A 72,089-nucleotide genomic window follows, 5' to 3' on the forward strand; every position below is an offset into this window, starting at 1 on the left:
TCACGAAATACAAGGAATGAACTGGGACACAGTGCTGGAGGGAGTTCTGTCACGTGTGGTGCGTCAGGGTCTGCAGGAGAATGCACCAAACAGGCTTCTATCCCACATAGCTTGCCTCCTTGACCATAGTAACCTGATTCTGAACATTGGCCTGAAACCTCTCTATATAACACGATGCCTTTACATAGAAGTGTCTGCTGGCTGCACCATGTAAGTTCCAAGCCATTTGGTAGCCAATGGCAAATCCACATGGCCCCACTACACATGATTTTTTATATCACACAAATGCCCATCACTGCACTAGGCCCACTACTCAGCAGGCTCCAACTTCCTGGCATCTCTGTTCTACACAATTTTCATGAAAGTCAGTCAATCAAGGCACTGTCTTGCATATGTATGATCAGCAACAGGACATCCAAAGGTTCTCCAGTGGCATCTGGTAAGGGGAATTTCATAAATTTTATGGTATTTATCTAGTAATTTTTCAAGGATGAAGTTGCGGCATGAGGGTTTCAATTCATTCGGGGACCATTAATCATTTTGGAAGTTCGTTTCAAAGAAAGTTCTGGAGAATTCTCATAGGCAAGGTTTCCCAAAGATTGCCCAAAAGGTCACATGAATCCAGGCCCATTGAGGTGTACAATGTAACGTCCATGTGTGTTTTCACTCTCAACTAATCCTGACAAGTCCTTAAGAATAAAATCATGTGATATCCCGGCTGAGATTTCCAGTGACCTCTGGAAAGCCACCCTGGTCCTAGATCTCAGTTTCCAAGGGTGACTCTCATGCTTGGACTCCTAAAATCCCAACACAATTCATGGTAATACTTCTTTAAGTTCAGTTCCTGTACTCAGTCTCTAAGGGGAAACACACCAGACTTCAAGCCCAGGTGGACTCAGTCATCCCTTCCAACTGTCACAAAAATGAACACAATTAAAACCAAAACACTCCCACATGGCCCTCATCCTCTTTCATGTAGACACTCATCATAACCTCTGGCTGGAGATTTCCATGAGGAACGCAGCCCAAGACAGTGTACAAAATATTCTCCCTTGCCCCTCATTTACCTAAATTCTGAGTGGCCTGGACACCCTTCATGTCAAAGAGGAGTGATCAAATAGGCCTGCCATTAATACTGATCCACTTCTCGAATTTGAGACCTACTGATTGTGGGGTTTAGATTCTTTATGTGAATTTTAGTCATAAGAAAACCCAAGCACCTATGGGTTAGCCTCTGCCAGGATTTGAAGAACTCACTTGACCTAAAGGATCCCTATTCTCACTTGATTGATATCAGGAACCTTACAGAGGAAGGCGAAAGACTTTATCCACAATTACTGCTCTTTTTGCGATTTTAGTTTTGGATGCACACATGGGATCTTTCTTAAGATCCATCAGGTGCTGATAATCTAAGCCACAGCCTAACAAAGTGCCAAGAGGCTGATTCAGACACATCCCTTTGCAAAGCAATTAAGCAAAGAGCCACAGTTGATGCCCATTCTTTTCTATTTGAAAAAGGTTTTCTTCAGGCTTCACAAAGCATTGGCCTGAGGCAAAGACTTTCCTGACATTCAGGGCAACAGAACAATAGGTAAGCAAAAGGCCCAAAACAGGGTTTCTCCACTGAGACTTTACTGGTCACACTGGAATGTGAGTTTCCTGAGATGCTCGCCATTCACTTCAACTATCCAGTACATGGCCATTTCACAGAGCTTGGAGGTGGTACATATCTTGGATACAAAACCATGAGTCTATTCTGGAGAATGGCCATATTTCAGGAAGAAAACAGGAACTTAGGATGATCATAGGTGTTGCCCATCGATAAGGCAAGCCATATTCAACTCATAAATTAAGCAGGATGAGTGCCGGGAAGCTTTCTACTAGACAGGACACATCCATTGATCCATTCTCTTTTCTAATGTCTACAACCACAGACACAGTGGGATACACAGACACAGAAACACTCGCATTGTCAAATGACTTACTAGAAACAGTTCACTCCAAGCCAAACAAACCTCATTTCCTACCTATTCTCAGAACATGAGACAAACCACACCCACACCCACACCACACCCACACCCACACCCACAAAGGCACCTCCTTCCCCCAAATAGGTCTGTGACTATCTGGAGTGTTCTCTGACTGTGGGCCATTCTAGGTTCCCCAGAAATGTTCTGTCCTGTCTCATATCTTGTGTCCTTGGCCAACTCTCTGAAGTTGTCAGGAACCAGTGGTGAGCCATTACCTTCTTTCTCAGGAGAGGCCCCTCTTCAGAGCTTTCGTGCCATTTGGCCATTTCAGCAACTGTAGGAACCAAAAAATACTGACTCTGTCTTTGGGAAACCCAAAAAGTGAGACCACTGGGACTGGGACTGGGACTGGCACTGTTTGACTGGCTTCCTGGATCCCAAGTTCAGAGAGTTCCATCACCAAGGAAGTGAGGTGAGGTCACTTCCTTCAGGAACTGAATGAGTTCACTGCCTTCGCAACCACTTTGTCCTAAGAGTTGCTTCCACTGGTCTCATGAGATGGAGGCTGCCCCTGCTTCCTGTGACACATTCACAAGTTAGAATGGTATATCAACCATAGGCACCCAGGCACAGCTCTCCACACAGGTCTCATTTTGTCCATCTTCTCTACATTAAGAATAGAGAGGCTGATTCAGACACAACCCTTCACCCTGACCAGGTTGTTTTCCATGGAAGGTGACATTTGCTCTCTCAGGTCCTACAGAGGTGCCTACATCTTCTCCAGGGATTATTTTTGCATGGACCTTTGAGGCTCTCAGCAGGTGGAATATCCCCTACATTCCTGTATTGTAAGACCAACTCTGTCCCTGCTCTTCTGTAAAGTTAGATTGAGGTAAGAGTGTATGGTTAGGGTTAATAACATGTCCGATTTGAGTTAGGAATCTTTCTGCTAAAATATATGTTTGAAAACAGAAATCTAAGTAACATCTGAAGCCCAGAAGGGCATTGGGCCCTTGATTGGGATACTTAGCTTTGAATAAATCGATATATAATGGCATAGGACCTTGTACCTTGGATAATTGAATGTAGAAGTAAACATCCAGTCAAAAAGGATAGTCGGTAGTGAAAGGTTAATAAAATAGGTACTTGTAACTTCCTGTTTTTTCTGTATGCTTAACAAAACACTGTTGAAATCTTGAGAACTGTTTGCTAATCTTGTTCCCAGAATGTACTGTCCCCAACTGCCAAAGTGTAGAATATACTCTCTCACCCGGTTGCATGCAAACTGCCCACTCGCGCTTACCCATTAGTAAACTTCCCTCCCTGCGCTCTCCAAGGAAAGTATATAAGCTCTGCTTAAACTGTTCTCAGGGCTCTCTACTCTATTCAAGTGAGCTCTGAGCCCCAGCATACTGGACCCCCCAAAAACCCTTTGTTGTTTCATGAGACAGTCTTTTGGTGGTCTCTTACTTCGATGCTCGCCTGACATTTACATATGGAGGTTCCACCTAGTTCTGGCAGCGTCAGACAAGAGACCCTAACGGGCTCCTCTCGGCATAAGTAAGGCGTCTCTTTCTGGCTTCAGTTTTAAGGTAAGGGCTTGGCAAAATGGCTGTCGATGAAGAGCGTGAGCTCTCTCCTACGGTGGCTAACAGACGTGTCACAGAACCACAGGCCACGTCCCTGGAGGATGCCCCAAAGGACTCAAGAAATCAAGGCACAATAGATTCCTCCACTCAGTGATATTTTGTTTCAGACTCGTTATTGCCAGCCCATCGGGTTTTGCCAGCTACTCAGTCCGGGTCTCAGTTTCGGATGTCCATTGCTTGTCTTTATTGTCTTGTCTTGTTTGTGTCCTGTGTCTTTGCATTCACTGTTTGTGTATCTTTAATTATGGGACACAGCACTTCAATGTCCCTGTCCATGACCGTTGATCACTGGACCAAAGTTTGCTTAAGGGCTCAGAATCTTTCTTTTTCAGTAAAACGCCAGACCTGCCAGACTCTCTGTGCCTCAGAATGGCCCACCTTTGAAGTCGGATGGACCCAAGAAGGATATTTCTACTTCCCACTATTATAATAAGTCAGGAGATATTGTCTTATAGCCGGGCACACATAGCCATCCGGATGAACAGCAATATATCTTAACTTGATAGGACCTCTGGAAATCTCCTCCTCCATGGGTGAAGCCTTTCCTTATCCCTGCCCCTGCTCCTACTCCTTCCCCCATGATCTCTCAAACCCTCTGCTCCTCCTCCTCCTCCATGCTCTGTTCTCCCTGAGTCACAAGATTTGACTCTACTGGACTCTCCTCCCCCTCCTTATTCCCTGCCCTCATCCCCCAACCACCAACACCCTCTAAGTGATTCCCCTGCAGCTGACTCAGCCTCTCCACCATTGGAGGAAGCTAAGCTGCCCCAGCGCACTGCAGATAAATCCCCCGCGGCACACACAGCTTCTCCTCCTCAGGAGGAAGCTGGCCCGGCTAAGGGAACTCGCTGGCGGCGAATGATTGAAAACCCTGGAAGTCCCGCGATGCTCCCCCTATGTCCCTACGGGCCAATGATTGATGAAGGCCATTGGGGGAAAATGCAAGCCTACCAATATTGGCCTTTCTCCCTTTCAGACCTATATAACTGGAAAAATAACAATACCTCTTTTTCCGAGGATTCCACCGGGCTCACAGGTCTGGTTGAGTCATTGATGTTTTCACACCCACCTACTTGGGATGACTGTCAACAACTCCTAGGGACTCTCTTCATGACAGAGGAACAAAAGAGAAGAATCCTCCTGGAAGCTAAAAAAAAATATCCTCGAACCAGATGGGAGACTGATATACCATCCCAACATAATCAAAGCCAGATTTCCCTTGAACCAACCCAACTGGGACCCCAACACCTTTGAATGTAGAAAACATCTGTCCACTTATACCGGTTTTTAATAGTGGGTATCCGAGCGGCCGCTAGGCGAACAATTAATTTGGCCAAGGTAAGAGAGATTATTCAAGGGCCTGATGAATCTTCCTCTATGTTTCTACAGAGAATTATGGAGGTATATAAGAGATATACTCCTTTCGATCCTCAGGCAGAGGATCAAAAGGCATTTGTCACAATGGCCTTTATTGGGCAAGCTTTCCTGGATATTAAAAGAAAGTTTCAATGCTTAGATGGATTACAAGATATGACTTTGAGCTATTTAGTCAGAGAAGCCGAGAAAGTATACTATAAGAGAGAAACTGAGGAAGAGAAAGGAGCAAAGGGAGGATAAACGAAACAAAAGGCAGACTAAGGCGTTGACTAAGGTCCTGGTCACAACACCAAAAGGGCCAGAAATTAAGAAACGGGGAGACAGGAAGGGATACCTGGTCCCACGCCAGAGGCCACCCCTGGCCTCAGATCAATGTGCCTACTGTAAAGAAAAAGGACACTGGGCCAAAGAGTGCTCTAGCAGGAGACAGCCATGCCAGCCAGCCATTCTGACTTTGGAGGATGACTATGAAAGTCAGGCTAAGATACTCTCCCCGAGCTCAGGGTAACTTTTGAAGTAGAGGGGACCTCAGTAAACTTTGAAGTGAATACAGGGGCAATATACTCAGCCCTTAAGGCCCCATTGAGCCCTCTATCAAATAAAAGCTGTCTAGTTCAAGGGGCTAACGGCAGTAAATATCAGGCATACACAACTAAGAGGTCCAAGAACCTGGGGGAAAGGAAAAATCCATCACTTCTTCCTAGTAACCCCAGAATGCCCGGCCCCATTAATGGGCAGAGATCTCTTCACCAAGCTCCGGGCCAAAATAAGTTTTAACCCTGAAGGCCCCCAAATAGAATTTCTAAATCCTTCAGTAAAAACTCCTATAATCACGGCTCTAACTATATCAGTAGAAAATGCACATCAACTCACTCACCTTGGTTCAAAGAAACTGCAGGTATTTCTGAAGTATCAAGAACAGAGTTTTCCACTAACAGACTCACAGCAAAAGGAAATAACTGAATGAATATAAAAAGCCTGTCGGGTCCATCAATTGGTTAATGCTTACCCTTCCAAGCTTCCTGCAGGAAAGCACCAAGGAGGAACCAGACCAGGACAATTCTGGGAAGTGGACTTTACTGAAATTAAGCCAGCAAGGTATGGAAATAAATATATCCTAGTCTTTGTAGATACATTTTCAGGATGGATTGAAGCCTTCCCCACAAAAAGAAAAAGGAGAAAAGAAACAGCGCAAATGTTGGTCAAGAAGATCCTGGAAAATATTTTTCCAAGATACGGCCTGCCTAAGGTAATAGGGTCTGAAAATGCACCAGCGTTGGTGACCCAGGTAACTCAGGGATTAGCCAGGAACCTGGGGATTAATTAGAAGTTTTATTGTGCTTATAGAACCCAGAGTTCAGGACAGGTAGAAAGAATGAATAGAACCATTAAAGAGACATTAATGAAATTAAGTTTAGAGACCAGCATAAAAGATTGGACTATGCTCCTGCCTTATGCAATGTTTCATGCAAGAAATACTTCCTCGGTTTCTTTGAGTAACCTCAACCCCTGTGAAATTCTCTATGGTGCCCCTCCTCCAGTAAGGGACCTAACCCCAACTCTAAGACCCAAGGATCCCTTCCACACCCCCTTGCTTTACAGACTTAAAGCTCTTGAAAGAACACAGGGATACCTGTGAAAACAGCTGGCCACTGCCTACCAAACTGGGGACGAGGGGACTTCACATCGAAATCAAGTAAGAGACTTCATCTACGTAAGATGACATCAGGTGTCATCCCTAGAACCTCGCTGGAAAGAAACATACCAGGTGCTACTTATAACCCCTACAGCGGTAAAGGTAGACAAAATCACATCCTGGATCCATACCTCTCATCTCAAGCCTGCGCCCTGTCCAGACTCTGGCTAGAAACTGTAAAAGACTGGTAACACTTTCAAATTGCATATTCGCTGTTTGGATAAGTCTATAGACTCACCCATTGGCAACAAGTAGTCCTAACCCTCATCAGCCCGTTCAGCAGTGATGGCTGTTCACAAATCCTACTGGAAAAGAAGTATAATCTATCTCACATACAGCCCCCTTAGGGAACTCGTGGCCATCTCTCCACCCAGACATTTGTCAGCTGGCTATAAGTCTTTCCTATTGGGATATCCCTGATGAAGAGGATCCCACTAAAATTCCATTAAATCCCTTCCATACCATAGATAATGGAAACAGACATTGTGGATGTAGGAATATGTGAGCCAGATGCAGTTTGGCTAGCCTACATTACTGTATTTGCCCGGCAGACTATCAAAGCCACAAACAGTCATGGATGTGTGGAAGAAAAGCTGACTTCTTCTGTATGTCTTGGGGATGTGAGCATACAGGGGCTGCCTGATGGAACCCAAAATCCTCATCAAATTCAGTACACAGCCTTGGCCATATTACCAATTAGATAACCATAACCTATGGCCCCCAGAGGGGTCTCCAGATCCTCAAATTCTGTGTGACCTTTTTAACTTCTGCAAGTGCTCAAAAGGGTGAAAGGAGATTCCCCTATGTGGAGGCCTTTTACCTCCTTCACTCACAAGCTGAACTATGCTTATCCAATAGATCCTCACCTTCAGCCTTCTGCTCCAGAGTCTCTGCTCTCACTCCCACCTCAGCAACCTGATTTCTCCCCTGCAATTATTATATCAAAACCACAAACCTCTGCCTGTTCTCAGACCATTGCCGCCTTGCTTGTAGCCGGTACTGAGGCACCCCTCCACCTACTCACTCCTCTCTTCTCCTGTCAGTGCCCGCACCGGGTACCGCCAGGTCCTATTACCAGCTAACCCAAAGTTCAAACCAGCTGAGGAGAGCCATCAGACCCCTATCCAAGATGTAATGAAAATGGTATTTAAAGTTGCTTTGTTATCACTGAAAACAGTTTACTAAGAATTTAAAGTCCATCACATGCATTTTGGGATACTCACTCCCGTCTTCCCCTCTGCTCTACCTGTTCTACTGCTCAAGTTTTTTTTTGCTAGGAAAATCCCAAACCCCTTTCCCATTCTTTTTTTTACATCTCTCCTTCCTTATTCTCAGATTCTTGGAGCTGTTCCCCGCCCCACCTTCCCCATCTTCCCCCTCTGTACCAGGCCCACAGAAAATACTTAACTGACTTTATCCAGAAGTCTTCACCATGGCTGACTTTAAGACTTTTAGAAAAAGAGGCCCTATAAAAGAGTTCAATGTAGATAATTTTCCTCTATTCATGTTGCCCTGTTTTCCTTGGCCACTGGCTAAAAAAATCATCACTCCTAAGCTCGACACCCCCTTACTTGTTTTTCACAAAATATGTGAACAAGGCCTCTGGTCACAGAGATGGCTACATTTCTAAGGTAAAGAAGTTACCAACAGGGCTCCATGGTAACAGCTGGCAGAATGAAAATAAGAAACGGAAGTAAAAGCTCTCCCCCTCCCAGGTGTCCTTGAAAAGTTAACTTTCACAGAATAGAGGAAAAAACAGAAACAAAAACTGCTTTTTTGAACTTCTGCAGACAGTGAACTTCTGAGCCCCTTTCCTTACATGTTGGGTACAAAATTCTGAAACTAACTAAACTTGGGTTTCAGGGGATTAATTGTTTACAACAGAAGCAATGCCTTCTGAATCCGGTTGCAACCGAATAGAACTGTTTCCCTGTCTTCAATGCTATCTTAGGTGCCTTGCCTTGCCGTCCCTACAACAGCAAAATTCTATATAATTAAACATTGTTTATGTTTTAAAGAAATGATCAAGAGATGTGATTAATTGTGTAATGGTGCAGATGTTTCCCAGAGTGCTCTATCATGACGCATGTCCATTTGAAGACCAAATAGGGGGGCATAAAACCCGTTTCCACTGGTAACATATATCCCTCACTTTAGCCATTTTATTAGGAATAGGAATTGCTGCAGGGGTGGGCACAGGAACCACTTCCCTGGTCCATGAGACACAAAAAATGACCCAATTAGAAGCAGCAATAGACCAAAACTAAGATATTAGAAACCTTCATCAGAGCTTTGCATGAATCTTTAACCTATCTCTCTGAAGTTGTTTTACAGAACAGTTGAGGGAAACAAAACACACACAAACACAAAAAAAAACTACCAATATATACGTCAATCGAAATTCATCATAAAATATATATCATCCACAGATCCAAAAATGTTCATATTACTGATCATGGATTTATGTATGATGTTGTTCACCTAGGAAGCTCACCCATAGGTTGAATATTCAGTTCCAACAGGGTTTAGTAGGAATGATCTCTTCTCTCAATTTGTATCTGCCAAGACAGCCACCTCACAAGAATGTACGTGAGGTACCTGGTAGGATTCTATATATGCATGTAAAAATACATGTACTGAATTGGTTACAGAGAAAGAGAGACAGGAATTCACATATTTGTTAACTTTAAAAACACATGGAGAACAATTTCAACAAACAATTGACTAGATTTATAACTGCTTCTCTGTATCATGAAAAAGGCAAGCCCAACTATACACCATGCCTCCTCTGAACTGCTTGTGTTTCTATTCTGTTTGGGTTATTTTTCTCCATCATATTAGGATTAGTAGTCAGAGTCTGGTAGTGTATGGGTTAGTGTCAGGGATTCAGTATTTCTAATGGAAATTAGGAAATTGAACCCAATGTGTATGCAAATATATGCTACACAAAAATCTTCCCACTCTAATCCAGAACAATGCTTTAACATTACCTTTGCCTCAAGTAAGACACAATTAGAGGAGAAGAGTTAGAAAATCTGTGAATATCTATGTGGAATAAAAATGCTCCAGATTTCACATCTTTGGAGGTGGTAGAGGAGTTTCTAAAAGTAAGGGACAGGTTAAACACTCCACAAACATGGAGCTCTGCTGGCCTAAAGACTTTTTGAGAATGTGCCTCTGAGGTTGGCACTTGAAATATATGTTGTTGTCAGGAGCTTTAGCTTCCTTTGTAGTGAGACCATCAAAGCTGGGTCTGCATCTACGTGACCTGGAGGCATGGTTACTTATTTTCCAATGAAAATGAGGCAGCAGTGCTGAATTCTCTCTTTGAAGGTAAACTGTGGCAACTGAGTCCTAAGTGTCTCACCATTTGGACTGTGAAGCCATTTTGTCATACTCCAATTTTCGTGGTGTTTCGTGCTTCTGCACTGGGAGTTTGGTATTTGCTTCACCAAATACAATGAGTTCAAATGGGACACAGTGCTGGAGGCAGTTTTGTCAAGTGTGGTGGGCAGGGTCTGCACCAACCAGGGTTCTATCCCACTTAGCTTGACCCCTTGACAATAGCAACATGATTCTGAACATTGCCCTGAAACCTCTCCATATAAAAAGATGCCTTTATATTTATGGGTCTCCTCGCTGCACCATGTCAGTCACAAGCCATTTGGAAGCCAAAGGAAGATCCACATGGCCCCAACACAGATGTTTTATCACACACTTCCATAACACTGCTCTAGGCCCACTACTCACCAGGCTTCAACTTACTGGCATCTCTGTTCTACACCATTTTCTTAAAACCCAGTCAATCAACTCACTGTCTGGTATACTCATGATCAGAAACAAGACATCCAAAGTTTCTCCCGTGCAATCTGGTCATGGTAATTTCTAAAATTTTATTTTAATTATCTTGCAATTTTACCCGAATGAAGTTGGAGGCACTGTGAGTTTCAATTCATTCAGGAACCATTAAATGGTGAGGAAGCTAATTTCAAAGAAAGACATATAACACTCTCACAGGCAAGACTTCCCAAGAGTGGCCAAAAGGTCACATGAAGCCAGGCCCATTGAGGTCTACAATGTGAGGTCCATGTGTGTTTTGAATCTCAATTATGGCTGCCGAGTCTTTCAGAAAAAAAAAAAAAAAAAAAAAACGTGATATCCTTTCTGATATTCCCAGTGCTCTATTCAAAGCCACCCAGGGCCTAGATCTCAGGTTCCAAGGGAAACTCTCATACCTGGCCACCTAAAATCCCAACACAATTCATGGCAATACTACTCTGAGGTCAGTTCCAGAACTCAGTCTCTAAGGGGAATCACACCAAAGTTCAAGCCCAGGTTAACCCAGTAAACTCTTCCAACCGAGACTTAAATGAAAACAATTAAAACCAAAACACTCCCCCATGGCCCTCATCTTCTCCGATATAGACACTCATCTTGAACTCTGGCTGGTGTTTTCCATGAGGGGCGTAGGCCAAGACAATGTCCAAAAAAATCTCCCTTGCACCTCATTTGCCTAACTTTAGGGTGGCCTGGACACACTTCCTGTGTACTAAGAGTGATCAAATAGGCCTGCTCTTAATACTGTTCCGTTTCTCCAATTTCAGGCCTTGTGACTTTGGGGTTTAGATTCTTTATGTGAATTGGAGTCATGAGAAAACCAAGCACCTCTGCAGAGATTTGAAGAACTCATTTGACCCAAAGGATCCCCATTCTCACTTGATGGATTTCAGAAACCTAACAGAGGTAGGCAATATAATTCATTTTCGATTTCCAAAACCACTTCTGAAGCAAAACTCACACACTCTTCATGATAAACCAAAACACTAATATTACTATTAGATGTATAACTGGTTGGAATGAATGATTGTATATCAATATCAGATTTCCTGTAATGTTTCAGATATCAGTTCAATCCATTATTTAAAGTTGGAACAAGTTATATTATATTTTCACAGTATGGTCTATTCATGCTTTATCTCTATATTCATAGACACAGGGTACACCTCTTTGTACCCCCAATACTAATTTTATATCTTCAATATATTGCTCCCAGAAATGGTGGAAGATATACTCATGTCACCTGATCTACATATATATTTTATCACAGTAATATTCTGGACAAAAAATGTAAAGATCACACTTATGATTGTACCAAGCCAAAGTGGAAAATGAACATGGATTACTAAAAACATCCATGTCCAGGTTGCCTAATGCTCTCAAATTTCAATCCTATTGGTGACAACATATTTGTTTCTCCCTAAGGTTACATATTCAAACTCAACCCTGTTGAAAACATCTAACCCTATTCCTCACTTTTTACTTTGCCTGATTTCATAATGTCTCTATTGATATCTGCTTTTCTACATATTTTCCCCAGTTCATCATAGTGACTAACTCTTCCTACGTGCTGACATTTACATTCCCTCTCTAACCGAAACCCTATTGCTAAAGAACTTTTGGTCCAAATCCTATACTCACTCTTCTTCCTAAACCTACCGACTATCTTCTTAATCCTACTGAATATTCCTCTTTGACTGGGTGTTCTCTTCTACATTTAATCATCCTAGGTACAAGGTCATATGCCATTGTATATCGAATTATCTGAGACATCTTTAGAGAACATAATTCAAAGCTAAGTATCCCAATCAAGGGGCCAATGCACTTCTGGCCTTCAAATCATACCTAGATTTCTGTTTTCATTCTTATATTTCACCTCTATATTCTTGTAAATATCGCAGGTTCCCAATAACATTATTCATCGCATAGAATATTTCTTAACCCAAATCGAAACTGTTATTAACCCTAAACATACACTGTTCCCTCAATCTCATTTTACAGAAGAGCAGGGACAGAGTTGTTCTTTCAATACAGGAAAGTAGGGGATCTTCTACCTGCTGAAACCCTGAAAGGTCCATACAGAAATGATACCCAGAGAAGTTCTAGGCAAGTATGAAGGACCTGAGAGAGCAAAAGTCAAATTCCCTGGCAAGCAACCTGGTCAGGATGAAGCAATGTGTCTGAATCAGCCTCTCTCTTCTTATTGTACAGAAGATCTATCAAACCAGGTCTCTTTGGAGAGCTGTTCCTGGGTGCCTATGGATGATATACCATTCTAACTTTTGAAAGTGTCACGGGAAGTAGGGGAAGCCTCCATATCATGGGACCCTTGGAAGCAACTCTTAGGACAATGTGGTTGCCAAGGCAGTGGCCTCATTCAGTTCCAAAGAAAGTGACATACCTCCTTTCCTTGGTGATGGAACTTTCTGAACTTGGTATCCAAGAAGCCGGGCACCAAGAGGCAGTCCCAATCTCAGTCCCAGTGGACTCACTTGTTTGGATTTACCAAGGACAGAGTCAGTCTTTCTCAGTAACTACTGCTGTGAGGATGGCCAAATGCCAGGAGAGCTCTGAAGAGGGACTTTTCCTGAGAAAACAGGTCGTTGCTCAACACTTTTTTCCTGACAACTTCACAGAGTTGGCCAAAAAAACCAGATCAGAGAGGCGGTTTGTTTGGTTTGGAGTGAAATGTTTTTAGTGAGTCGTTTGACAAGATGAGTGTTTCTATGTCTGTGTATCCCTGTATCCCACTGTGTCCGTGGTTGTAGACATGAGAAAAGAGAATGCAACAATGGATGTGTCCTGTCTAGTAGAAAGCTTCCCAGCATTCATCCTGCCCAATTTATGAATGGAGTGCGGCTTGCCTTATGGATGGGCAACACCTACTACCTTCCTAAGTTCCTGTTTTCTTCCTGAATTCTGGCCACTCTCCAGAATAGGCTTATGGTTTTGTTTCCAAGATATGTACCAACCCCAAGGTCTGTGACATGGCCATGTACTGGATAGCTGAAGGGAATGGGCAGCATATCAGAAAACTCAGATATCAGTGTGACCAGGAAAGTCTCAGTGGATATAACCTGCTTTGGGCCTTTTGCCTACCTATTGTCTTTGCCTCAGGCCACCCCTTTGTGAAGCCTGAAGAAAACTGTTTTCAAATGGAAATGAATGGGCATCACCTGTGGCTCTTTGCTTAATTGCTTTGGAAAGGGATGTGTCTGGATCAGGCTCTTGGCTCTGTGTGAGGCTGTGGCTTAGATTTTCAGCAACTGATGGATCTAAAGAAAGATCCCATGTGTGCATCCAAAACCAAAATGGAAAAAAGTTCAGTCATTGTGAATGAATTATATGTCTGTGAAGTTGTCATGAGCCAGCGGTGATCCACTACCTGGTTTCTCAGGAAAGGCCCATCTTCAGAGCTTTCCTGACATTTGGCCATCCTCACATCAGTAGGTACCAAGAAATACTGACTCTGTCCTTGGTTAATCCAAGCAAGCGAGAACACTGAGACTGAGACTGGGACTGGCTCTGGGTGCCTGGCTTCCCGGATCCCAAGTTCAGAGAGTTCCATCACCAAAGAAGTGAGGTGAGGTTACTTCCTTCAATAACTTAATTCCTCTGGAAGGAAGAGCTGCTGCACAGTGATTGCTTCCCACCTATTGAGAGGAGATGCTTGGCCCCATGCGCACAGCTCCACCTTCTGGAAGAGAAGTTAATTGAACTCTATTACTGCATGTATTATTATTACTATTTTTTATTTTTATTTTCTTCTTTTTCTTTCATTTTCATGTTTTTTGTTATTGTTCTTTAACTTTTTAAAATGTTTTTATTTTTTATTTTTTAATTTTATTATTATTATTATTATTTTAAATTTAAATTTTTATTTTTTAATTATCATTATAATTTTTTAAAAAATTATTTCTTTATTTGTTTTCCATTTTTTCTTTCGTCTTTTCATTTCTATTCATTTTTCTTATTCTCCCTTCCTTTAATTCTACCTGCCTACTCTGATTCTCATTAGTGACTTCTTCCCATCCCTACTATTATCTTTTCTCCCAAGCTTCAAATAAATTAATAAGAGTTAGCAGTAACTCAGCAAACAGAACAAGAAGTAACATGAGCAGCATAAAAAAGCAAGGATGAAAAGGAGTACAAACAATGAAGGATAGCCTAAATAATCAGGAGGACATTGAATCATCAGAAAAATGGTCACATAAAGAACTCAAGGAATACCTTAGACAGATGGAATGGAACCTTAAAGATGATACGAGAAAGCAAATCCAAGTAGTGAAAGAACACATTGAAAATGAATTACATAAACAGATAAAAGAAGAAATTAAGCGTCTTTATCAGGAGATAGAGATAATAAAGAAAATCAAACATTAATTCTAAAAATGAAGGAAACGATAAACCAAATTAAAAACTCAATTGAGAGTATCACTAACAGAGTGGAGCAAGTAGAAGCCAGAACGTCAGGTAATGAAGACAAAATATATCATCTTGAAAAGAGTCTAGCCAACTCCAAAAAACTGGTCAAAAATCATGAGAAAAACATCCAAGCGATATGGGATAACATAAAAAAAAACAAACTTATGAGTCATCTGGATAGAGGAAGGTATAGAGATTCAAACCAAGGGAATGAGTATCCTGCTGAATAAAATAAATACAGAAAACATTCCAGAAATAAAAAAAGAAAAAGATATACAAATTGTAGATGCATACAGGACACCGAGCACACAAAATCACAGTAGAACAACGCCAAGACACACTGTTATGAAGATATCCAATAAACAGAACAAAGAGAAATTATTAAAAGCTACATGAGAAAGGAGGCAGATGACATTCAGGGGTAAACCAATAAGGTTAACAACAGATATTTCATAACAGACGCTGAAAGTGAGAAGATCCTGGAACAACGTATTTCAAATAGAGAAAGACAATAGATGCCAACCAATAATTCTGTATCCAGCAAAATTAAGCTTCAGGTATGACAACAAAATAAAAATAGTTCATGATAAACAAAATCTAAAAGAATTTGCAGCCAGAAAACCATCATTGCAAAGTGTCTTGAGCAAAACACTACACGAGGAAGAAATGAAAAACAACAACCAAAACTATCATTGGGAAGTGCCTCATTAATGACAGAGGGCGGGGGAAAAGCTAATCATGGAGAAACAAACTAAATTAAAAAAAAGATAAATAATCAAACATGGCTGGCAGTACAAACCATATATCAATAGTAACTCAAAACGTTAATGGTTAAACTCTCCAATAAAGCGACATAGGCTGGTAACTTGAATTAAAAAAACAAATCCAACAATATGTTGCCTCCAGGAGACACATCTGAATGGAAAACACATACACAGGCAGAAGGTGACAGGTTGGGAAAAAATATACCATGCACACGGTCCTCGTAAGGAATCAGGGATGGCCATTCTCACATCCAATAAAATTGACATCAAGACTAAGTTATTCAAAAGGGATAAGGATGGATATTATATACCGTTAAAAGGAATCATTCACCAACAAGACATAAAAATTATCAATATTTATGCACCAAGCAATGGTGCTGCGATGTTCATAAAACAAGTTCTCCTCAAGTTCAGGAATCAAATAGACAACAACACAATAATTATGGGTGACTTCAACACACCTCTCTCACCAATGGACAGATCCTCCAAACAAAAGTTGAATAAAGAAAATATAGAACTCAATATCAGAATCAATAACCTATACTTAACTGAAATATATAAAATATACCAACCATCATTAAGTGGATATACTTTTTTCTCAGCAGCACATGCATCCTTCTTAAAAATAGAGCATATATTATGCCATAGGGCAACCCTCAGTAAATATAAAGAGGTGGAGATAATACCATGCATTTTTTTGACCATAATGGAATGAAACTGTAAATCAATGATAAAAGAAGGAAAGAAAAATCCTACATCACATGGAAAATGAAAATATGTTACAGAATGATCAATGAGTTACAGAAGACATAACGGAGGAAATCAAAAAATTCTTAGAGATAAACGAAAACACAGACACAACATTTTGGAATCTATGAGACACAATGAAAGTAGTTTTAAGAGGGAAATTCATCACCTGGAGGTCATTCTTCAAAAAAAAAAAAGGAAAAAGCAACAAATAAATGAGACACACCTCACGTTACAGAACTCCCTCCAGCACTCTGCCCCAGTTGAACTCCTTGTATTTTGTGAAGCAAAAACCATATTCCCAGTGCAGCAGCAAGAAACACCACAAAAAGTGAAGGATGAACAAATGTCTTCACAGTCCCCACCAGGAGACATTTAGCTTCCAGTGGACACAGTTTACCTACAAAGAGAGAATTCAGCACTGCTGCCTCATGTTCATTGGAGTATAAGAAACTATGTTTTCCAGGTCACATAGATGCAGACCCAGCTTTGATGGTCTCACTACAAAGGAAGCTAAAGCTCATGACAACAAAATATATTTCAAGTGCCCAAAGTCAGAGGCAGTTTCCAAAAAAGTCATAGGTCAGCAGAGCTCGATGTTGGTGGAGTGTTTACCCTGTCCCTTACATTTGGAAACTCCTCTAGCACCTCCAAGATTGTGAACTCCCGAGCATATTCCATTCCAGATATGTATTCACAGATTTTCACACTTTTCTACGCTTATTGTGTCTTACTTGGGGTGAAGGTAATGACAAGGCATTGCTCTGGATGTGAATGGGAAGATTTTTGTGTAGCACATATTTACAAACACACTGGATTCATTTTCCAATTTTCCATTTGAAATACTGAATCCCTGACACTAACCCATACCCTAGTAGTCCTGAATAATAATCCTAATATGAAGGTGAAAAATAACCTAAACAGAATAGAAATACAAGCAGTTCAGAAGAGGCATGTGGTGTAGTTGGAATTGCCTTTTGCATTATATAGTGGAGGAGTTATAAATCTAGTCAATTTTTTGTTTAAATAACTCTACATGTGTTTTTAAAGTTAACAAATATGTGAATTCCTGTCTCCCTTTCTCTGTAGCCTATACAGCACTTGTATTTTTATATGCACATAGAGAATCCTATCTGGTATCACACGTATATACTTGTGAGGTGGCTGAATTGGCAGATACAAATTGTGAGAAGAGATCACTCCTCCTAAACGCCGTTGGAACTGAAAATTTAACCTATGGGTGAGCTTCCAAGTTGAATACCATTATACATAAATCCATGTTGAGTTAAATGAATATTTTTGCATCTGTGGATTATATATATTTCATGATGAATTTCGATTGTCATATATTGCTACTTTTTCTTCTTTTATTGGTTGTTCAAAACATTACAAAGCTCTTGACATATTATATTTCATACATTAGATACAAGTGGCTTATGAACTCCCATTTTTACCCCAAATACAGATTGCAGAATCACATCGGTTACACATCCACATTTTTACATAATGCCCTATTAGTTACTGTTGTATTCTGCTACCTTTCCTATACTCTACTATCCCCCCTCCTCTCCCCTCCCGTCTTCTCTCTCTACCACATCTACTCTAATTCATTTCTCTCCTTGTTTATTTTCCCATTCCCCTCACAACCTCTTATATGTAATTTTGTGTAACAATGAGGGTCTCCCTCCATTACCATGCAATTTTCCTTTTCTCTCCCTTTTCCTCCAACCTCATATCGCTGTTTAATGTTAATCTTTTCTTCCTGCTCTTCCTGCTCTGTTCTTAGTTGCTCTCATTATATCAAAGAAGACATTTGGTATTTGTTTTTTAGGGATTGGCTAGCTTCACTATGCATAGTCTGCTCTAGTACCATCCATTTCTCTGCAAATTCCATGATTTTGTCATTTTTTAGTGCTGCTTAATACTCGATGGTGTAAAAAAGCCAATTTTTTTTTTTTATCCATTCATCTACTGAAGGGCAACTGGGTTGGTTCCACAGTGTAGCAATTGTGAATTGTGCTGCTATGAACATCGATATGGCAGTATCCCTTTAGTACACTCTTTTAAGGTCTTCAGGGAATAGTCTGAAAAAGGCAATAGCTGGGTCAAATTGTGGTTCCATTCCCAGCTTTCCCCATATTCTCCATACTGCTTTCCAAATTGGCCGCACCAGCTCTCCACACAGGCCTGGTTTGGTCCATCTTCTCTACATTAAGAAGAGAAAGGCTTATTCAGACACAACCCTTCATCCTGAAAAGGTTGTTTTCCATGGAAGATGAGTTTTGCTCTCTCAGGTCCTTCATAGCTGCCTACATCTTCTTCAGGGATCAAATCTGCATGGAATCTCAAAGGTTCTCAGCAGGTGGAAGATACCCTACATTCCTGTATTGTAAGACGAACTCTGTACCTGCTCTTTTATAAAGTTAGATTGAGGGAACAGTGTATGGTTAGGGTTAATCACATGTGCGTTTTGGGTTAGTAATCATTCTGCTGGATGAATAATTGTATTTGGAAACTGCCATAATTACAAGAATATACAGGTGAAATATAAGTATGAAAACAGAAATCTTTGTAAGATTTGAAGTCCACAAGGGCATTAGGCCCTTGTTTGGGATATTTAGCTTTTAATTACGTTCTGCACAGTTGTCTCAGATAAATCAACAGTCAACGGCATAGGACCTTGGACCTTGGATGATTGATTGTAGAAGAGAACATCCACTCAAATTGGGATAGTCGGTAGGATAATGAAGACAGTCGGTAGGTTGAGGAAGAAGAGTGAGTATAAAATTTGGACCAAATGCTCTTTAGCAATAGGGTTTCGGTTATAGAGTGAATGTAAATTTCAGCACATGTGAAGAGTCAGTCACAATGATGAACTGGGGAAAATATAGGAAAGAAGATATCAATAGAGACATTACAAAATAAGGCAATTTTAATGTGAGTGATAGGATTAGATATTTTCAACAGGATTGAGATTGAATACATAATCTTAGGAAGAAACAAAAATGTAGTCACCAATAGGAATGATATTTGACAGCATTAGGCAACGAGGACATCGATGTTTTTAGTAATCCATGTTCACTTTCCATTTAGGATTTGGAACAATCATAAGTGTGACCTTTGCATTTTGTGCCCAGAAAATTATTGTGATAAAATGTATATGTAGATCATGTGACATGAGTATTTCTTCCACTATTTCTGGGAGCAATATTTGAAGACATATAAATTAGTATTGGCGGTACAAAGTGGTGTACCCTGTGTCTATGAATATAGAGATAATTCATGAATAGAACATACTGTGAATAAATAATATAACTGGTTCCACTTTAAATAATAGATTGAATTGATATCTGAAAACATATAAGAAATCATAAATTGACATAAAATCAGTCATTCCAACCAGTTATGTATCTAATGGTAATCTTAGGGATATTGTTTATCATGAAGTGTGTGTGAGTTTTGCTTTAAAAGTGATTATGGAAATTGAAAATATTGTGTTTGGTAAGAAGTCTCATGAAAAGACCAGTCATGAAATATGGAGGAATACATGTGTTCTGAAGCAGGAAGTGATTGAAAGTGAAACAAATGCATATAAATTTGCTAAATTGTGGATGAAATATATATCCTATAATGTGCATAAACTGATGAAATAGTAATGTACCAGTGTTGAATAAAAATGAATGTCAAAATATACATCATGTCCCATTGGAATCTACTTGCATTGATGTTAAACTGGGTCAGTTACTGTAGAAATATTAGGATTCGCGTGCATCATTCACCGAAGTTAGTTTTCTTTTTTTTAAAATTCTTATTTATGATTGTTCAAAACATTACATTGTTCTTGATGTATCATATTTCACACTTTGATTCAAGTGGGTTATGAACTCCTATTTTTACCCCATATACAGATAGCAGAATCACATCAGTTACACATCCATTGATTCACATATTGCCATACTAGTGTTTGTTGTATTCTTCTGCCTTTCCTATCCTCTACTATCCCCCCTTCCCTCTCATCCCCTCTTCTCTCTCTAATTCCTCTACTGTAATAAATTTCTCCCCCTTGAATTATCTTTCCCTTTCCCCTCACTTCCTCTTGTATGTAATTTTGTATAACCCTGAGGGTCTCCTTCCAATTCCATGCAATTTCCCTTCTCTCTCACGTTCCCTCCCACCTCACATCCCATCTATTGAAAGGCATCTAGGTTGGTTCCACAGACTTACTATTGTGAATTTTGCTGCTATGAACATCGATGTAGCAGTTTCCCTGTAGCATGCTCTTTTTACGTCTTTAGGGAATTGAACGAGAAGGAAAATACGTGGGTCAAATGGTGGTTTCATTCCCAGCTTTCCAAGAAATCTCCATACTGCTTTCCAAATAGACTACACCAATTTGCAGTCCCACCAGCAATGTACAAGTGTACCTCTTTCCCCACACCCTCACCAGCACTTGTTGTTGTTTTGCTTCATAATGCCTGCCAATCTTACTGGAGTGAGATGGTATCTTAGGGTTGTTTTGATTTGCATTTCTCTTACTGCTGGAGATGGTGCGCATTTTTTCATGTACTTGTTGATTGATTGTATGTCCTTCTCTGAGAAGTGTCTGTTGAGGTCCTTGGCCCACTTGTTGATTGTGTTATTTGTTATCTTATTGTCTAATTTTTTGAGTTCTTTGTATACTCTGGATATTAGGGCTCTATCTGAAGTGTGAGGAATAAAGATTTGTTCCCAGGATGTAGGCTCCCTATTTACCTCTCTTATTGTTTCTTTTGCTGAGAAAATTCTTTTTATTTTGAGTAAGTCCCATTTGTTGATTCTAGTTATTAACTCTTGTGCTATGGGGGTCCTATTGAGGAATTTGGAGCCCGACACCACAGTATGTAGATCGTAGCCAATTTTTCTTCTATCAGACACCATGTCTCTGATTTGATATCAAGCTCTTTGATCCATTTTGATATAACTTTTGTGCATGGCGAGAGAAAGGGATTCGGTTTCATTTTGTTACATATGGATTTTCAGTTTTCCCAGCACCATTTGTTGAAGATGCTATCCTTCCTCCATTGCATGCTTTTAGCTCCTTTATCAAATATAAGACAGTTGTAGCTTTACGGATAAGTCTCTATGTCCTCCATTCTGTACCATGGGTCCACCTTCATGTTTTGGTACCAGTACCATGCTGTTTTTGTTACTATTGCTCTGTAATATAGTTTGAAATCTGGTATCGCTATACCGCCTGATTCACACTCCCTGCTTAGAATTGCTTTTGCTATTCTGGGTCTTTTATTTTTCCATATGAATTTCATGATTGCTTTCTCTATTTCTACAAAAAATGCCGTTGGGATTTTGATTGGCATTGTGTTAAACCTATAGAGAACTTTTGGTAATATCAGAATTTTGATGATGTTAGTTCTGCCTCTGCATGAACAGGGTATATTTTCCATCTTCTAAGATCTTATTCTACTTCTCTTTGTAGGGTTCTGTAGTTTGCATTGTATAAATCTTTGAATTCTTTTGTTAGGTTGATTCCCAAGTTTTTTTTTTTTTTTTTTTTTTTTTTAGGATATTGCGAATGAAGTGTTTTTCCTCATTTCTGTTTCAGAAGTTTTGTCGCTGATATACAGAAATGCCTTTGAATTATGCATGTTAATTTTATATCCTGCCACATTGCTGAATTCATTTATTAGTTCTAGTAGTTTTTTGTAGAACCTTTTGGGTTTTCTATATATAGAATCATGTCATCCGCAAATAGCGATAATTTAAGTTCATTTTTTCCTATTTTTATGCCTTTAATTTCTTTCATCTGTCTAATTACTGTGGCCAGTGTTTCGAGAACTATATTGAATAGAAGTGGTGATAGAGGACATCCCTGTCTAGTTCCAGATTTTAGAGGGAATGCCTTTAATTTTTCTCCATTCAGAATGATGCTAGCCTGAGGCTTAGCATAGATAGCTTTTACAATGTCGAGGTAAGTTCCTGTTATCCCTAGTTTTTCTAATGTTTTGAACATAAAGGGATGCTCTACTTTGTCGAATGATTTTTCTGCATCTATCGAGATGATCATATGGTTCTTATCATTAAGTCCATTGATGTTTTGAATAACATTTATCGATTTCCGTATATTGTACCGTCCTTGCATCCCAGGGATGAATCCTACCTGATCATGGTGCACAATTTTTTTGATGTGCCTTTGTATCCGATTCGCCAGAATTTAATTGAGGTTTTTTGCATCTAGGTTCATCAGAGATATTGGTCTGTAGTTTTCTTTCTTTGAGGTGTCTTTGTCTGGTTTTGGAATCAGAGTGATGTTGGTCTCATAGAATGAATTTGGCAGAGCTCCCTCTTTTTCTATTTCCTGAAATATCTTGAAAAGTATTGGTATTAATTCTTCTTTAAAGGTTTCTTAAAACTCCGTTGTATACCCATCCGAACCTGGGCTTTTCTTGGTTGGTAGTCTTTTGATTGCTTCTTCTATTTCATCCATTGATATTGGTCTGTTTAAATTGTGTGTATCCTCCTGACTCAGTCTGTGCAAATCATATGACTTAAGAAATTTACCGATGTCTTCACTATTTTCTATTTTATTGGAATATAGGTTCTCAAAATAATTTCTAATTGTCTTCTGTATTTCTGCAGCATCTGTTGTGATATTGCCTTTTTCATCCCATATGTCAGTAATTTGAGTTCTCTCTCTTCTTCGCTTAAATCCAAAATACTGCCATATGACACTCACCTTCTTCCATATAGACACTCATCATACCCTCTGGCTGGAGGTTTCTATGAGAGGTGAGGTCAAGAATGTGTCTAAAATCAGCTCACTTGCCCCTCATTTGCCTAAAATCATTGTGGCCTGGGCACTCTTTCTGTGAACCAGGAGTGATCAAATATTCCTGCTGTTAAAGTGTTCCGCTTCTGCAATTTGAAGCCTACTGGCTGTCAGGTATAGATTCTTTATGTGATTTGGAGTCATGAGAAAACCCAAGCATATATGAGATAGCCTCTGCAGGGATTTGAAGAACACATTTGACCCAAAGGATCCCTATTCTCACTTGATGGAGGTCAGGAACCTAACCTAAGAAGGCAAAAAAAAATTCATCCACAATGACTGCTCTTTTGGCCATTTTGATTTTGGAAGCACATGGGATCTTTATTTAGATCCATCAGGTGCTCAGAATCTAAGCCACAACCTCACACAAGGACAATAGGCTGACTCAAGCACATCCCATTCCAAAGCAATTAAGCAAAGAGCCACAGGTGATGCCCATTCATTTCCATAAGAAAACAGTTTTCTTCAGGCTTCACAAAGGGGTGGCCTGAGGCAAAGACCTTCCTGAAAGGGTAATAGAAACATAAGTAAGCAAATGGCCCAAAGCAGGGTTTCTCCAGTGAGACTTTCCTGGTCACACTGATATCTGAGTATTCTGAGATGCTCCCATTCCCTTCAGCTATCCAGTACATGGCCATGTCACAGAGCCTTGTGGTGGTACATATCTTGGACACAAAACCATGAGCTTATTCCGGAGAGTGGCCAGAATTCACGAAGAAACAGGAACTTAGGAAGATATTAGGTGTTGCCCATACATAAGGCAAGCCACTCTCCATTCATAAATTGAGCAGGATGAATGCTGGGAAGATTTCTACTAGACAGGACACAACCATTGATGCATTCGCTTTTCAAATGTCTACAACCACAAATACAGTAGGATACACAGACAAAGAAACACTCACCATGTCAAATGACTTATTGAAAACAGTCCCCTCCAAACCAAAGAAACTGTCTTTCCTACCTATTCTCATAACATGTGACAAAACCACAAACTCACATTCACACCCAAAAAGGCACCTTCTTTACCCAAATAGGTCTGTGACTATCCGGAGTGTCCTCAGACTGATTGGACATACTATGTTCCCATGAAATGGCCTGTCCTGTCTCAGATCTGGTCTCCATTACCAACTCTGTAAAGTTGTCAGGAGCCATCAGTGAGTCACTACCTGCTTTCTCAGGAAGGCCCCTCTTTAGAGCTTTCCTGGCATTTAGCCATCCACAGATCAGCATTTACCAAGAAAGACTGACTCTGTCCTTGGTAAATCCAAACAAGTGAGCCCACTGGGACTGGGACGGGCTCTGGGTGCTTGGCTTACTGTTTCCCAAGTTCAGAGAATTGCATCACCAAGGAAGTGAGGTAGGTCACTTCCTTCAGGAACTGAATGAGGTCACTGCCTTGGTAACCACTTTGTCCTAACAGATGCTTCCAAGCTTCCCATGAGATGGAGGCTGCCCCTACATCCTGTGACACATTCAGAAGATAGAATTGTATATCAACCATTGGCACCTGGGAACTGCTCTCCACACAGGCCTTGTTTTGTCCATCTTCTCTACAATAAGAAGAGAGAGGCTGATTCAGACACATCAGTTCATCCTGACCTGGTTGTTTGCCATGGAAGATGACTATTGCTCTCTCAGGTCCTACATAGCTGCCTATATCTTCTCCAAGGATCATTTCTTCATGGATCTTTAAGTTTCTCAGCAGGTGGAAGATCACCTACATTCCTATATTGTAAGACCAACTCTGTCCCTGCTCTTCTGTAAGTTATATTAAGGGAAGAGTGTATGGTTAGGTTTAATAATAGCTTCGATTTTGGTTAGAAATCATTCTGCAGGATGAATAATTTTATTGGCAACCTGCGATATTTACAAGAGTATATAGGTGAAATATAAGTATGAAAGCAGAAATTTAGGTAAGATTTGAAGCCCAGAAGACATTGGGCCCTTGAGTGGGATACTTAGCTTTGAATTATGTGCTGCACAGTTGTCTCAGATAAATTAATAATAAATGGCATCAGACCTTGTACCTTGGATGATTGAATGTTGAATAGAACATCCAGTCAAAAAGCAAAAGTTGGTAGGATTAGGAAGGTAGTCGGTAGGCTTAGAAAGAAAAGTGAGTATAGGATTTGGACCAAAAGTTTTTTAGCAATAGGGTTTCGGGTAGAGAGTGAAGGTAAATGTCAGCACATGTGAAGAGTCAGTCGCAATGATGAACTGGGAAAAACATGTATGAACGCAGATATCAATAGAGACATTAGGAAATCAAGCAAAGTATAAAGTCAGTGATAGGATTAGACATTTTCAACAGGCTTGAGCTTGAATTTATAATCTTAGGAAGAAACAAATATGTAGTCACAAATAGAATTGGCATTTGAGAACATTAGGCAACATGGACATGGATGTTTTTAGTAATCCATGTTCACATTCCATTAAGGCTTTGATACAATTGTACATGTGACCTTTGCTTTTTGTGTCCAGAATATTTCTGTGATAATATGTATATGTAGATCTGGTGACATGAGTATTTCTTCCACCATTTCTGGGAGCAATATTTTGAAGACGTATAAATTAGTATACGGGTACAAATAGGCGTACACTGTGTCTATGAATATAGAGATAATGCGTGAATAGACCATACTGTGAATAAACAATATAACTGGATCCACTTTAAATAAGGGATTGAATAGATATCTGAAAATATATAAGAATTGTTATATTGATATACAATCATTCATTGCAACCAGTGATATATCTAATGGTCATCTTAGGGTTATGGTTTATCATGAAGGGTGTGTGAGATTTGTTTCAAAATGATTATGAAAATCGAAAATAATGTATTTGGAAAGAAGTCTCATTAAAAGACCAGTCAAGAAACATAGAGGAATACATGTGTACTGGAGAAGAAAGTGATTGAAAGTGAAAAAATTTCCTATAAATTTGCTAAGTAGTGAATGAAATATATATCCTATGATGTGCATAAACTGAAGAAATAGTAAGGTACCAGTGTTGAATAAATATGAATGTCAAAATACACATCATGTCCCATAGGAATCTACTTGCATTGATATTAAACTGGGTCAGTAACTGTAGAAATATTAGGATTTGTATGCACCTTTCACTGAAGTTAGTTTTCAGTAATAGGAAACAAATATATATTTCAGATGGATGAATATTTCTGAGAATAATCTTGTGAAAAGTTGATTATTAATCCACATACATGAACATGAATGAATTTAGGGAGTGTATATAATACACATATATTTCATGTTTTGAAAAATCTGGAGAGTGTATATATATACACAAACACACACACACACACACACACACACACACACACACACACACACACACACACAAACAACCACAGACAATAAACATAGCAATATATATGCCAAACGAAATTCATCATGAAATATATATCATCCACAGATCCAAAACCATTCATTTTACTGAACATGGATTTATGTATAATGTTGTTCTACTAGGAAGCTCACCTATAGCTTGAAATTTCAGTTCTAACAGCTTTTAGGAGGAGTGATCTCTTTTCACAATTTGTAACTGCCAAGTCAGGCACCTCACAAAAATGTACGTGTATCAGGTAAGATTCTTTATGTGCATTTAAAAATACATGTGCTGAATAGGCTACAGAGAAAGGGAGACAGGAATACACATATTTTTTAACTTTAAAAACACATGGAGAACTATTTCAATTAAAAATTGGCTAGATTTATAACACCTATCATTTATCTTGCAAAAGGCAAGTCCAATATACACCATGCCTTCTCGGAACTGCTTGTATTTCAATTCTGTTTCGGTTATTTTTCTCCATCATATTAGTATTAGTAGTTAGAGTCTATTAGGGTATGGGTTATTGACAGAGATATAGTATTTTGAATGGAAAATTGGAAAATGAATCCAATGAGTATGCAAATATGTGGTATACAATAATCTTCCCACTCTCATCCAGAACAATGCCTTGACATTACCTTCGCCCCAAGTAAGACACAATTAGAAGAGTAGAGTTAAAAGTTCTGTGAATACATATCTGGAATAGAAAATGCTCAGGAGTTCACAAACTTGGATGTGGTAGAGGAGTTTCCAAAAGTAAAGGACAGTGTTGATCTCCCAACCTGATCTTTCATTAAAATTGGGAGTCATCTTGCCACAAAGCTATGAAAAAATATTTTTTCTTTACTATAAATTACTGCAAATTCTGAACCTACTTGGAATTCCTGCCCATGCCTTGAACTCACCCATGTCTGGCTTTCTGACCAGATTGCAGCCCTCTCTGAAACTTTGGTGACACCTCATAAATATTGGCCTTCCCTGGCCAGACAACGACCCTCTCTGAGGCTCTAATGATCCTCATAATTTCTGATGCTGGGGCCAGCAAAAAAATTGTATACTACAATTTCTGTGATGCTTGTCAAAGTTCTGTTTTCTCTAACTCCTCTTTTGTGTAACTTTCTGGGCTATAAAGCTGGGCTGTAGGAAAGGTGGGGATGCTGACTTGTTTCCGCTGTATTAAGAGGAAGGGGCAGCCCACCCAGTTGAAATAATAAGCTTGCCTTAATTTGATTTTAATTGGACTCACTGGTCTTTTCTAGCGTCCTGGTCTAACATTTTGGAGTTCCCCAGTGAGATGACCCGACCAGATCACAAGACCAGACTGCTGGAAATTCTGAAGCTGGCCTTTCCTCCAGGGCTCCAGGCTGGAAAGCCAAGTTCCAAGGCCTTGGAGTGAGCCTTCAGTCTGGGGAGAATTGCAGGGAACCATTGCACTAAAACTATTAGCAAGCACCTGGTGAAGGAGGCCTCCATAGGTAAGTGGCGCCTTTATAACAACTGATATCTGGTTAAGGGAGATCTCTTCTGATGACAGAGAGGTGGCCTGGGAAGGGTCACATATACTCCTGTCCGGGACAATAATAAGAATCATTCTGTCCTCTGTTCTGTTCTGTAGGAAATTCCTCTGAAAAGGTACAGAGGTTCCAACGGGCACACAGGAGCTCCTTCCTCGGAGCTTTTGCAAGACGTTGCATTGCTCCTCTGTTTTTCTGTTTCTTCGCTGTTTTTCTGTTTCTTTGTGTTTTTTTCTGTGTTCTGTGTGTTTTTGGTTTGTTTGTTTTTGTGCGTTTTGTTGTGTGATTTCTGTGGTAAGAACTTAAGGATATTGGACGTGAAAATGGGTAATAAAGCAAGTAAGCCTGACACCCCTTTGGACTGTGTTTTAAGAAACTGTGATGAACTTTACCCCCCCCTTTGTTAAGCAGGATGAGAGAAGCCCTTAGCTGGCTGCCTGAAGCACACCCACTACAGAGGGCAATGCCTGCTGGTGACCTAAGAACTGAGTATCTCTTAGGATAAAAAGTGAAACTCCTTTAAAACCTCTTGTCCCTCCAGATCAAGAGAGTCACAACCTTTGGGCAGAGTCCCCTGTGTTTCTCCATTGTAACTAAAGCAGTAAACCTCCCTTTTTCTTTTTCTCAAACCCTGTCCTCATTATTAAATTGGTATTAATTGGCTTCAACGTCAGGAACCAAAATTTAAGTTACAAATTTTGATATCCTCCCCCCGACCCCGGGACTTTTTGAGAGCTGACTACTGAAATGTAAGGAGACGGAGCATGCTTGGGGTGGAACCGAACCAGAGGAGGTAATCCTGTAAGTAAAAGGAGGGACTGAGGGACTCCCAGCAGCTGCCAAAGCCCTGTTACTTCAGGGAATTCCCTCCTTCCTTCCCTGCACTGTAAGGATTATGCCACCTCTGTCTTATTAAAAAAAAAAAAGAGAAAAAAAAGGGGACACTAAATTCAGTAAAGTCACCATGGAGATCCTTGATATTACATTTCAGGTTGACCCTCTGTGAAAACATCTGATCCCCTTGTGGAGACATCTGTCGTGCTACAGGTGTAGGAGATTTTTCTCTTATCTGCTCTGTTTTAAAGGCTTCAGTCTGTCAGCCATAGTCTGTAACTCCTTTCTGTCTTTCTTGTGTCTTTGTTTCTGGCCCTTTAAAACATGTGCAATAATGTGTTGATATTATAAATTGTTTCTCGAGAATGATCTTAGCTCAATGTGTGTCTAAATGATGACGTTTTATTGTAACAATCTGGTATCTGAATGGGTTTTTGAAGCATTGCACAATCTTGCAGTTAAAAGTCGGGTTTAGATAATTATTTAGTTTATGATTTCAGATAATTCATGCCAGAGAACTTAAATACTTAGGATGGAATAAAAGGCATAAAAATAGGAAAAGAAGAACTTAAATTATCACTATTTGCGGATGATATGATCCTATACCTACAAGACACAAAAGGGTCTACAAAGAAACTACTAGAGCTAATAAATGAATTCAGCAAAGTGGCTGGATATAAAATCAACATGCATAAATAAAAGGCATTCCTGTATATCAGTGACAAATCTTCTGAACTGGAAATGAGGACATCTACCCCATTCACAATATCCTCAAAAAAAATAAAATACTTGGGAATCAACCTAACAAAAGAGGTGAAAGATTTATACAAGGAAAACTACAGAACCCTAAAGAGAGAAATAGAAGAAGATCTTAGAAGATGGAAAAATATACCCTGTTCATGGATAGGCAGAACTAACATCATCAAAATGGCAATATTACCAAAAGTTCTCTATAGGTTCAATGCAATGCCAATCAAAATCCCAACGGCATTTCTTGTAGAAATAGATAAAGCAATCATGAAATTCATATGGAAAAATAAAAGACCCAGAATAGCAAAAGCAATTCTAAGCAGGAAGTGTGAATCAGGAGGTGTAGCAATACCAGATTTCAAACTGTACTACAAAGCAATAGTAACAAAAACAGGATGGTACTGGTACCAAAACAGGCGGGTGGACCAATGGTATAGAATAGAGGACACAGAAACCAATCCACAAAATTACAACTATCTTATATTCGATAAAAGGGCTAAAAGCATGCAATGGAGGAAGGATAGCATTTTCAACAAATGGTGCTGGGAAAACTGGAAAACCATATGCAATAAAATGAAACTGAATCCCCTCCTCTCGCCATGCACAAAAGTTAACTCAAAATGGATCAAGGACCTTGATATCAAATCAGAGACTATGCGTCTGATAGATGAAAAGGTTGGCTCCGATCTACATATTGTGGGGTCGTGCTCCAAATTCTTTAATAGGACACCCATAGCACAAGAGTTAAAAACAAGAATCAACAAATGGGACTTACTTAAACTAAAACGTTTTTTCTCAGCCAGAGAAACAATAAGAGAGGTAAATAGGGAGCCTACATCATGGGAACAAATTTTTACTCCTCACACTTCAGATAGAGCCCTAATATCCAGAGTATACAAAGAACTCAAAAAATTAAACAATAAGAAAACAAATAACCCAATCAACAAATGGGCCAAAGACCTGAACAGACACTTCTCAGAGGAGGACATACAATCAATCAACAAGTACATGAAAAAATGCTCACCATCTCTAGCAGTCAGAGAAATGCAAATCAAAACCACCCTAAGATACCATCTCACTCCAGTAAGATTGGCAGCCATTATGAAGTTGAACAATAACAAGTGCTGGCGAGGATGTGGGGAAAAGGGTACTCTTATACATTGCTGGTGGGACTGCAAAATGGTGAGGCCAATATGGAAAGCAGTATGGAGATTCCTGGGAAAGCTGGGAATGGAACCACCATTTGACCCAGCTATTGCCCTTCTCGGACTATTCCCTGAAGACCTCAAAAGAGCGAACTACAGGGATACTGCCACATCAATATTCATAGCAGCACAATTCACAATAGCTAGACTGTGGAACCAACCCCGATGCCCCTCAATAGATGAATGGATAAAAAAAAATGTGTCATTTTTACACAATGGAGTACTACGCAGCACTAAGAAATGACAAAATCATGGAATTTGCAGGGAAATGGATGGCACTAGAGCAGATTATGCTAAGTGAAGCTAGCCAATCCCTAAAAAACAAATGCCAAATGTCTTCTTTGATATAATGATAGCAACCAAGAACAGAGCAGGGAGGAAGAGCAGGAGGAAACGATTAACATTAAGCAGAGTCATGAAGTGGGAGGGAAAGGGAGAGAAAAGGGAAATTGCTTGGAAATGGAAGGAGACCCTCATTGTTATACAAAATTACATATAAGAGTTTGTGAGGGGAATGGGAAAAAAATAAGAAGAGAAATGAGTTATAGTAGATGGGGTAGAAAGAGAAGATGGGAGGGGAGGGGAGGGGGGATAGTAGAAGATAGGAAAGGTAGCAGAATACAACAGTTACTATTATGGTATTATGTAAAATTGTGGATGTGTAACCGATGTGATTCTGCAAGCTTTGTAATGTTTTGAATAACCAATAAAAAAAATAGTAAAAAAAAAAAAAAAAAAAAGAACTCTACTTCCAAGTTGGCAAGTAACTTCCCAAACATTCGGTCTTATTTTTCACCAGTTTTGAATTGGGTAGACTGGGAAAATGTCACAGTGTGTACCAGTGCATTAATTTGGACAAGGGTAGTAAATCATAGTATGGTATCTGTTGACAAAACAAGATATAAAGATATAAAATTTTGTGAATTGTATCTTAAAATTGTATCATAATTTTCAACATCCAAACCTGAAAATTATGGTTAAAATGCCTTAGGCCTGAGGTGTCTGCTCAGAACATCAGTTTTTCCCTGCTCCTTTTAGGCCTCAGCCAGGACTAACGTTGAAATTCAAATGAAAGAAGCCTGCAAGCTCAGTAGGAGACTGATCAGAGGCCTAAGGGGGGGGGGGAAATTACATTGTATGGTATTTACTAATAACTGCCCAGTCATTTTTTCTAGGACTCTTATTTTTTTCCTTAGATTCTGTATTTTCTTTTTGAGCTCATGATTTTGATCCTACTGACCTAGGTTAATATTTTTCTGATCAGTTCTATCTTTCACAAACAATGGAGTTTTTGAAACATTGCAATGGAGATTTCACCTGCGAAAAGCTACAAGGCCTCTACTATTATTATGTGTGCACCGTTTTTTTATGTGTTGTATGCCTATACATACATATGTCCGTATATCATATATATTATATACAAATTAACATATATAAGGAGTGCTCTTAAAAAAAGGAGCACTCACAAAAACAAACTTTAAAAAGTGGATCCAAAGATTTTTAATTCACGTGATTTAAATGGTTCACGTTAAATTGGATAAACTGATAAAAATAAATGTCTTTAAATTTAAGCTTACAAGTTTTCTAGGTGTACAAAAATCTAATAAAATATTAATGTCGACAAAAGCTCTAATATGCCTTGGTTCTAGGACTTTTCCTTCAACAAAAAAAAATGGTCAACACTGTTCAATTCTTTTGTATAATATTTTGATAAATAAGTAAAGTAAATTTGATATGGGATTACTCATTCATGAGTACTTTTGTTTGATATCTGATTGATATACTAAGGTCTGTATAAGTTTGTTCTAAAGTATGTATAAGATTGTAAAAATCAGTCATGTGTTAAAGGACAAAAATTTCTTAAAACATAAGTTTACCCATAACATTGTGTGTATTAAGTTTTAATTTTCTAGAGCAAGCAACCATAAAAATTAAATTACTGATTAAATAAGATCTGTTATTTTAGAGCACTGTACAGCCATTTTGTTTAAAAGCTAAACTTGGTTAATGTAGAAACATCAGTGCAATTGTGATGCTATTAATGTGCTCATATCTTCCAGGAATACAATTCTTTAAGGTAGAAAATTTAAAAGAGCATTATATCAAGCTGGTGCTCTGAAGTTGTATGGTAAAAAAAAAAAATATATATATATATATATATATATATATATATATATATATATATATATATATATATATATTGGGGATTTATTTACCTGTTGTCAATAAGATATGTAAACTTTTGTGTTACTTTTTACATTGTGGAACAATTTAAATGTATTTTTATGTTAATGAGAGCCTAATCTATTTAAAGGTTAAAACTTTCAGCCGTTCTTTAATTCATGTTTTAAAAGTGATATCATATGGTGTTAGCTAATGTTCATGTGACCTCAAACAATTAATGTAAACTTTGTAAAATGATATTTAAAAAACAAAGATCATTTTTGGAACTAAAACACTTAAGATTTATAAAGAGCCCTGCCTTACTTAAGATAAGGTTCTGTGTCCCAACTTACTACATGTGAGAATAAAAGTAGTAGGTCAGATGTTATTTCATTTAAAGTTATGTTCAAAAGTTGTTTTTTTTTTGTTTGTTTTTTTTCTGTCAAGATTACTAGTATCTCAAACAGGGGATATAATGTATAACTCAACCAAAAAATTCAGGGTAGCTATTACAAGAACTAAGTATATTACTCTTGTTAATTTTATTTTTTAATTTCCTTATAAGTGATCTAATGATTCCCTGTTGGTGTTTTACAGAAGTGTGGCTTTAAGAACACAACATGGGTTAATATAAGATAATAAGTCATCACCTACAAGACAGACAGAAAAATACAGATCCCAATTCATAAAAAGATAAATAATTTTAAATTATAGACATTAAAGCCCAGTGCTCTTAATATAAGGCTGCTAAAATTTATTTGCTGGATGTTTAAGATTAGGATTTAAAATTAAAGTTAAATGAAAAGGGCGAAGAAAACCAATATTTGGCTCTTGTCCTCTGAGACAGTCTGTATCCAGGGAACAAGGGACTTCTATAAAGAGCTTTGCAACTCTGAGCCACATAACATCCTGATTAAGGAGATTAATAAGACCACTGGAGAACAGAAAGCCAATCAGTGCATTTTCTATGAAGAAGACAGTCATCAGAGAAGGGAAACATCCCTCATGCTTTCGAGGGAAGCCACATGGTCAAGCAAGACTTGGACACACCTAGCGAAAATGGCACTATCAGAACTGAGAAGCTGCTCTCAAGTTTCCCAAAGAATGACTCCTGTAAAAGATCAGCTGACTGTTCACAACAGATAGAAACAAATGTCAGTTTGACTGCTTCATCTTAAACATTTATCAAAGACAGTTAAAACCAAAATACAGCCATTCCTGGGCATTTTAAATAATTATAGTAATAATAATATTTTAAGGTATACACTTTATGTTAGCCTCCCAAAATAAATAAGACTGGAGGCTACAAAGAAGGGTTCTCAGACAGGAATGCCTGATAACTATAAAAAGAGACTATCAAGAGGAGTTGCCAGAGGCAGAAGTTTTTAGTTTAAGGCCTACAGATATTCCTAACCTACACAGGTAACCTTGGTGTTTGCTAGTACAATTATCCACCCTTGAGTAACAGAATTAAGGGTTTCTCTATTAGACACAGAGGTCATACAAGTAAAAGGATTTTGCAAGATCAGATGATATTAAATTATTAAACTGTATCTTATGGGGAGGGACAACTGTAACCCTAATTGTTAAATATTAAGTTGACAGTCCTGATAACTGGGAATATTTAAGACTGGTGAGGGAACTTCTATACAGTGACATGTTCCAGCTGCTGCAACATTTATTCAGTACTCATGTATTTTGTTTCTCTCATAGAAGTACCCGTCACCAGATGACGTTACAACCTGTACTTACCCAAACAGACTTCAAAGCGAACTGACTTCTAAAAGGCAACTCGTGTCTCTCAGGCTGTGCCCCATCACGTCACCCTCTCTTAGCTCAGAAGAAGCCAAAATGAGTGACGCCTCTCTTCTGACAACAATAGAGCCAAAATTAAATAGACTACCAATATAAGTAATTAATTAAGTCAGGTAAAATCAGGGAGACCGGTTTTGGGTGAGTTCAAAAAATAGGGAGACTGTTACCTGAGGGATTAAATTTCCCTCAGTGCTCTTCCCCTACCCTATCAAAGATTTGAAAGGGACATATTAGAAAATGAGGGAATGATAGACCCAACCTGATCTTTGATTAAAATTGGGAGCCATCTTGCCACAAAGCCATGTAAAGATAATTTTGGCTTAACTATAAATTACAGCAAATTCTGAACCTGCTTGGAATGCCTGCCCGTGCCTTGAACTCACCCATGCCTGGCTCTCTGACCAGATGACAGCCCTCTCTGAAACTTTATTGACACCTCATAATTACTGGCCTTCCCTGGCCAGATGACACTCTCTGAGGCTCTAATGGTCCTCATAAATTCTGATGTTGGGGCCAGAAAAAAAAAATGTAAACTATCATTAGTGTGATGCTTGTCAGAGTTCTGTTATCTATAACCACTCTTTTGTGTAACATTCTGGGCTATAAAGCCGGGCTGTAGAAAAGGTGGGGTTTCTCTCTTGTTCCCGCCATTTTGGGAGGGAGAGGCAGCCTGGGCAGTGGAAATAATAAGTTTGCTTTAATTTGATTTTAATTGGAGTCAGTGGTCTTTTCTTGCGTCCTGGTCTAAAAGGTAAACACTCCACAAACATGGAACTCTGCCAGCCTAAAGACTACTTGAGAAACTGCCTCTGAGGTTGGGCACTTGACATATATGTTGTTGACAGGAGCTTTAGCTTCCATTCTAATGAGAGAATCAAAGCAGGGTCTGCATCTATGTGACCTGGAGGACATTGTTTCTTCTTTTCCAAAGAATATGAGGCAGCAGTGCCCACTTCTCTATTGTAGGTAAACTGTGGCCACTGATAGCCAAGTGTCTCTGCATGTGGACTGTGAAGCCATTTGGTCATCCTCCACTTTTCATGGTGTTTCTTGCTGCTTCACTGGGAGTTTGGTGTTTGCTTCACAAAATACAAGCATTTCAACTGGGACACAGTGCTGGAGGGACTCCTGTCACGTGTGGTGGGTCAGGGTCTGCAGGAGAATGCACCAACCAGGCTTCTATCCCACATAGCTTGCCCCCTTGATCATAGCAACCTGATTCTGAACATTGCCCTGAAACATCTCCATATAACAAGATGCCTTTTATGGAGAGGTTTCAGACATATACGTGATTCCTGTCTGCACCATGTCAGCCACAAGATATTTGGAAGTCAATGGCAGATCCACATGGCCCAACCAGAGATGTTTTATCACACACTTGCACACCACAGCTCTGTGCCCACTACACAGCAGGCTCCAACATACTGGTATCTCTGTTCTACACCATTTTCATGAAACCCAGTAAATCAAGGCATTCTCTGGTATACTCATGATCAGCAACAGGACATCCAAAGATTCTCCAGGGCCACCTGGCCATGGGAATTTCAAAAATTTCATGGTATTTATCCAGCCATTTTTCAAGGATGAAGTTGGAGAAACTGTGGGTTTTAATGCATTCAGGAACCATTAAATTTTGAGGAAGCACATTTCAAGGAAAGCTCTGGTGAACTCTCAGAGGCAAGGCTTCCCAAAAAGGGGCCAAAAGAACACATGAAGCCAGGCCCATTGAGGTCTCCAATGTGAGGTCTGTTTATGTTTTGACCCTCAACTATGGCTGCCAAATATTTCAGAATAAAATCATGTGATAACCAGGCTGAGTTTTACAGTGCTCTTTGGAAAGTAACCCTTTTCTTAGATCTCAGTTTCCAAGGGTGACTCTCATCCATGGCCACCTAAAATCGAAACACAATTCATGGCAATACTTCTCTGAGGTCAGTTCCATTACTCAGTCTCTAAGGGGTATCACACCAGAGTTCAAGCCCAGGTGGACCCAGGCATCTTTTCCAACCACCACACAACTGACCACAATTAAAACCAAAACACTCCCAGATGGCCCTCATCTTCTTCCACATATACACTCATCATAACATCTGGCTGGAGGTTTCCATGAGGGGCGTAGCCCAAGACACTGTGCAAAATAAGCACACTTGCACCTCATTTGCCTAAAGTCAGGGTGGCCTGGACACCCTTCCTGTGAACAAAGAGTGATCAATTAGGCCTGCTCTATAACTGCTCCACTTCTCCAATTTGAGGCCTACTGACTGTCTGGTATAGATTCTTTATGAGAATTGGTGTCATTAGAAAAACCAAGCACTTATCGGCTAGCCTCTGCGGGCTTTGAAGAACTCATTTGACCCAAAGGATCCCTATTCTCACTTGATGGAGGTCAGGAAGGTTACAAAGGATGGCGAGAGACTTCATCCACATGACTGCTCTTTTGGCCAGTTTGGTTTTGAATGCACACTTGGAAACTTTCTTTAGATCCATCAGGTGCTGACAATCTAAGCCACTGCCTCATACAGTACCAAGAGGCTGATTCAGCCACATCCCTTTCCAAAGCAGTTAAGCAAAGAGCCACATGTGATGCCCATTCATTTCCATTTGAAGACTGTTTTCTTCAGGCTTCACAAGGGGGTGGCCTGAACCAAAGACCTTCCTGACATTCAGGACATCAGAACAATAGGTAAGCAAAAGGCCCAAAGCAGTGTTTCTCCACTGAGACTTTACTGGTCACACAGAATTCTGAGTTTTCTGAGGGGTTGTTTTGTAACTAGGTGGTCAGGGAAGATTTCAACACACATCTAATGGGCAGTTCCTGCTACTGGCAGCCAACAACAAGAAAAACTGTGAGTCTGGGACCCAAGCACTATTATCCGAGCTTGCTCAAGTCGGGTATAGAGCTTCTATCAAAAAGGCCCAAATTTGCCAGCAAGAAGAAATCTTCCTCGAGTATTCCCTTAGGGGCGGTAAATAATGGCTCACTGAGTCCAGAAAACAAACAGTTGTGCAGATACCATCCCCATCTAACAGGAGACAACACAGAGAGTTTCTTGGGACTGCTGGCTTTTCAGGTTTTGGATACCTGTGTTTGTGTTCATAGCTGCTCCTTTATACCCGTTGTTAAATGAGGATGCCCAATTCCAATGGACCCTTGAGCACCAGCAAGCTTTTTATAACATTTAAGAACACTGACACTGAACTCCTCAACTTCACTGAGCCCAGCCTGCAATTTCAGAAAGCCATACACTACGTTAAAATGTACATCAACTTACTCACCTTGGTTCAAAGAAACTGCAGGCATTCCTGAAGGATCAGGAACAGAGATTTCGACTAACTCACTCACAGTGAAAGGAAATAACTGAACGGGTAACAAAAGCCTGTCGGTTCTGTCAATTGGTTAATGCTTACACTTCCAAGCTTCCTGCAGAAAAGCACCTACGAGGAACCAGAACAGGACAATTCTGGAAAGTGGACTTCACTGAAATTAAGCCAGCAAGGTATGGACTTAAATATCTCTTAGTCTTTGTAGATACATTTTCAGGATGGATTGAATGTTTTCTCACAAAAAAAAAAGAAAAAAAAAAGGCTCAAATGGTGGTCAAGTAGATCCTGAAAGATATTTTTCCAAGACACGGCCTGCCTAAGGTAATAGGGTCTGTTAATTGAACGGTGTTCATGGCCCAGGTGAGTCAGAGCTTAGCCAGGACCCTGGGGATTAATTGGAAGTTACATTGTGCATATAGACCCCAGAGCTCAGGACAGGAAAAAAAATAAATAGAACCATTAAGAGACCTTAAGGAAATTAAGCTTACAGACCGGCATAAAAGATTAGACTATGCTCCTGCCTTATGCACTGTTTTATGCAAGAAATACTCCCTCTGTTTTTTTGTGTAACCGCTCCCCCTGTGAAATTCTCTGTGGTGCCCCTCCTACAGTAAGGGACCTAACCCCAACTCTAAGACCTAACGATACCTTCCACACCCCCTTGCTTGACAGACTTAAATCTCTTGAAAGAACTCAATGATACCTGTGGAAACAGCTGACAACTGCCTTCCAACCTGGGGAGAAGGGGACTAGGAAGGTAGTCGGTAGGCTTAGAAAGAAAAGTGAGTATAGGATTTGGACCAAAAGTTTTTTAGCAATAGGGTTTCGGGTAGAGAGTGAAGGTAAATGTCAGCACATGTGAAGAGTCAGTCGCAATGATGAACTGGGAAAAACATGTATGAAAGCAGATATAAATAGAGACATTAGGAAATCAAGCAAAGTATAAAGTCAGTGATAGGATTAGACATTTTCAACAGGCTTGAGCTTGAATTTATAATCAAGGGGACTCCACATTGATATCAAGTAAGGGACTTCATCTACATAAGACAACATCAGGTGTCATCCCTGGAACCCCGCTGGAAAGGACCATACCAGGAGCTACTTATAACACCTACAGTGGTAAAGGTAGACGGAAACACTTCCTGGATGCATGCCTCTCATCTCTAGCCTGCACCCTGTCCAGACTCTGGCTGGAAACTGGGAAAGACTGGAAACCCTTTCAAATTGCATATTCACCATGTGGATAAGGCTATAGACTCTCCCCTTGGCCACCAGTAGACCTAACGATTATCAGCCATTCAGCAGCGATGGCTTATAAAATATCCTACTAGACAAGAAGTATGCTCTATCTCACATACAGCTCCCTTAAGGACCTTGTGGCCATCTCTCCACCCAGACATTTGTCAGCTGGCTATACATCTTTCCTATTAAGATATCCCTGATGAAGAGATCCCACTAAAATTCCATTAAATCCCTTCCGTACCATAGATAATGGAAACAACATTATGGATGTAGGGACACGCAAGCCAGATGCAGGTTGGCTAGACTAGATTAGTATGTTTGCCCAGCAGACTATCAAAGCCACAAACAGCCATGGCTGTGTGGGGGAAAAGCCAACTTCTTCTGTAAGTCATGGGGATTTGAGCATACAGGGCTGCCTGGTGGAACCCAAAATCCTCATCAAATTCAGTACACAGCACTGGCCATATTACCAATTAGACAACCAAAACCGATGGCCCACAGAGGAGTCTCTAGATCCTCAAATTCTGTGTGACCTTTTTAACTTCTACAAGTACTCAAAAGGGTGAAAGGAAATTCCCCTATGTGGAGGCCTTTTACCTCCTTCGCTCACTTCCTGAACTATGCATCTCCAATAGATCCTCACCCTCAGCCTTCTGCTCCATACTCTCTGCTGTCAGTCCCACCTCAGCAACCTGATTTCTCTCCTCTAATTACTAGATCAAAAACCCAAACCTTTGCCAGTTCTCAGACCATTGACCCCTTGCTGAGGTAGCAGGTACTGAGGTACCCCTCCACCCACTCACTCCTCTCTTCTCCTCTCAGTGCCCGCACCGGGTACCACAAGGTCCTCTTACCAGATAACCCAAAGCTCAAACCAGCTGAGGAAAGCCCTCAGACCCCTATCCAAGATGTAATGAAAATGGCCTTCAAAGTTGATTTGTCATCACTGAAAACAGGTTACTAAGAATTTTAAAGTCCCTCACAGGCTTTCTGGGATACTCACTCCCATCTTCCCCTCTGCTCTACCTGTTCTACTGCTCAAGTTTTTGTTGCTAGGAAAATCCCAAACCCCTTTTCCATTATGCTTTTACATCTCTCCTTCTTCATTCTCAGATCCACGGAGCTGCTCTCACTCCTCACCTTCCCCGTTTTTTCCCTCTATACCAGGCCCATAGAAAAATCTTAACTGAACTTCTCCAGAAGTCTTCACCACGGACGACTTTAGGACTTTCAGCAAAAGAGTCCCTATAAAAGGGTTAAGTGTAGATAAACTTCCACTATTTCTGTTGCCCTGTTATACTTGGCCACTGCTTGGAAAAATCAGCACTCCTAAGCTAGACAACCCCTTAATAGTTTTTCACACAACATGTGAACAAGGCCTCTGGCCTTGAGCTGGGGCTTCACAGAGATGGCTACATTTCTAAAATAAAAAATTACCAACTGGGCTCCATGGTAACAGCTAAATTGGGATAAAAGAAAACGAAGAAAAAGCTCTCTTCCTCCCAGGTGTCCTTGAAAAGTTAACTTGCTCAGAACAGAGAAAAAAACAGAAAAAAAAAAATCTTTTTGTGAAGTTCTGCAGACTGTGAACTTATGAGTCCCTTCCCTTTCATATTAGGTACAAAATTCTGAAACTACCTAAACTTGGAGTTCAGGGAGTTAATTGATTACAACAGAAGCAATGCACTCTGAATCCAGTTGCAACCAAATAGCACTGTTTCCCTGTTTTCGGTGCTATCTTAGGTGCCTTGCCTTGTTCGTCCCTACAACAGTATAATTCTATATACTTAAAAATTGTTTATGTTTTCGTTAAATGGTCAACATATGTGATTAATTGTGTAATGGTGCAGATGTTTCCCAGAGTGCTCTATAATGACGCAGGTTCATTTGAAGTTCAAACAGGGGGGCATACAACACGGTTCCGCTGGGAACATATATCCCTATCTTTAACCATCCTATTAAGAATAGGAGTTGCTGCAGGGGTCGGCACAGAAAACTTTGCTCTAGTCCATGGGACACAACAAATGACCCAATTAGAAGCAGCAATAGAACAAAACTTAATATTAGAAACCTCCATCACAGCTTTGCAGGAATATTTATGCGCTCTGTCTGAAGTTGTTTTACAAAACAGTCGAGGGTTGGACCGCCCATTCATGAGAGAAGGGGGCCTTTGTGAGGCATTGAGGGAAGAATGTTTTTTTATGCTGACCATACTGGAGTTGTAAAAAAAAAATCTATGAGTAAATTAAAAAGACACCTTGAAGAGCATCACTGAGAGAGGCCCAAAAAGGGTGGTTTGATTCTGATCCATACATCCCCCCTGGTTAACTACTTTTTTATCAACCCTGGCCGGTCTAATAATAATCCTCATATTATTGCAAACTATAAAACCCTGTTTGCTCAAACCTGTAATTTCTTATCTCCAAGCTCAAATTGGACAAGTTAAACTTCTAGTAATAACCCACTTGAAGACATAGAATGTGACACCAGCCAATGATCACTTTTATAATTAAAAGTAGCCAGAAGAAGAAGCGGGGAATGAAAGGTTAACAAAAAGGTACTTGTAACTTCCTATTTTTCTTTATGCCTAACAAAACACTGTTGAAATATTGAGAACTGTTTGCTAATCTTGTTCCCAGAATGTGCTGTCCCCAACTGCCAAATTGCAGAATGTATTCTCTCACCCGTTTACACGCAAACCGCCCACTCGCCCTGACCCATCAATAAACTTCCGTCCCTGCCCTTTCTAAGGAAAGAATATAAGGTCTGCTTAAGCTGTTCTCAGGGTACTCTGCTCTATTCCTGTGAGCTCTGAACCCCAGCATGCTGGACCCCCAATGAACCCTTTGCTGTTGCATGAGACAGTCTTTTGGTGGTCTCTTCCTCTGACACTCACACAAACATTATATGGATGATTGAATGTAGAAGAGAAAATCCAGTCAAAAAGGGATAGTCGGTAGGATTAAGAAGAAGACTGAGTATAGGATTTGGAACAAAAGTTCTTTCGCAACAGGGGTTCTGTTAGAGAGTGAATGTAAATTTCAACACATGTGAACAGTCACAGTAATGAACTGGGGAAAATATGTAGGAAAGCAGATATCAATAAAGACATTACTAAATCAGGCAAAGTATAAAGTGAGTGATACGATTAGACATTTTCAACAGGGTTGAGTTAGAATATATAATCTTAGGAAGAAACAAATATGTAGTCACCAATAGGATTGACATTTGAGAGCATTAGGCAACCTTGACATAGATGTTTTTTGTAATCCATGCTCACTTTCTATTTAGGCTTTGGTACAATCATAAGTGTGACCTTTGCATTTGTGTCCAGAATTTTACTGTGATAAAATACATATGTAGATCAAGTTACATGAGTAATTCTTCCACCATTTCTGGTAGCAATATTTTGAAGACATATAAATGGGCATTGGGTGTACAAAGAGGTGTAGACTGTGTCCATGAATATAGAGATAATGCATGAATAGACCATACAGTGAATAAATAATATAACTGTTTCCACATTAAATAATGGATTGAATTAATATCTGAAAATATATAAGAAATCTTATATTGATTTACAATCATTCATTCCAACCAGTTATACATCTAATATTAATATTATGGTTATGGTTTATCATGAAGATATGTTAGTTTTGCTTCAAAAGCGATAATGGAAATCCAAAATAATGTGTTTGGGAAGAGTCAGTCACAATGCTGGCAATATGTGAATAAGGCCTCTGGCCTTGAATTGGGGCTTCACAGAGATGGCTACATTTCCAAGATAAAGAAGTTACCAACTGGACTCCATGGTAACAGCTGGCAGGGAGAAAAACGAAAGAGAAGAAAAAGCTCTCCCTTTCCCAAGTGTCCTTAAAATGTTAACTTGCCCAGAACCGAGAAAAAAAAAAGAAACAAAAACTGCTTTTTGTGAACTTCTGCAGACTGTGAACTTCTGAACCCCTCCCTTACATGTTGGGTACAAAATTCTGAAACAACGTAAACTTGGGGTTCAGGGAACTAATTGATTACAACAGAAGCAATGCCATTTAAATCCTGTTACAACCAAATAGTACTGTTTCCCTGTATTCAGTGCTATCTTAGGTGCCTTGCCTTGCCTTGTCCATCCCTTTTCTCATGAAAAGACCAGTCAAGAAACATGGAGGAATACATGTGTTCTGCAGCAGAAAGTGATTGATAGTGAAAAAAATGCCTATAAATTTTCTAACTTGTGGATGAAATATATATCCTATGATGTACATTAATTGAAGAAATAGTAGTCTACCAGTGTTGAATAAAAATGAGCATCAAAATACACATCATGTCCGATTGGAATCTAATTGCATTGATGTTAAACTGGGTCAGTTACTGTAGAAATATTAAGATTTGTATGCACCATTCACCTAAGTTACTTTTCAGTACTAGGAAACAAATATGTATTTCAGGTGAATGAATATTTCTAAGAATAATCTTGTGAAAAGTTGATTATAAATCCACATACATGAATATGAATGAATTTGATGAGTGTAAAATAAGACACATATTTCTTTTTTTGTAATTCATAATGAAATATATATCATCAACAGATAGAAAAATATTTATTTGACTGAACATGAATTGATGAATAATATTGTTCAACTAGGAAGCTCAACCATAATTTGAATTTTCAGTTCCAATATCGTTTAAGAGGAGTGATCCCTTACAATGTGTATCTGCCAAGTCAGCCACCTCACAAGAATGTACGTGTGGTACCAGGCAGGATTCTCTCTGTGCATATAAAAATACAGGTGGTGAATAGGCTACAGAGAAAGGAAGCCAGGAATTCACATATTGGTTAACTTTAATAAAAACATGGAGAACTATTTCAACAAAAAATTGACTAGATTTTTAACTCCTACCCTATATAATGCAAAAGGTAAGTCCAACTATACACCATGCCTCCTCTGAAATGGTTGTATTTCTATTCTGTTTGGGTTATTTTTCTCCATCTTATTAGTATTAGTAGTCAGAGTGTAGTAGGGTAGGGGTTAGTGTCAGGGATTCAGTATTTCGAATGGAAAATTGGAAAATGAATACAATGTGTATGTAAATATGTGCTACACACAAATGTTTTCACTCTTTTCCAGAACAATGCCTTGACAGTACCTTCGACCCAACTAAAACATCATTAGAGGAGCAGAGTTAGAAAATCGGTGAAAACATATCTGGAATGGAACATGCTCAGGATTTTGAAACCTTGGGGGTGGTAGAGGAGTTTCCAAAATTAAGGGACAGAGTGAACACTCCACAAACATGGAGCTCTGCTGGACTAAAGAGTTCTTGAGAAACTGACTCTGAGGTTGGGCACTTGAAATATATGTTGTTGTCAGGAGCTTTAGCTTCCTTTGTAGTGAGACCATCAAAGCTGGGTTTGCATCTATGGAACCTGGAGGACATGGATTCTTATTTTCTAATGAAAATGAGGCAGCATTGCTGAATTCTCATTTTGTAGGTAACCTGTGGACACTGGGGGCTAAGTGTCTCCCAGTGTGGGCTGTGAAGCCATTTGGTCATTCTCCAATTTTCGTGGTGTTTGTTGCTGCTGCATTGGGAGTTTGGTATTTGCTTCATGAAATACAAAGAGTTCAACTGGGTCACAGTGCTGGAGAATGTTCTGTGATGAGTGGTGGGTCAGGGTCTGCAGGAAAATGCACCAACCAGGCTTCTATCCCACATAGCTTGCCCCCTTGACCATAGCAACCTGATTCTGAACATTGCCCTGAAACCTCTCCATATAAAAATATACCTTTATACAGAAGTATCTGATGGCTGCACCATGTCAGTAACAAGCCATTTGGAAGCCAAATGCAGATCCACATTGCGTCACCACATGTTATATCACACACCTGCCCAGCACTGTTCTAGGTCAACTATTCAGCAGGCTCCAACATACTGACATCTCTGTTCTACAAAATTTTCATGAAACCCAGTCAATCAAGGCACTGTCTGGCATACTCAACATCAGCATCAGGAGAACCAAAGGTTCTCCAGTGGCACCTGGTCATGGGAATTTCAAAAATTTTATGGTATCTATTTAGCCATTTTTCAAGGATGATGTTGGAGGCACTGTGGGCTTCAATATATTCAGGACCCATTCAATGGTGAGGAAACTCAATTCAATGAAAGCTCTAAAGAACTCTCACAGGCAAGGCTTCCCAAAGAGTGGCCAAAAGGTCACATGAAGCCAGGCCTATTGAGTTCTACAATGTGAGTTCCATGTGTTTTGTGACTCTCAACTATGACTGCCAAGTCTTTCAGAATAGAATCATATGATATCCTCGCTGAGATTCCAGTGATCTGTGGAAAGTCAATCTGGGCCTAGATCTCAGTTTCCAAGGGTGACTCTCATGCGTGGTCTCCTAAAATCCCAAAACAATTGATGGCAATACTTCTCTGAGGTCAGTTTCAGAACTCAGTCTATAAGGGGAATCACACCAGAGTTCAAGCCCAGGTGGACCCAGTAATCTCTTCCAACCGCCACACAAATGACCACAATTAATACCAAAACACTCTCACACGACCCTCATTTTCTTCCATATAGACACTCATCATAACCTTTGGCTGGAGTTTTTCATTAGGGACGCAGCCGAAGACATTGTCCAAAATAAGCTCCCTTTCCCCTCATTTGCCTAAAATCTCAGGGGCCTGGACACTCTTCCTGTGAACCAGGAGTGATCAAATAGGTCTGCCATTAATACTTTTCCACTTCTACAATTTGAGGCTTTCTGACTGTGGGGTTTAGATTCTTTATGTGATTTGGAGTCATGAGAAAACCCAAGCACATTTTGGCAAGTCTCTGCAGGGATATGAAAAATTCATTTGACTCAAAGGATCCCTATTCTCACTTGATGTAGGTCAGAAACCTTACAGAGAAATGCTAGAGACTTCATCCACAAGGACTTCAATTTTTGCCCTTTATTTTGGATGCACACATGGGATCTTTCTTTAGATCCATCAGGTGCTGATAATGTAAGCCACAGCCCCACACAGGGCCAAGAGGCTGATTCAGACACATCCCTTTCCAAAGCAATTAAGCAAAGAGCCACAAGTGATGCCCATTTATTTCCATTTGAAAACTGTTTCTTCAGGCTTCACAAAGGGGTGGCCTGAGGCAAAGACCTTCCTTACATTCAGGGCAAAAGAACAATAGGTAAGCAAAAGGCCCAAAGCAGGGTTTCTCCACTGTGACTTTTCTGGTCACACTGATATCTGAGTTTTCTGAGATGCTCGCCAGTCCCTTCAGCTATCCAGTACATGGCCATATCACAGAGCTTGGAGGTGGTACATATCTTGGACTCAAAACCATGAGCCTTTTCTGAAGTGTGGCCAGAATTCAGGAAGAAAATAATAACTTAGGAGGATAGCAGGTGTTGCCCATCCATAAGGCAATCTTCTGCCTAATCATAAATTGGGCAGGATGAATACTGGGAAGCTTTCTACTAGACAGGACACATCCATTGATGCATTCTATTTTCTAATGTCTACAACCACGGACACATTGGTATACACAGACATAGAAACACTCGCCTTGTCACATGACTTTCTAGAAACAGTCCATACCAAACCAAACAAACCGCCTTTTCTATCTATTCTCAGAACATGAGCCAAAAAAACAAACTCACAGCCACAACCAAGAAGGCACCTCCTTCCCCCAAGTAGGTCTGTGACTATCCAGACGGTGGTCTGACTGGTGGGCCATTATATATTCCCCCAAAATGGCCTGTCCTGTCTCAGATCTGGTCTCCTTAGCCAACTCTGTGAAGTTGTCAGGAGTCCGCGGTGAGCCACTACCTGCTTTCTCTGGAAAGGCCTGTTTTCAGAGCTTTCCTGGCATTTGGTCATCCTCACAACAGTAGGACAAAAAAATAATGACTCTGTCCTTGTTCAATCAAAACAAGGGAGCCCACTGGGACTGGGACTGGGACTCACTCTGGGTTCCTGGCTTCCTGGATCAAAAGTTCACAGTCTTCCATCACCAAAAATGTGAGGTGTGGTCATTTCCTTAAGGAACTGAATGAGGTCACTGCCTTGGCAAACACTTTGTGTTCACAATTGCTTTCAATTGACCAATGGAATGGAGGCTGCCCCTACTTCCTTTGAAATTTTCACAAGTTAGAATGGTCTATCAACCATTGGCTCCTGGAAACAGCTCTCCACACAGGCCTGGTTTGGTCCATCTTCTCTACATTAAGAAGAGAGAGGCTGATTCCGACACATTTTTTCATCCTTACCAGGATGTTTGCCATGCAAGATGACTTTTGCTCTCTCAGGTCTTTCATAGCTGCCTACATCTTCTCCAGGGTTCATTTCTGCATGGACCTTTGAGGTTCTCAGCAGGTGGAAGATCACCTACATTCCTGTATTGTAAGACAAACTCTTTCCCTGATCTTCTGTAAAATTAGATTGAGGGAACAGCACATAGTTAGGGTTAATAACATGTTCCATTTGGGTTAGGAATAATTCTGTGGGATGAATAATGGTATTGAACAATGCAATATTTATAAGAATATATTGGTGAAATATAAGTATGAAAACAGAAATCTAGGTAAGATTTGAAGCCCAGAAGGGCATTTTGCCCTTGATTGGGATACTTATCTTTGAATTTTATTCTGCACAGTTGTCTCAGATAATTCGATATCGAATGGCAAAAGACTTTGTACCTTGGATGATTGAATGTAGAAGAGAACATCCACTCAAACTGGAATAGCCGGTAGGTTTAGGAAGAAGAGTGAATATAGGTTTTGGAAAAAAATGTCTTTAGTAATAGGGTTTCGGTTAGAGAGTGAATGTAATTGTCAGCACATGAGAAGAGTCAGTCACATGATGAACTGAGGAAAATATGTAGGAAAGCAGATATCAATAGAGACATTAGAAAATCAGGCAAAGCATAATGTGAGTGATAGGATTAGACATTTACCACAGGGTTGAGTTTGAATATATAATCTTAGGAAGAAACAAATATGTAGTCACCAATAAGATTGATATTTGTGAACATTAGACAACCTGGACATGGATGTTTTTAGTAATCCATGTTCACTTTCCATTTAGGCTATGGTGCAATCATAAGTGTGACCCTTGCGTTTTGTGTCCAGAATATTACTGTGATAAAATATATATGTAGATCAGGTTACATGAGTAATTTTTCCAGCATTTCTGGGAGCAATATTTGAAGACGTTTAAATTAGTATTGGGGGGTACAAAGAGATGTACCCTGCATATATGAATATAGAGATAATGCATGAATAGAACACACTGTGAATAAATAATATAACCAGTTCTACGTTAAATAATGGATTGAATTGATATCTTAAAATATATAAGAAATCTATATTGATATACTATCATTCATTCCAACCAGTAATACATCCAATGGTAATATTAGGGTTATGTTTTATCATGAAGCATGTTAGTTTTGCTTCAAAAGTGATTATGTAATTCAAAAATCATGTGTTTTGATAGTGGTCTCATGAAACGACCAGTCAAGAAGCATGGAGGAATACATGTTTTATGAAGCAAAAGTAATTGAAAGTGAAACAAATGCCTATAAATATGCTAACTTGTGGATGAAATATATATTGTATGATGTGCATAAACTGAAGAAATAGCAACGTACCAGTGTTGAATAAAAATGAATGTCAAAATACATGTCATGCCCCATAGGAATCTACTTGTATTGATGTAAAACTGAGTCAGTTACTGTAGAAATATTAGGATTTGTATTCATCATTCACTGAAGTTAGTTATCGGTATTAGGAAACAAATATGTATTTCAGGTAATGAAAATTTCTGAGTATAATCTTGTTAAAAGTTGATTATAAATCCACATATATGAACATTATAGAATTTAGAGAGTGTATAATAAAACACATATATTTCATATTTTGAAAAATCTGGATAGGATATATATATATATATATATATATATATATATATATATACAAAAAAAACAAACAAAGACATTAAAAAGTAGCAATATATATGCAAATTGAAATTCATAGTGAAATATATATCATCCATGGATGCAAAAATATTTATTTTACTGAACATGGATTTATGTATAATGTTGTTCAACTAGGAAAATTAATCCAAAGTGTATGCAAAATTGTGATACAAAAAATCTTCCCACTCTCATCCTGAACAATGCCTTGACATTACCCTCACCTTAAGTAATACACAATTATATGAGAAGAGTTAAAAATCTGTGAATACATATCTGGAATTGAATATGCTCATGGTTTCACAACTTTGGAAGTGGTTGATGAGTTTCCAAAAGTAAGGGACAGGATAAACACTTCACAAACATGGAGCTCTTCTGGACAAAAGACTTCTTGAGAAACTGCCTCTGAGGTTGGGCACTTGAAATATATGTTTTGGTCAGGAGCTTTACCTACCTTTGTAGTGAGACCATCAAAGCTGGGTCTGCATCTGTGTGACCTGGAGGACATGGTTTCTTATTTTCTAATGAACATTAGGCACCAGTGCTGAATTCTCTCTTTGTAGGTAAACTGTGGCCACTGGGGGCTAATGTCTCCCCGTGTTTACTGTGAAGTCATTTGGTCATCCCCCACTTTCCATGGTGTTTCTTGCTAGCACACTGGGAGTTTGGTATATGCTTCATGAAATAAAAAAATTTCAACTGGAACACAGTCCTTGAAGAAGTTCTGTCATGTGTGGTTGGTCAGGATCCACAGAAGAATGCACCAATCTGGCTTCTATGCCACATAGCTTGCCCCCTTAACCGTACCAACCTAATTCTGAACAATGCCCTGAAACCTATCCATATATCAAGATGCCTTTGCATAGAAGAGTCTGCTGGCTGTGCCATGTCAGTCACAAGCCATTTGGAAGCAAATGGAAGATCCACATGGACCCAAAACACATTTTTTATCACACAACTGAAGACCACTGCTCTAGGCCCACTAATCAGCAGGCTCCAAATTACTGGCATCTCTGTTCTACAACATTTTCATGAAACCCAGTCAATCAAGGCACTGTCTGGTATACTCATGATCAGCAACAGGACATCCAAAGGTTCTCCAGTGCCACTTTGTAATGGGAATTTCAGAAATTTCATGGCATTTTTCTAGCCACTTCTCAAGAATGAAGTTGGAGGCACTGGGGGTTTCAATTCAATTAGGAAATATTAAATGTTGAGGAAGCTCCTTTCAATGAAACTTCTGGAGAACTCTCACAGGCAAGCCTTCCCAAAAAGTGGCCAAAAGGTCACATGAAGCCAGGCCCATTGAGGTCTACAATGTGAGGACCATGTGTCTTTTGACTCTCAACAATGACTGCCATGTCTTTCAGAATAAAATCATGTGATATCCAGGCTGAGATTCGCAGTGCTGTGTGGAAAGCAACCCTGGGAGTAGATCTCAGTTTCCATGGGCGACTCTCATGCATGGGCTATTAAAATCCTAAGACAATTCATGGCAATACATCTCTGAAGTCAGTTCCAGAACTCAGTCTCTAAAGGAATCACACAAGGGTTAAAGCCCAGTTGGACCCAGGCATCTCTTCCAACCGCTACAAAAATGACCACAATTAATACCAAAACACTCCCTCATGGCCCTCATCTTCTTCCATATAAACACTCATCATAACCTCTGGCTGGAGGTTTCCATGAGGGTTGCAGCCAAAGAGAGTGTTCAAAATAAGCTCCCTTGCCCCTCATTTGCATGAAGTCAGGGTGGCCTGGACACCCTTCCTGTGAAACAGGAGTGACCAAATAGGCCTGCCCTTAATTCTGCTATGCTTCTCCAATTTTAGGGCTTCTGTCTGTGGAATTTAGATTCTTTATGTGAATTGGAGTCATGAGAAAACCCAAACACCTATGGGCTAGACTCTGTAGGGATTTGAAGAACTCATTTTACCCAAAGGATCCCTGTGCTCACTTGATGGAGGTCAGGAAACTTACAGCAGAAGGCGAGAGACTTCATCCACAATGACTGCTCTTTTGGCAATTAGCTTTTGGATGCACACATGGGATCATTCTTTAGATCCATCAGGTGCTGAGATCTAAGCCACAGCCTCACACAGGGCCAAGAGGCTGATTCAGACACATCCCTTTCCAAAGCAAGTAAGCAAAGAGCCACAGGTGATACAAATTCATTTCCATTTGAAAACCGTTTTCATCAGGCTTCACAAAGTTTTGGCCTGAGGCAGAGACCTTCCTGACATGCAGGGCAAATGAACAATAGATTGCAAATGGGCCAAAGCAGGGTTTCTCCACTGAGTCTTTACAAGTCACACTGATGTCTGAGTTTTCCGAGATGCTCCCATTCCCTTCAGTTATCCAGTACATGGCCATGTCATGGAGTTTGGACATGGTACATATCTTGGACAAAAAATCATGAGACTATCCTGGAGAGTGCCCAAAATTCAGGAAGAAAACAGGAACTTAGGAAGATAGTAGGTGTTGCCCATCCATAAGGCAAGCCACACTTCATTCTTACGTTGGGGAGGATGAATGCTGGGAAGCTTTGTATTAGACAGGACACATCGATTGTTGCATTCTCTTTTCTATGTTCTACAACCACGGACACAGAGAGATACACAGACATAGAAACACTGGCCTTGTCAAAAGACTTAGTAGACACTGTCCACACCAAACCAAACATTCTGCCTTTCCTACCTATTGTCAGAACATGAGACAAAAGTTGCCTGTCCCTGGAGATGGGTAAGATGGAAGAAAAACCGCTCACATCTGAGGAACAGATAGGGAGAAAGACGGATGGACATTTCACGAGGATAGAAAAGCTATTATAATAATTTTCTGTTGTTCCACTTTTGTTTCATTCTGTTTCAGTTTTGTTTGGCATTATCTTCTTGAGTTGTATTATAGTTATAGTTGAAATATTCAAGTAATAGAGAACATCTCTCGAGCTAGTCAGAGAGAGATAAAAATTCAAGTAAAAAAGAAGGTCTCTCGAGCTAGTCAGACAGAGGAAAAAATCAAGTAAAAGAGAAATCTCTCGAAAACGTCAGAGAGAAAAAAAATTAAATTAAAAGAGAAGGTCTCTCAAAATAGTCAGACAGAGGAAAAAATTCAATTTAAAGAAAAGTCTCTCGAACTAGTCAGACAGAGGAAAAATTCAAGTAAAAAAGAAGGCCTCTCAAGCTACACAGACAGAGAAAGAAAGTGTAAAGCAGAAAAAGCCATCAGGGGTAAAGTTACAACAGGAGACTGCTACTAAAATCTTTCTATCACCAGAGGGTGTAAGTGTCCAGCCAACAGCACCATCTCTAAGGAGACTGCTACTAACACCTTTCTATCTCCAAAGGACGTAAGTGTCCAACTAACAAGGCCACCTCCATATGCTGTGAGGCCTCAAACCCCGGCAGTTGATAGTTGGGATTCTGAGACAAGATCTCAAATATTAACATACCCTGTATTTGATGCAGGAGGGCAGCGAGTTCACCATGCTTTAAATTTCAAAGCAGTGAAGCAGCTAAAAGAGGCCGTAACAACCTATGGTCCTCAAGCACCCTTCACTGTATGCATGGTCGAATCCATTAACAACTTGAACATGACGTCAGAAGATTGGGTTAATATGTGTAAAGCTGTGCTAAATGGAGGACAATACCTGTTATGGAAGGTTGCCAATAAGGAATTTTGCAAAGAGATGGCTAGGCGAAATGCAGCAGCTGGTTATCCTCAGAGAAATCTAGATATGTTGTTAGTAAAGGGACCTTATGAAGATCACCAGCAACAAATTGCATATGATCCTGGTGTATACGCACAAATTGCTGTAGATGCAGTTAAGGCATGGAAGACTTTACAAGGACATGGAGGTTTACAAGGTCAATTATCAAAGGTAATACAAGGAGCTAATGAACCTTATGCTGAATTTGTAGATAGGCTTATTCAAACAGCTACCAGAGTGTTGGGGAATACAGAACAATCAATGCCATTACTAAAACAACTGGCTTATGAGCAAGGAAATCATTGGTGTAGAGAAGTCATTAGATCATAGAAACATGAAGATTTTAACACATATATTAAATTATTTAGAGACATTAATGAACAGGAGCAAGTCGTCACAGCTGCAGTAAAAGAGGCTTTAGAACAAGGGCAAGGCGTGGCAGCTGCAGTAAAACAGGCCTTAGATGCCAGGCCAAGAACATGCTACAATTGTGAACAAACAGGACTTTTTAAAAGAAATTGCCCCATATGAGGAGGGTTTAACAAAATTAGGTATCAAAAGAGTAGAATACCGGGTATTTGCCCACGATGCTGTAGTGGGAGACATTGGGCTAATGAATGTCGTACTCAAACCACCATAGAGGGTACTCCATTATCAAAACACGAACAAGGACCAGGTGTTTATTCACGATATCATGGAGAAAGGCATCAGGCTACGTTGCCAAAAAATGGACAGGAAGGCCCAATGCTCTGGGGCCGAAAACCACAAATATATGGAGCACTGGAGGAACCCAACAATGCCATCAGGGTGGTGCCCAGAACACATTGTCCATCAGATCCCTCATCAGACAAACCAGAGGGAGTGCAGGTTTGGACATCTGCACCAAGGCCAGAACATTACTAACTCCAGAGATGGGAGTTCAAATCATTCCTTCAGGGGTAAAAGGACCTCTTCCCCAAGGGACAGTAGGATTTTTATTGGGACGCAGCTCTTCTACTCTAAAAGGACTTATGATAAGTCCTGGGGTAACTGATCCTGATTATAAAGGTGAAATAAAAATTATAGCCAGTTCTCCAAAGGGTATATCAGTAATTTCACCAGGAGACAGAATAGCACAGTTACTATTAATACCAAGCCTATATGATAGAATTTGCAGTTGTACTGTAGAAAGAGGTTCTAAGGGATTAGGCTCCATAGGTGTAGACTGGGCTATGCTTTCTTTAAATTTAGATTCTCGCCCCATGTTAAAACTAAATATTCAAGGACATGAATTTAATGGGCTACTGGATACAGGTGCAGAACTTAGCATCATCTCTTGTCAAGAATGGCCAAAACATTGGCCATTACAACAAGCCACTCAAGCACTTTGAGACCTAGGAGTGGTGACTAATCCCCATGGAAGAGCAATGGCATTAGATTGGAAGGATCCTGAAGGATGTGAAGGAACTATACAGCCGTATGTATTTTACCATCTTCCCCTAAATTTATGGGGACAAGATGTCCTAGTTCAATTAGGTTTGACATTAACAAAAAACATCAATCAAAATGCACCCACTATTATGGCTAGACATGGTTTTAGGAAAGAAAAAAATTAGAAATACTAGAACAAGGCATAGCAGCACCGATACAAATAGATCAAGTAACAGGCAGACATAGGTTGGATTTTATAAAGGACCACTAAGACAATAAAAATTACTTGGAAATCAGAAAGACCAGTGTGGGTTCCTCAGTGGCCCCTGACTGAAGAAAAGGTACAAGCAGACTATGACCTGGTCAAACAACAATTAGCAGAAGGGCATATACAACCGTCTGCATCTCCTCATAATACTCCCATTTTTGTCATCAAAAAGAAATCTGGTAAATGGAGATTATTGTAAAATTTAAGAGCCATTAATAATAAGATGGTTATTATGGGACCTGCTCAATTGGGGATTCCTCAATGTTCTGCTTTGCCAAAAACCTGGTATGTTTTAGTTATAGATATTAAAGATTGTTGTTGTTGTTGTTTTTTCAATTGCAATTCATCCTGAGGATAGTCCAAGTTTTGCATTTACTATCCTTGCCTTGAATCATAAAGGTACTGATCAGAGATATGAATGGAAATTACTTCTTCAAGGGATGGCTAACAGCCCAACTATGTGTCAAATTTATGTTAACAAAGTAATCCAGGCACTTAGAAATCAAAATCCTGAACTACAAATATTTCACTATATGGATGATATATTATTAGCACAGAAAGCTAAAAACACATTGCTAGAATTTTATGCCGTACTTACAAACTTATTAAAAAATTATAAACTAGAGATAGCAATAGATAAAGTACAATTAAATTTTCAAATTAATTATTTAGGAGTTCTATTATCCTCAACCATGGTCCGTCCAGCAAAAATTTAAATACGAATAGATCAACTCAAATCACTTATTGACTTTCAAAAATTATTAGGAGACATAAATTGGATAAGGCCTTATCTAGGTATACAAACAGGAGAGTTGGAACCGTTATTTGATATCCTAATAGGTCCATCAGATCTCAATTCACCCCAAATGTTAATGCGTGAAGCAAGAAAGGCATTAAAAATCATTGAAACATATATGAAAATTATGCATTTGGATAGATTTGATATAAGTTTGCCTTTATTATTTATTGTACTACCAAAAAAATTTTCCTACAGGAGTATTTTGGCAAAAAGGTCCATTATTATGGATACATTTATCTTATTCTCCTAACACTATTCTTACTAGGTATACTGAGGCTGTAGGACAATTAATACTCAAAGGAATAAAAGCAGCAAAGGGAGTGTTTGGAATTTCTCCCAATAAAAATATTACTCCATATACTATGAATCAAATTGATGAGTTAGCTAATGAGTTAAATACTTGGGCAATAATCATGTGCAAATCTAATGTTTCATTTGATAACCACTAACCATCTAATCCTTTATTGTCTTTTTCGTCATCGCATCCTGTAATTTTTCCAAAAATGACAAGAAAACACCTATCATGAATGCTCCAAATATATTCACTGATGGGTCAAATAATGGTACAGCAGCAATAGTTACACCTGGTCAAACATTTACATTTTAGTACCCAAAAAATTGGCTCAAAAGGTAGAGCTTAATGCAGTATTAGAAGCTTTTGTGATGCTTAAAGTATCTGTATATAATTTATTTTCGGTAATTAGTATATAGTTAGTGCTATATTATCACTTGAAAATGCTGGTAGGATTTCCCCTTCCTCTACTGTTTTCTCTTTGCTTTCCACTATACAATGTCTAATCTGGGACAGAAAAGATCCATTCTTTATAGGACATATCAGGGCACATACAGGATTGCCTGGAGCCCTTAGTTTGGGCAATGATTTAGCAGATAAAACTACACATGACATACATATTTTCTCTACAGTAGAAGAAGCTACAAATTTTCATAAAAAGTTCCATGTCAATGCTAATACATTACTAAAGCGCTTTAAAGTATCTAAGGAACAAGCTAGACAAATAATAAAACAATGTCAAAATTGTGTGACCTCTTTACCACAAGTTAATCTTGGAGTAAATCCTAGAGGATTGATACATAACCATATTTGGCAGACGGACGTCACACACATGCCAGAATTTGGAAAATTAAAATATTTGCATGTTACAGTTGATACTTCTTCTGGATTTTTGATGGGCTCCCTTCATGCCGGAGAAAAAAAGTAAAGATGTTATAGCTCATTGCTTACAAAATTTTGCCACTGTTTACGTTCCAAAACAGTTAAAAACAGATAATGCCCCTGGTTATACTTCTACCTCTTTTAAACAATTTTGCTCATCATTTGGCATTATTCATATAACAGAAATCTCATACAATCCACAGGGACAAGGAATAGTTGAAAGAGCACATCAAACAATTAAAATGTACTTATTAAAGAAAAAGACGGAATTGGGAAGGGGTACATATTCCCCAAAGATAAACTTAAAATAACCCATTTTACTCTAAACTTTTAAAATTTGGATTCATCAGGGCTTAGTGCTGCGGAAAGGCATATGTGTCTAAAAAATGTACATAAGCCCAAGGTACCTTGGAAGGATATTCTAACAGAACAATGGAAAGGTCCTGTCCCAGTAATTGTCTGGAGTCGGGGATCTGTTTGTGTCTTTCCACAGGGAGAACAGCAGCCGATTTGGATTCCAGAGAAAATAACTAAAGCGATTTCTACAGACCAAAAAGAAGATGATTTGGGTCAAATCCATAACAGCTGATATCCAGAACTCCAGTTTGGCTATTCTTACATCTGTGACAGAACCAGGATGCTTTTTTTCAATATTTATTTTATTATTGCCCTTTCCCATATCATGAAGTTCTATTTTGTTTTTTGAGCTCATACAGACCTACGTTAATGTTTTGCTGATCAGTCCTATTTTTGGATGATAGAGTTTTTAGACATTGCAATGGAGATTTCACCTGTAAAAAGTAATAAGGTCTTCACTATTATGTTATGTGTTGTATGTATTATATTATTTGTGTACACTTGTATTTTGTGTTTTATGTTTGAATGTACATATGTCCATATATCATATATGATGAGCGCTCATGAAAAAATGGATCCAAATTTTTTTTTTATTCACGTGATGTAAATGTTTTAATTTAAATTGGGTAAACACCTGTTGAGGATTTTTTTAAAATGTGAACAAAAAAGGAGATTAACAGATCTGTTTGTTTACTTTCACCTTTCTTTTTCACTATATTTAATAATTCTCTTCAAGACAATATAAATTGTTAAGAAAAAAATTTTTTAGTGCCTTCTGGAATGTTACATAATTTTTTCTTTAGCCATTATTGCCAGAATTCCTATCTTCATCCCAGTGCCTGTGAAGACAAAGATAAAACCAATCTACAGCTTCTGTAATAGCCATCACTGAACTGCTTGCAGAACTTGCCTGGACTATGTATCACTTGTATGCTTTGTGAACTCACCTGCATGCATTGTGAACTATGTTTGTGCAGCGACTTGTGGTAGTGTTGGGGTATTTTTGCTGATGATGTCATTGGTGGTACAATTTTTCCAAAAGGTGCCGTCAATTGCCTCGGTGTATCTTCCTCCCTTCTGCATGTCATGGTCGTTCAGCTAAAATTTGGGGTCCAACAGAAGTGAGAAAAAAAACCTCACCCTCCCCCTGGTACAAAGACCACTCTACAGGTGTGGCTGTATACTGGACCTGTAGTTAGTGACGGGAAAGATTCAATTGCAATGGTACCAACCTAAGACAGGTGGCTGACACCTTGAGGTCAGCTCATTCGATAATGGGTAAGCACCATATGTACTATTGGACAACCTAAGGCAGGCACGGTCCCTAAGCCAAATGCTTGTTGTTTAAACAGAGAGGGGGAGATGTTGAGAGCCGCAGCCCAAGGGGCCAAAGCAAACATTCAGACTGCCAGCTGATGATTGGCTCATAGTGGCCCAGCAACATCTAGATGATTGGCTCCTCTGCGGTGATGCTCATTGGAGATGCTCATTGAGCTGTTTCCCTGCCCTTTCAGACTGCAAGCTGAAGATTGACTCACAGCAGCCCCAGCAACATCTAGCTGATTGGCTCCTCTGCAGTGATGCTCATTGGGCTGTTTCCCCGCTCTATCAGACTACAGAGCTGCTCATTGGGGGACTTTTTTGGCTCTGCCCACACGACCCAGCCTATGGATCTCAAGATCAGGAGGAGTGGGGAGGTTGAGAGGCTTGTAGGAAGCCAGTGGTGGCAGTTGGGCTCTGAGGGTTTTTCCCGAGGAGCTATTTTTTGGCATGTGTGGTTCTAAAAATAAACTTAGTTTCTTTTGACAAGTGGCTCATGAATTGTGCCCAGCCAGACTGTAGCAATCATAAAGTGATGGAGAAAAATAACCCAAACAGAATAGAAATACAAGCACTTCAGAGGAGGTATGGTGTATAGTTGGATTTACCTTTTGCATGATAAAGGGTAGGTGTTATAAATCTAGTGTCGTAAATCTAGTCAATCTTAAATTGAAATAGTTCTCCATGTGTTTTAAAGTTAACAAATATGTGAATTTCTGTCTCCCTTTATCTGTAGCCTATTCAGCACATGTATTTTTGTATGCACATATAGAATCCTTCCTGGTATCACATGTACATTTTTGTGAGGTGGCTGACTTGGCAGATACAAATTGTGAAAAGAGATCACTCCTCCTAAACGTTGTTGGAACTGAAAATTAAAATTTTGGGTGAGCTTCCTAGTTGAACAACATAATACAAAAATCCATGTTTAGTAAAATGAATATTTTTGGATCTGTGGATGATATATATTTCATGATGAATTTTCAATTGGCATATATATTGCTACCTATTAATGTCTGTGCGTGTGCGTGTGTGTGTGTGTGTGTGTGTGTATATATATATATACACACACTCTCTTTCTCTATATATATATATACACACACACTCTCCAGATTTTTCAGAATATAAAATATATGTGTCTTATTATACAATCACTAAATGCATTCATATTCATGTATGTGGATTTATAATCAAATGTTCACAAAATTATTCTCATAAATATTCATCCACTTTAAATACATATTGTTTCCTTGTACTGAAATCTAAATTCAGTGAATGGTGCATAGAAGTCCTAATTTTTATACAGTAATTAACCCACTTTAACATCAATGCAAGTAGATTCCTATGGGACATGATGTGTATTTTGATGTTCATTTTTATTCAACACTGTTTGAATAATTGACTATTTCTTCAGTTTATGCACATCATAGGATATATATTTCATTCAGAAGTTCGCAAATTTATAGGCATTTGTTTCAATTTCAATAACTTCCTGCTTCAGTACACATGTATTCCTCCATGTTTCTTTACTTGTCTTTTCATGAGACTTCTTTTTATTTTAGATTTCAATAATCACTTTGGAGCAAAACTCACACAGTCTTCATGATAAACCAGAACCCTAATATTACCATAGATGTATAAATTGTTGTAATGAATGTATGTATATCAATAAGATTTCCCGTATATTTTCAAATATCAATTCAATCCATTATTTAAAGTTGAAACCAGTTATATTATTTGTTCACAGTATGGTATATTCATTCATTATATCTATATTCATAGACACAGGGTACACGTATTTGTACACCCAATACTAATTTATACATCTGCAAAATATTGCCCACAGAAATGGTGGAAGAACTACTCATGTCACCTGATCTACATATACACTTTATCACAGTAATATTCTGGACACAAACTGCAAAGTTCACACTTATGATTGTACCAAAGCCTAAAGGGAGAGTGAGCATGGATTACTAAAAACATCCGATTCCAGATTGCCTAATGTTCTCAAATGTCAATCCTATTGCTGACTAAATATTTGTTTCTTCCCAAGATTGTATATTCAACCTCGACCCTGTTGAAAATTTCTAATACTATCACTCAATTTATACTTTTCCTGACTTCTTAATGTCTCTATTGATATCTGCTTTCCTATATATTTTCCCCAGTTCATCATTGTGACTCACTCTTCACATATGCTGACATTTACATTCACTCTCTACCGGAAACCCTATTGCTAAAAACATTGGTCCAAATCCTATACTCACTCTTCTTCCTAAACTTACTATCTTCCTAATCCTTCCGACTATCTTTTTTTGAGTGGATGTTTTCTTCTACACTCAATCATCCAATTTACAAGGTCCTATGCCATTGTATATCGATTTATCTGAGACATCTGTGCAGAAGGTATTTCAAAGCTAAGTATCCTAATCATTGGCCCAATGCTCTTCTGGGCTTAAAATCTTATGTAGATTTCTGTTTTCATAGTTATATTTCACCTTAATATTCTGGTAAATATCACAGGTTCCCAATACCATTATTCATCCCACAGAATGATTCCTAACCCAAATCGAACCTGTTATTACCCTAACCATACACTGTTCCCTCAATCTAACTTTACAGAAAAGCAGGGACAGAGTTGGTCTTACAATACAGGAATATAGGGGATTTTCAACCTGCTTAGAACCTCACCTCAAAGGTCCATGCAGAAATGATCTCTGGAGAAGTTGTAGGAAGCTATGAGGGACCTGAGGGAGGAAAAGTCAACTTCCATGGTAAAAAACCTGGTCAGGATGAAGGGATGTGTCTGAATCAGCCTCTTTCATCTTAATGTAGAGAAGATGGACCAAACCAGGCCTGTATGGAGAGCTGTTCTCGGGGGCCTATGGTTGATATACCACTCTAACTTGTGAAAATGTCACAGGAAGTAGGCGCACCCTCCATCTCATGGGACCCTTGGTAGCAACTGTTAAGACAAAGTGGTTTCCAAGGTAGTGACTTCATTCAGTTCCTGAAGGAAGTTACCTCACATAAATTCCTTGGTGATGAAACTCTATAACCCTGGGATTCAGGAAGCCAGGCAACCACAGCCACTCCCAGTCCCAGTCCCAGTTTTCTCACTTCTTTGGATTTACCAAGGACAGAGTCAATCTTTCTTGGTACCTACTTATGTGAGGATGGCCAAATGCCAGGAAAGCTAAGAAGAGGGGCCTTTCTGAGAAAGCAGGTAGTGGCTCACCACTGGCTTCTGACAACTTCACAGAGTTGGCCAAGGAGTACAGAACTGAGTACAGTCCATTTCAGGGAAAAATAGTATGGCCCACCAGTCAGAGGACACTCCGGATAGTCACAGACCTACTTGGGGGAAGGAGGTGCCTTTGTGGGTGTGGATGTGAATTTGTGGTTTTTTCTCATGTTCTGAGAATAGGTAGGAAAGGCGATTTGTTTGGGTTGAAGTGGACTGTTTCTAGTATGTCCTTTGACAAGGTGAGTGTTTCTATGTCTGTGTATCCCACTTTGTCCGTGGTTGTAGTATTAGAAAAGAGAATGCATCAATGGATGTGTCCTGTCTAGTACAAAGCTTCCAAGCATTCATCCTGCCAATTTATGAATGGACTGCGGCTAACCTTTTCAATGGCACCACCTGCTCTTTTCCTAAGTTCCTCTTTTCTTTCTTAATACTGGTCACTCTCTAGAATAGGTTCATGGTTTTGTGTCCAAGATATGTACCACCTCCAAGCTCTGTGACATGGCCATGTACTGGATAGCTGATGGAAATGGGAGCATCTCAGAAAACTCAGATATCACTGTGACCAGGAAAGTTTCAGTGGAGAAACCCTGGTTTGGACCATTTGCTTTCCTATTGTTCTGTTGCCCTGAACGTAAGGAAGGTTTTTGGCTCAGGCCACCCTTTTGTGAAGCCTGAAGAAAACAGTATTCAAATGCAAATGATTGGGCATCACCTGTGGCTCTTTGCTTAATTGATTTAGAAGGGATGTATCTGAATCAGCCTCTTGGCCCTGTGTGAAACTGGGGCTCAGATTCTCAGCACCTGATGGATCTAAAGAAAAATCCCATGTGTTCATCCATAACCAAAATGCAAAAACATCAGTCATTGTGGATGAAGTCTCTCACCTTCCTCTGTTAGGTTCCTGACCTCCATCAAGTGTGAATAGGGACCCTTGGGGCAAATGAATTCTTCAAAGCCCTGCAGATGTGTTAGTGTTTTCTAATGATTCCAAATCACATAAACAATCTATATCTGAGTGTCATTAGGCCTCAAATAGTAGAAGCAGAGCAGTATTAATGGCAGGCCTATTTGATCACTCCTGGTTCACAGGAAGGGTGTCCATGCCACGCTGACTTTAGGCAAATGAGGGGCAAGGGAGCTTATTTTGGACACTGTCTTGAGCTGCACCACTCATGGAAACCTCCAGCCAGAGGTTATGATGAGTGTCTATATGGAAGAAAATGAGGTCCATGTGGGAGTGTTTTGGTTTTAATTGTGGTCATTTGTGTGGCAGTTGGAAGAGATGACTGGGTCCACCAAGCCTTGAACTCTTGTGTGATTCCCCTTAAAGTCTGAGTTCTGGAACTGACCTAACAGAAGTATTGCCATAAATTGTGTTTGGATTTTAGGAGGCCAAGCATGAGATTCACCCTTGGAATCTGAAATCTAGGCCCAGGATGATTTTCCACAGAGCACTGGGAATCTCATCCAGGATATCACATAATTTTATTCTGAAAAACTTGGCAGCCATAGTTGAGAGTCAAAACACACATGGACCTCACCTTGTAGACCTCAATGGGCCTGGCTTCATGTGATCTTTTGGTCACTCTTTGGTAAGCCTTGCCTGTTAGAGTTCTCCTGAGATTTCATTGAAATGAGCTTCCTCACAATTTAAAGGTTCCTGAATGTATTGAAACCCACAGTGCCTCCAACTTCATCATTGAAAAATGGCTAGAAAAATACTGTGAAATTTTTGAATTTCCAATGACCAGGTGGCACTGGAGAAACTCTGGATGTTTTTTTTGCTGATCATGAGTATATCATACAGTGCTTTGATTGACTGGGTTTCATGAAAATGGTGTAGAACAGAGATGCCAGTCAGTAGGAGCCTGCTGACTAGTGGGCCTAGAGCAGTGGTGTGCAGGTGTGTGATAAAACATCTGTGGTGTGGTCATGTGCATCTGCCATTGGCTTCCAAATGGCTTGTGAATGACATGGTGCAGCCAGCAGAATATTCTGTGTAAAGGCATATTGTTATATGGAGAGTTTTCAGGGCAATGTTCAGAATCAGGATGCTATGCTCAAGGGGGCAAGCTATGTGGGATAGAAGCCTGGTTGGTGCATTCTCCTGCAGACCCTGACCCACCACATGTGACAGAACTCCCTCTAGCACTGTGTCCCAGTTGAAATCCTTGTATTTCGTGAAGCAAATAGCAAACTGCCAGTGCAGCAGAAAGAAACACCACGAAAATTGGAGGATGACCAAATGATTTTACAGTCCACAAAGGGAGACACTTATCCCCCAGTGGCCACAGTTTACCTAAAAAGAGAGAGGTCTGCACTGCTGCCTCATCTTCATTGGAAAATAAGAAACAATGTCCTTCAGGTCACATAGATTCAGAACCAGCTTTAATGGTCTCACTACTATGGAAGATAAAACTCCTGTCAAAAACATATATTTCAAGTGCCCAACCTCAGAGGCAGTTTCTCAAGAAGTCTTTAGGCCAGCAAAGCTCCATTTTTGTGGAGGGTTTACCCTGTCCCTTACTTTTGTAAACTCCTCCACCACCTCCAAGTTTGTGAACAACTGAGCATATTCCATTCCAATTATATGTTCACAGATTTTTTAACTCTTCTCCTCTAATTGTGTCTTACTTGGGGCGGACAAGTAAGACACAATTAGAGGAGAAGAGTTAAAGGTTGTTCTGGATGAGAGTGGGAAGATTTTTAGTAGCACATATTTACATACACATTGGATACCTGTTCCAATTTTCCATTCGAAATACTGAATCCCTGACACTAACCCATAGCCTACTAGACTCTGACTACTTATTCTAATATGATGGAGAAAAATAATCCGAACAGAATAGAAATGCAAGCAGTTAAGTGGAGGCATGGTGTATAGTTAGATTTGCCTTTTGCATTATATAGTGTAGGAGTTATAAATCTTGTCAATTTTTTGTTGAAATTGTTCTCCATGTGTTTTTAAAGTTAACAAATATGGGAATTCCTGTCTCCCTTTTTCTGTAGCCTATTTGCACATACATTTTTATATGCACATACAGAATCCTACAAGGTACAACACGTACATTCTTGTGAGGTTGCTGACATGGCACATACAAATTGTGAGAAGGTATCACGTCTCCTAAACGCTGTTGGAAGTGAAAATTCGACCTCTGTGTGAGCTTCCTAGTTGAACAACATTATACATAAATCCATGTTCAGTAAAATGAATATTTTTGGATCTGTGGATGATATATATTTCATGGTGAATTTCGATTGGCATATATATTGCTACTTTTTAATGTCTGTGTGCATGTGTGTGTGTGTGTGTGTGTATGTATACACACACAAACTCTACAGATTTTTCAAAATATGAAATTCATGTGTCTTATTATACATTCCCTAAATTCATTCATATTCATATATGTGGATTTATTTATTTTTTTCATTATACATGAGCTCTTTTATTTATTTATTAATTTATTGTATCACGATTCTTTTTTTTATTTTCTTTTTTTCTTTTTTCATCTTTCATACATTTGATTCAAGTGAGTTATGCACTTCCATTTTTAACCCAAATACAAATTGCAGAATCACATCAGTTACACATTCACAATATTTACATTATGCCATATTAGTGACTGTTGTATTTTGCTGCCTTTCCTATCCCCTACTATCCCTCCTCCGCTCCCCTACCATTTTCCCTCTCCACCTCATCTGTTGTTGTGCAGTTCTCTCCCTTCTCCCCCTTTCCCCTCATAACCTCATATATGTGATTTCGTATAACGATGAGGCTTCCCTTTCGTTTCCATGCAATTTCCCTTCTCTCTCCCTTTCCCTCCCATCACTCATCTCAGTTTGATGTTAATCTTTTCCTCATGCTCTTTCCCCCTGTTAAGTTCTTAGTTGCTCTCCTTAAATGAAAGAAGACATTTGGCATTTGTTATTTAAGGATTGGCTAGCTTCACTTAGCATAATCTGCTCTAATGCCATCCATTTCCCTGGAAATTCCGTGATTTTGTCATTTTTTAGTGCTGCATAGTACTCCATTGTGTATAGATGCCACATTTTTTTTATCCATTCATCTATTGAAGGGCATCTATATTGGTTCCACAGTCTGGCTATTGTGAATTGTGCTTCTATGATCATTGATGTGGTAGTATCCCTATAGTATGGTCTTTTAAGTTCCTCAGGGAATAGTCCGAGGAGGGTGATAGGTGGGTCAAATGGTGCTTCCATTCCCAGCTTTCCCAGGAATCTCCATACTGCTTTCCATATTGGCCGCACCAATTTGCAGTCCCACAAGCAATGTACAAGTGTACCCTTTTCCCCACATCATTGGCAGCACTTATTGTTGTTTGACTTCCTAATGGCTGCCAATCTTACTGGAGTGAGATGGTATCTTAGGGTGGTTTTGATTTGCATTTCTCTGACTGCTAGAGATGGTGAGCCTTTTTTCATGTACTTATTAATTGATTGTATGTCCTCTTCTGAGAAGTGTCTGTTCAGGTCCTTGGCCCATTTGTTGATTGGGTTATTTGTTATTTTATTGTTTAATTTTTTGAGTTCTTTGTATATTCCGGAAATTAGGGCTCTATCTGATGTTTGAGGAGTAAAGATTTGTTCCCAGGATGTAGACTCCCTATTTACTTCTCTTATTGTTTCTCTTGCTGAGAAAAAACTTTTTAGTTTAAGTAAGTCCCATTTGCTTATTCTTCTTATTTGCTCTTGGCCTATGGGCGTCCTATTAAGGAATTTGGAGGCTGACACCACAATATGTAGATCGGAGCCAACTTTTTCGTCTATCAGGTGCAGGGTCTCTGATTTGATATCAAGCTCCTTGATCCATTTTGAGTTAACTATAGTGCATCGCGAGAGAAAGGGATTTAATTCCATTTTGTTGCATGTGGATTTCCAATTTTCCCAGCACCATTTGTTGAAGATGCTATCCTTTCTCCATTGCATGTTTTTAGCCCCTTTATCAAATATAAGAAAGTTGTAATTTTGTTGATTGGTTTCTGTGTCCTCTATTCTGTACCATTGATCCACCTGCCTGTTTTGGTACCAGTACCATGCTGTTTTTGTTACTATTGCTTGGTAGTACAGTTTGAACTCTGGTATCGCTATAGCTCCAGATTCACACTTCCTGCTTAGAATTGCTTTTGCAATTCTGGGTCTTTTGTTATTCCATATGAATTTTATGATTTCTTTATCTATTTCTACAAGAAATGCCATTGGGATTTTGATTGGCATCGCATTAAACCTGTATAGAACTTTGGGTAATATCGCCATTTTCATGATATTAGTTCTGCCTATCCATGAACAATGTACATTTTTCCATCTTCTAAGATCTTCTTCTATCTCTCTTTAGAGTTCTGTAGTTTTCATTGTATAAATCTTTCACCTCTTTTGTTAGGTAGATTCCCAAGTATTTTTTTTTTTTTGAGGATATTGTGAATGGAATGGTTTTCCTCATTTCCATTTCAGAATTTTTGTTGCTGATATACAGGAATGCCTTTGATTTATGCATGTTGATTTTATATCCTGCCACTTTGATGAATTCATTTATTAACTCTAGCATTTTCTTTATAAACCCTTTTGGGTCTGTTAAGTATATTATCATGTCATCCGCAAATAGCGATAATTTAAGTTCTTTTTTTCCTTTTTTTTAATGCCTTTAATTTCTTTTGTCTGTCTAATTGTTCTGGCTAGTATTTCAAGAACTAAATTGAATGGAAGTGGTGAGAGAGGGCATCCCTGTCTAATTCCACATTTTAGAGGGAATGCCTTCAGTTTTTCTCCATTTAGAATGATGCTAGCCTGAGACTTAGCATATATAGCTTTTACAATGTTGAGGTAAGTTCCTGTTATCCCTAGTTTTTCGAGGGTTTTGAACATAAAGGGATGCTGTACTTTGTCAAATGCTTTTTCTGCATCTATCGAGATGATCATATGGTTCTTCTCTTTAAGTCTATTGATGTGGTGAATAACATTTATTGATTTCCGTATATTGAACCAACCTTTCATCCCAGGGATGAATCCTACTTGATCATGATGCACAACTTTTTTGATATGCTTTTGCATTCGATTCGCCAGGATTTAATTGAGAATTTTTGCATCTAAGTTCATTAGAGATATTGGTCTAATGTTTTCTTTCTTTGAAGTGTCTTTGTCTGGTTTTGGGATCAGGGTTATGTTGGCCTCATAGAATGAACTTGGCAGAGCTCCTTCTTTTTCTATTTCATGAAATAGCTTGAAAAGTATTGGTATTAATTCTTCTTTGAAGGTTTTGTAAAACTCTGCTGTATACCCATCTGGTCCAGGGCTTTTCTTAGTTGGTAGTCTTTTGATGGCCTCTTCAATTTCTTCTTTTGTTATCGGTCTGTTTAAATTGTGTGTGTCTTCCTGACTCAATCTAGGCAGATCATATGACTTGAGTAATTTATCGATATCTTCACTATCTTCTATTTTATTGGAATATATGGTTTCAAAATACTTTTCAATTATCTTCTGTATTTCTGTAGTGTCTGTTGTGATTTTGACTTTTTCATTCCGTATGTTAGTAATTTGAGTTCTCTCTCTTCTTCTCTTCGTTATCATGGCAAAGGGTCTATTGATCTTATTTATTTTTTCAAAGAACCAACTTTTAGTTTTATCAGTTTTTTAAATGTTTTTTTTTTTGTTTCAATTTTGTTGATTTCCGCTCTGATTTTAAATATTTCTTGTCTTTCACTCTATTTGCTGTTGTTTTGCTCTTTCTTTTCTAAGGTTTTAAGATGTAGTGTGAGTTCATTTATTTGTTGTTTTTTTCTTTTTTTGAGGAATGGACTCCAGGAAATGAATTTCCCTCTTAAAACTGCTTTCATTGTGTTCCATAGATTCCGGTATGTTGTGTCTGTATTGTCATTTATCTCTAGGAATTTTTTGATTTCCTCTTTTATATCTTCTGTAACTCATTGATCATTCAGTAACATATTGTTCATTTTCCAGGTGATGCAGGATTTTTCCTTCCTTCTTTTATCATTGATTTCCAGTTTCATTCCATTATGGTCAGATATAGTGCATGGTATTATCTCCACACCTTTATATTTACTGAGAGTCGCCCTATGGAATAATATATGGTCTATCTTTGAGTAGGATCCATGTGCTACTGAGAAGAATGTGTGCCCACTTGATGATGGTTGATATATTCTATATATTTCAGTTAAGTCTAGGTTATTGATTGTGCTATTGAGTTTTAGAGTTTCTTTGTTCAGCTTTTGTCTAGAGGATCTGTCCAATGGCGAGAGCAGTGTGTTGAAGTCCCCCATAATTATTGTGTTGTGGTCAATTTGACTCTTGAACGTGAGGAGAGTTTGTTTTATGAACCTTGCAGGACCATTGTTTGGTGCATACAAATTGATAATTGTTATGTCTTGATGGTGGATGGTTCCTTTTAACAGTATATAGTGTCCTTCTTTATCCCTTTTGATTACCTTAGGTTTGAAGTTGACTTTATTCGATATGAGTATGGCCACTCCTGCTTGCTTCCGAGGGCCATGTGAGTGGTATGATTTTCCCCAACCTTTCACCTTCAGTCTGTGTATGTCTTTTCCTATCATATGAGTCTCCTGAAGGCAGCATATTGTTGGATTTTTTTTAATCCAAGTTACTAGCCTATGTCTCTTGATTGGTGAAGTTAAGCCATTAACATTTAAGGTTACAATTGAAATATGGTTTGTACTTCCAGTCATGTTTATTTATTTATTTATTTTAGATTGGCTGGTTTTCCCTCTTTGGTTATTTTTCTCCCCCTTTACTGAGATACCTTCCACTGTTAGTTTTGGGCGCTATTTTTCAATTTCTCTTCTTGTAATATTTTGCTCAAAATGCTTTGCAGTGCTGGTTTTCTGGCTGCGAATTCTTTTAGCTTTTGTTTATTGTAAAATATTTTAACTTTATTGTCAAATCTGAAGCTTAGTTTTGATGGATACAGTAATCTTGGTTGGAATCCATTATTTTTCAGTGTTTGAAATAGGTTGTTCCAGGATCTTCTCGCTTTCAAAGTCTGTGATGAAAAATCAGTCGTTAACCTAATTTGTTTACCCCTAAATGTAATCTGCCTCCTTTCTCTCGTAGCTTTTAGTATTGTCTTCTTGTCCTGTATGTTAGCTATCTTCATAATTATGTGTCTTGGAGTTGGTCTAGTATGGTTTTGGATGTTTGGGGTCCTGTAAGCTTCCAGGATTTAGCAATCCATTCCATCTTTCATCTCTGGGAAGTTTTCTAGTATTATCTCATTTAATAAGCTATCCATTCCTTTGGACTGAACCTCTGTGCCTTCTTCTATCCCAATGACTCTCAAATTTGGTCTTTTTATGAGATCCCATATTTCTTGGATAGATTGCTCGTGAGATTTAAGCATCTTTTCTGTGTTGACTATATTCTTTTCAAGTTGATAAACTTTGTCTTCATATATGTGAATTTATAATCAACTTTTCACAAGATTATCCTCAGAAATATTCATCCACCTGAAATACATATTTCTTTCCTAGTACTGAAAACTTACTTCAGTGAATGGTGCATACAAATCCTAATATTAATACAGTAACTGACCCAGGTTAACATCAATGTAAATTGATTCCAATGGGACATGATGAGTATTTTGACGTTCATTTTTATTCAACACTGTTACATGATTATTTCTTAAGTTTATGCACATGATAGGATATATATTTCATCAACAAGTTCGCAAATTTTGAGACAATTTTTTTTCATTTTCAATCACTTCCTGCTTCAGAACACATGTATTTTTCCATATTTCTTGACTGGTCTTTTCATGAGACTTCTTTCCAAACACATTATATTTGATTTCCATAATCACTTTTGAAGCAAAACTCACACACCCTTCATGATAAACCAGAACCTTAATTTTACCATTAGATGTATAACTATTTGGAATGAATGTACGTATATCAATATAAGATTTCTTATATAATTTAAGATATGAATCCAATGCATTATTTAAAGTGGAACATTAACTTTTCATGGACAACTGGGTGGGGGATAGCTTTTACTTCCCCTTCTCTTTTCCCCCTGCCAGATGTTACCATGGACCCCAGTTTGTAACTTCTTTATCTTAGACATGTTGCCATCTCTGTGAAGCCCCAGCTCAAGGCCAGAGGCCTTGTTCACATATTTTGTGAAAAACCAGTAAGGGGGTGTCTAGCTTAGGAGTGCTGATTTTTTTAGCCAGTGGCCAAGTGGAAAAGGGCAAGATGAAAAGAGGAAGTTTATCTACACTGAAATATTTTATAGGGACTCTTTTTCTAAAAGTCCTAAAGTCAGCCATGGTGAAGACTTCTGGAGAAGGTCAGTTAAGTCTTTTATTGGGCCTGGTACAGAGGGAGAAGATGGGGAAGTCGGGGCTGAGAGCAGCTTCGTAGATTTGAGAATGACAAAGGAGAGATGTAAAAGAATAATGGGAAAGGGGTTTGGGATATTTCTAGCAACAAAACTTGAGCAGTTTTACAGGTAGAGCAGAGGTGAAGACAGAAGTGCGTATCCCACAAAGCCTGTGAGGGACTTTAAATACTTAGTAACCTGTTTTCAGTGATGACAAAGCAACTTTAAAGGCCATCTTAATTACATTTGGATAGCGGTCTGAGGGCTCTCCACAGATGGTTTGAGCTTCTGGTTAGCTGATAAGAGGACCTGGTGGGACCCTGTGTGGGCACTAACAGGAGAAGAGAGAAGTGAGAGGGAGGACGGGTACATCAGTACCTGGTACTCAACAAGGGGGCAATGGTCTGAGAACCGGCAGTGGTTTGGGGTTTTGATCTAGTAATTGGAGAGGAAAAACCAGGTTGATGAGGTTCGAGTGACAGCAGATAGTCTGGAGAAAAAGGCTAAGGGTGAGGATCTATTGGAGAAGCATATTTCAGGATGTGAGCGAAGGTAGGAAAAGGCCTCCACATAGAGGAATCTCCTTTCACCCTTCTGAGCACTTGCAGAAGTTAAAAAGGTCACACAGAATTTGAGGATCTAGAGACCCCTCTGCGGCCATTGTTTTTGTTTATTTAATTGGTGATATGGCCAATGCTGTGCACAGAATTTGATGAGGATTTCGGGTTCCATCAGGCAGCCCCTGTATGCTCACATCCCCATGACTTACAGAAGAAGTCGGCTTTTCCCCCACACAGCCCTGTCTGTTTGTGGCTTTGATAGTCGGCCGGGCAAACATAGTAATCTAGGCTAGCCACCTGCATCTTGCTTGCCTGTCCCTACATCCATAATGTTTGTTTCCATTATCTATGGTACGTAAGGGATTTAATTGAATTTTAGTGGGATCCTCTTCATCAGGGATATCCCAATAG

This window comes from Callospermophilus lateralis, chromosome 9 (genome assembly GCF_048772815.1).
Source record: "Callospermophilus lateralis isolate mCalLat2 chromosome 9, mCalLat2.hap1, whole genome shotgun sequence".
In the NCBI taxonomy this organism is placed as follows: domain Eukaryota; kingdom Metazoa; phylum Chordata; class Mammalia; order Rodentia; family Sciuridae; genus Callospermophilus; species Callospermophilus lateralis.